Here is a 72,089-nt window from a genome sequence, read left to right as displayed (position 1 = left end):
AAGTTCTAATAACAAAAACTCCGGTGTCGACACAGCCTACCAGGGCCCGGGGGGAGGCGTTGTAATTTATGCCCTGGGGCATAACTTATTAAAGGGGGTTTTTTACCTATGGGAAGGAGTTTTGTTTGGGAAGAACACATAGGAAGTCTATTATAATTATCCAATTATAAGGTTAAAATACATACTCTGAGATAGATGTAAAATTGCTTAGGCACACAAAATCCTATTAAGGTCAATTCCAAACAGTAGTGATCCTTTTGTATCAGCAAGGGAAATGATGTAAACCCCTTATTGGAGGTATTTTTTCAATCCATTCATTGTTGTCAATTGCTGTCCACAAGTTTATGCAAGCTGTCTATCGTTCATGTATAAGGTTTTTATCAAAAAGGTAATCTTATAGACTTTGAAAAAATCCTCAATCGATTTAAATTGAAAGTTCTAGATCTGTTTTTTAAAGTCCGGAATAATCGGACAGTAAGCACCCCCCCCCCCCCCCATGCCATAAAAACTGGACATTTTTTCAATCAAAAACGAACAAAAATTAATTTAAAAAACTTTCTGAAAAATAAGTTTTTCAAAGAAAAGTGAAGGCCATTTTAAACTTAATCTCAGGAGATACAAATACCTGTTAAAATTCAAACTCAAAATGACCAGAAATTACTATCAAAGAATAAATGAAACCCAAAACGAACAGAAATTGAATAAACAATCATAGTAAAAAATATACAACAAGTGATAATATAAATGAATTAATAGATCTTAAAGCGAGTAATGCTTATACTGAATATAAAAATCAAGCTTAAAGCGAAAAAAAATATTTTGCTATTAAAGTATAAATGAAACTTAAAACGAACAGAAATTAAATAACAATCAATGCAAATAAACATATAATATATATTAATGTAAATGAATAAATAAATCTTAAAACGAGTGAAACTTAAATTGAATATGCAAATCAAGTTTGAATCGAATAAAAATAACTACAAACAAGAGTTTGGGTATCGCCTCACTGCAGAAGCCTAAAACCTACTGCGTCATTGGCGCTTTACTGATAACAATTCTTTCATTAATTAAGATTTTAGGGAATAAAATATTTTGGTCTATACTCAAAATATTTTGGTCTATACTACGGATCCGCCATTTAAAATATCTAAAAAAGTTCGAACACTGGAATGACTTATTAAAATTACACTGATTGTAACGTGTTTTATTTAAATTATTCAATAAATAAAATTGCCCCTTAAAGTTACTTCATATGGGAAAACTTGGGTTCTGGGAAACTTAGCGGAAGATACTCAATACTTTTTCAAAATGAATATATATCAAATTTGAGTAAATATAATTAATAAAAATCAAAGAGAGGATTAGTGGCTATAGCAGACAACTAGTAAGTTGGCTACTAGTTTTTCACTTGCTTGCACTATTTACAAGTAATATTTGACTAAACTTAAAGAGTAAAAGAAACTGCCGAAACCTCTAAAAAAAACGTACCTAGATCTCTACCTCTTGGATGTTATGGAAAAGAGGTTTTTTTTTAATATAATACACAATATATTTTAATTTTATAAATTTAAACCACGGGCTCTAAAGGAGGCTTAGTGGACCATACTAAATATTTTTTTTTTTAAACATACATTCATTAAATTTGGCTTAGTAAGAACCTGTTTTATTTAATTTTCATTAAAAACAATTTTTGAAATTTTCAATAATTGTTTTTAATGAAAATTAATCAGAAGATTAGTGGCTAATGGCGATACCTCTATAAAAAAAACGCGCCTTGACCTCCACCTCCTGGGTGGTGTGGAAAAGAGGTCGTGTGAAAAAATTATTTTCTTTGACATTTTTCTAGGTTGAAGAAACATTGCCAAAAAAAGAAGGCTGAAAAAGAGAACAAGGAGGTTGTCTGAAAAAGAGAATCGAATCGGGAACAGCTGGAACCAATCAGGAATCTAGTTGCACTATACTTCATCCTTTTAAAGACATAGGAAGAAACCGAAGACGACGGTGACGGCAATGTTCTTCTGTTCCGAAGTCACAATCGCGATGAAATATCCTACGTCGCCGCACTTGCCAGCAAGTTATTGTCTATTCTTGCGACTAGTGTGACCGCAGAAAGACTATTTTTGGTGGTAGACCTGATAGTGACTATGATAGTGACTTAGAAAAGAAATGGCCTCAGTCCACACAGAGTGGATAAGTTGATTTTCATTCACGATAACTATAGCCACATCCCACAGTTCTACTTTACTTCTGAAGTTTGTCTGAAGGAGTCTTTTTCGACGCACTAATATTCAAAGATAAATGATAAATGATTATCGAGGAATAAAAATAATACTCATTTTGATTATTAATTCTGTTAGAAAAACATATTTCTGTTAGAAAAAAATATCTGTTAGATATTTCAACTATTCTGCAAGCATTCTGAAATACCACAGCCATTTCGTTTATACCAGATTTCTACTTCTCTTGATGAATAATGAAGAAGACCAGCGTCCAGCCAGTGACTCGCAAAGTCTCTACCTCATTAATAGGTAGAATATCTTGTAAATAAAAATTGGAAGACTAAAATTTATTCTATAAATCATATACAACAACTTTCTATATAAGCCTTATATGCACCAAGGGCATAACTTACAATCCTTGCACTGAGGGCTCTTAGGGGGTTATCATCCTAAAAGACCTAATTTCCAGAACTTTCAACTACGTTGAACAAAATTGATATCTCAAAATCTTGATTGGATTTGTTTGGGAAAATGGTGGGCTTGAGAGGGGCTTTAGTCACTATCCAATCACTTTCAACTATTAAAAAAGGCACTAGCCCTCTTTCAACTCCCAATTGAATGAGACCTTTTGAAGTTTCTACGACAACACTTTCAATAAAAACTTTATATGCCCCCAGGGCAAAACTTACAACCCTTGCACTGAGGGCTCTGGGGGGGTTATCATCCTAAAAGACAAAATTTTCAGAACTATAAACTACGTTGAACAAAATGGATATCTCAAAATTTTAATTCGATTTGTTTGGGAAAATGGTGGGCATGAGAGGGGCTTTAGTTGCTAGCCAATCACTTTCAACTATAAAAAAAGGTACTAGCCCTTTAAATTTCCAATTGAATGAGCCCTTTTAAAGTTTCTACGACAACACTTTCAATAAAAACTTCATATTCCCCAGGGAATAACTTACAACACTTGCCTTGAGGGCTGTGGGGGAGGGGTTTTCATCCTTAAAGACCTAATTTCCAAAACTTTCAACCACGTTGAATAAAATGCATATCTAAAAATTTTTATTGGATGTGTTTGGGGGAATGATGGGCGGGGGGGGGCTAGTTGCCCTCCAATCACTTTCGACTATTAAAAAGGACACTAGCCCTTTGAATTTCCAATCGAATGAGCTTTTTTTGACGCTTCTACGACAACGCCTTCTATAAAAACCTTATATGCCCTCAGGGCATAACTTAAAACCCTTGCCCTGAGGGCTCTGGGAGAGTGTCCTCCTGAAAAAGATATTTTCTATCTGGGAATCAACTACGCCGGACAAAATGGCTATCTCAAAATTTTGATTGGATGTTTTTGGGGGAATGATGGGCGAGAGAGGGGGGCTAGTTACAATCAAATCGCTTTTGCATATTGAACAGGGCACTAGATCTTTGAATTTCAAATCAAATGAAGCCCTCTTGAAGTTTCTACGAAAAAGATTCCAATGAAAATTTATATGCCCCCAGGGCATAACTTATAACCCTTGCTCTGAAGACTGTGGGGGGAGTGGCCTTCTCAAAGGTATAATTTCCTGAACTTTAACTGCGTGGAACAAAATGGCTATCTCAAAATTTTGATTGGATGTGTTTGGGGAAAAGGTGGAAAAAAAAGGCAAGGATAGCTTATGCGTCACTTGTCTCTAACATTACACACATTAGTCGTTTCCATCTTTCTAAACTTTGCAATAGTTTAACTGTGCCTGATCTTCTTGCTCTGTCTCCTATTTGGTAACTATATCCTGCTTCAAAAAAAAACCTGTTGACTCGATTTATTTTAAATTGGCTAAATTCCTTTTGCATATGCCAGCTTGGACTAGTAACTCTTTTTGGTCCCAAAAATTTTAACTCAACTTTCCTTCTACAATTATTGATAAAAGAGTGAAAGATTTTAAATCTTCTGCCAGTAAGCTTAATCATGGTTGGTCTTGCTTATTTTTATGATTTTGTGATTGGGTTATGATTTGTATGTCTTAAGATGTATGTCTTGTGTGTTTTCTATTATGATTGTGTTACATTATGGATTTTTGATAGATAGATAAGATTTATTGCAAAAAGCCTGCTGGCCATAGCAGCACATAATACAGTCTACAAACAAAGCTCATGAACAAAATACAACTTTAGATAATAAAAATTAAAAAAGGAAAAAGAACAACAATACCACAAAAAAGAAACACACCAAGGTTCAACATTTTAACCAACAAACACTAATCATAGTAAGATTCAAAATCCTAAGAAACAGTTACAGGCTATCCCCTCAAACATGATTCCCTATGTTGATCCCTAAACGAAGAAACTTACACAACTGTTTAATAGCATATGCGTTCCTCTCGATCCGCTCAATTAACCAGCATTCACTCTCAAACACTCATCCAGAACATTCATTCCGCAACTCAGACAGCTCCTCACACTTGGATACAAAATGAAATAATTCTCATTCACACATCCTCACATTGGGCAAAAGTAAGGGCCAGCCGCCAGCCTAAACTTTCCCAAAAATTTCCTTCTCTCACCTAAATCCAAACTGTCCCCTCTTATCAACAATTGTCCATCAGTTCTACTCCCTACCAGCGCTGCTGCAAAGCGATGGTTTTATGGTTAAAGCGCTTCTTGAACTGTTCCAAGTGATCTACTGGATAGGGCTGGAAAATGCAAATAGGCAGCTTGCAATAAAGAAGATCCTTGATAGGGTATATATTTCGTAGCTTCTGTGCATTGCAGCTCCAACACAAAGGGTAGTTCGTAATTTTCCCTCGTATCAACAACACTGTCTTCTTTCCTTTCGAAGTAGACAATTTTGTTTTCTCATCAAACCAAACAAATAATTGTTACTGATTGATAAAAATAAGCATATGGCTTACCTTGTGGAAGATACTAACCTGAAATGCAGGATTTGCTTCAAGAACAGTTCAAATCAAAATAGCTATGTTCGGAAGTGGGGTTTACAGATTTCTTTCAAAGGGTGAAAAGATCGCTATAAAATTTTCCTTAAAGGGTGAGATGATTTTTGAGTTGTGTTTTTTTTTCAATTCGATCGCTTAACGTTGATACAATTTCAATATTGGGAAAGATAAAACTCAATATTTCTTCAAGAAGAATCAGACTTTATAAAGATCAATTAGAAGTAGTAGTAATAGCAGTAGCAGCAGTATTAATATCAGTAGTCTCATGCACATGTTGCCTTTTTTTAGTTGAAAATCCTACTTTTGATGCCCTGGAAGTTTCAGCTTGATGCGGTAAGTCGCTCCAAAGATATTGCCAATTTGCCCTTTTGACAATCTTAATATACATGGTATATTTTGATTCAGTTAGACTTTCCCCTCAACATTTCCTCAAAGTTTCACTTCAATATCCTCAGCCTTGGTAGTAGTAGCTAGTAGCTAACAGTGTTAGTGGTAGTACTAGTAGGAGTAGCAATAGTAGTAGTAATATTAGAAGTATTAGTATTAGTAGTAATATTAGAAGTAGTAGTATTAGTAGTAGCAGTAGTAGCAGTAGTGCGCAAATATTGCCTTTTTGGTCAATTGATCATCGTCTTCATCATTTCCTGAAAGTTTCAACGTAATAAACTCAGTTGTTCCTGAGGTACTTTCTTTTGACAACCCGTATGCACATAACGAGTTTTGATCCAGTTCTACACTCTCCTCAACACTCTCTGAAAGACTTACCAGAATACTCTTCGTCTTTTTGGACTCTAAAGGTTATACATGACCCCCTTTTCTCGATAAGAAATACTTTATATGAAATATGGATGAGTTGTATAACTTACAATCCTTGCCCTGGGGGCTCTGGGGGGGGGGGGTGACAACCCCTGAGAGATAGCTACTGGACCTTTCAACGATGTTGAACAAAATGGCTTTCTTAAAATTTAGATTGGATATGTATGGGGAATTGTTAGGCGTGGGATAGGGGCTGGTTGACCTCCAATCACTTTTAACTTATAAATAAAGTGTTAGAACTTTTCATTTTCAATCAAGTGAGTTCCTTTTGAAGTGTCTATGACAACTGCTGCTGTACAAAGTGCCTAGGTGAAAAAGAAATTATAAATTTTCCCCACGTCGCTGTTTACTTAGACAGCGCTATTGCGCTGCCTATAAAAGGCATCACTCTTTCCGTGTTTTTTTTTCTGTTTTGAGAATTACAAATTGGAAGAGCTTCATTAGCTCCTTAGAGATTAGCCTCAACCCCCAAAGGTATTTTCTTGGGGGAGAGGCCTCTCCAAGATTATTTTTGCTGCCCCGTAATTTTTGAAACACAGCTTTACCGGCATTTTCATTAAAAAATAATAAAACCTTCCCACCTCCTCAGGATTTGGAAAAGTGCAATTTTGCTCACCTACCTTGAATTCTGTGATTTGTCACCACTGAGCTAGAATTCCCAACTACAAGACGTTGCAGCTCTATCTACAACATTGTCAAACGAGTTTTTAAGCTTCAAGAAACTGAAAAGTCACAAAAAACTTCAAATAAGCTCAACCTACAACAATTAATAAAAATAAAAACTGAGCTTCGATCTGCTCACCGAAGTAGTATAACACTCTGTTCCTTGGTCTAACTTTCTGGGGGCTTGAAAATCGTTTCTCTAGTCTTGTTTCTATGGACTTCAATGACGAAAACCTTAGGGACTTTCAAATTCCAACTTGCATCCTCCCCTGCTTGAACACTAAGCGATTTTCAGAAGACAAAGAAGCAACCTTAGCCGATCATTTACTATTACTATTACTGCTAACAACTCATCGCAGCACCAAACCGCCTGAAGCTAACACAGCTACGCATCCTTCTCCTCCTTCCTAATCTATTCAAAGCCTCCCTCTTCAAATCCTCCCGAGAAGTTTTCATTTCCCTTAAATCTTTCTTTACGATATCCTCCCACCCCAACCACCGACGACCTGGTTTCTATTTAGTCCTAGAAGGTTGGCCGAAAAAGACAATCTTCGGCAATCTGTCATCCTTCATCCGCAGAACTTGCCCTAGCCATCTCAACCTTTCTCTCATTACAGCCCTAGAAAGGGAGATTGAACCATACTTCTCGTAGAGCCTACTGTTTGAAATATGATCAGTCACCCAGACACCCAAAATCGTTGGCAATTTCTCCAGAAAATATCTAGCAAATATTATTCCGTTTTTCAGAGTACCCGTGCTTCAAAACCACATTTGGCCAGTGTCATCACTGTAGCTCTTAATATTCTAATCTTGGTTCGCAGACTCATCTTCCTATTCTTTCAAACTACTTTCAACTGTGAAAGTTGAAATAGCCAGAATTGTCAATGGTTTGAAGGGCTCTTCGTCTTCAGGCGTAGACCAAATTTCTACTAAGGTTGTCAATTTCATTCTTCCTGCCACCGTTTCTGCTCTTACAAAACCTGTCAATATGTCTTTTGGAAAGGGTGTCTTCCCAAGTGCTTTTAAGCGTGCTCGTGTTATTATACTTTTTAAAGGTGGATCACGGAATGACACTGCTAGTTATCGTACTATGTCTTTCTTATAGGAAGTTAGTAAAATTTTTGGAAAAGCTGTGCTTTCTCGACTTCTTGATTTTCTTAATTCTAAACATATTTTTCATGATCCCCAGTTTGATTTTATGGCAAAGCACTCAACTGAGCATGCATATGTGAATTATTTGAATTACATGCATGCATATCTTGACACTCGTTTGATACCTGCTGCTCTTTTTCTCAATGTACGAAAAGCATTTGATTCAATAACACACAAGATTCTTCTTTGGAAACTATACCATATTGAAATCCGAGGGAGCATTTATTTTTGGTTTCTATCCTGTCTCTCTGGTCGACTTGATCCTCTCGGTTGATCCTCTCTTTTCCAACCCGTCTGAAATATAGTTTGGTGTTCCACAAGGATCTGTGATTGGGTCGATACTCTTTTTTAATTTATGTTAATGATCTTATAAATGCGGTTAAAAATCTAAAACCTACCACTTGCTGTCGTCTTTGTCAACATGCAACTGTCACTAATTGTGACAAGAGCTCGTCCATTTCTGATACACTTATAGCTTTTCCGGATGACACTACTGTTGGCACAGCCGGAAAAACTGAGTCCGATCTTCGTTCAAATATGATTGCCCTTTTTGAAAGAGTTACTCAGTGGTTTGATGTTAATTATCTTCCCTTAAATGTTGGAAAATCGTATTTTCTTATTTTCTCAAGAGTGTCAAGGGCATTTTCTGGTTTAAATGAAATACATGTATCGAGGGGTTCTCTTAATAGGTCTAAGAGTCATTGCGCTCGATTCCTAGGTCTCTTGCTTTATGAAAATCTCTCTTTCAAGCCTCATATTGACCTCATTAACATGAAAGTCTCCAGAGGCCTCAGGATCCTTAAAAAATTGAAACACATATTTCCAGGGTCAATACATAGTCTCCTATTCTACAGCCTAGTTCAGCTTTATTCTTCGTACTGTTCTATTATTTGAATGTCAACTTTTCCCTCATCACTGAAGCCACTTTCAAAACTATATGATAAGGCAATGACTCTTATACAGGATACTAACTCTTTCCTTCTTAAACCCTTGCTTGATTTGAGATCTCTCTATTTTCTGTCTTGTGCTTCTTTTAATTTTTTTGAGGTTACATGGTCTTCCTGCTGCCCTATGTATTTTTTATTTCCTAACAGTCCACTTATTTTTTCTGCACTTCCAATAATTTATTTTATTCTCCTTATATTAATTACCTTATTCTCCGTCAATACGGTCTGACTTTAACCCTCTGATAGCTTGTAATATGATTTGGAACACTCTCCCGGAGTCTGCGCGGGGCTGCCACTCGTTTGGTATCTTCAAAAAGTGTGCTAGAGATTTTCTTGCTAACAATTAATTTTTTTCCGGTTCTCCAATGAGTTGATGCCTCCGGAATGGTTCTGTAATTTATTTGCTTGGGTGGATTCCTGTATTACTCCCTTGCCTAACTTGGATTTTTTTTTTTTGACGGAATGGACAAATTTTTTTGACGGAATGGTATTCCGTCAGCAGTCCCAGGTGGCTACAGGATTCCCAGAGCTAGCAGGAATGAAAAAAGAAGAATAAATCAATGGGGAAGAAGGTTGCTGACACTATGCGCAGAATCGGGTCTGATGATTGGAAATAGAATATTTGGAAAGGATAAATGTCAGAATGAGTTTAAATGTGTATCTGGGGCTAAAGTAAATTTTAACTAATTTGCAAGAATGTTAATTTATTTGCTTGGGTGGATTCCTGTATTTTGCCCCTTTTTTTCCTGTATTTTGTCCTGCTCACGGTATTTTGCCCTTTTTGAAAAAAAAAACTTGTTTTTTATTCAAAAAGAATGTTAGAGATTTTCTTGCAAATAATTAATTTTTTCCCGGTTCTCCGATGAGCTGATTCCTCCGGAATGGTTCTGTAATTTATTTGCTTGGGTGGATTCCTGTATTACTCCCTTGCCTAACTTGGATTTTTTTTTGGGGGGGGGGGGGTGTTGGTGATGTGAATTTATTATTTAATATTTGATGAATGTATTTGTTTAATTTTTTCTAGTTTTGTGTCTACCCTATTATTTCCTGGCCGGAGAGCCTTACGGGGGAAAATATACTGAAGTATTTGTTATTTTTATGTGTAATTTACCATTGATTTTGGTATTCAGGGATATGTTTCTTGTTTTGTCTATTTCAATAAATTCAATATTTCAATTCAATTCAAAAAAATACCGTGGGTCATGGCTATGGCTCACGGTATTTTGCCCTTTTTGAAAAAAAAACTTGTTTTTTATTCAAAAAGAATGTTAGAGATTTTCTTGCAAATAATTAATTTTTTCCCGGTTCTCCGATGAGCTGATTCCTCCGGAATGGTTCTGTAATTTATTTGCTTGGGTGGATTCCTGTATTACTCCCTTGCCTAACTTGGATTTTTTTTGGGGGGGGGGGGTGTTGGTGATGTGAAGTTATTATTTAATATTTGATGAATGTATTTGTTTAATTTTTTCTAGTTTTGTTTCTACCCTATTATTTCCTGGCCGTAGAGCCTTACGGGGGAAAATATACTGAAGTATTTGTTATTTTTATGTGTAATTTACCATTGATTTTGGTATTCAGGGATATGTTTCTTGTTTTGTCTATTTCAATAAATTCAATATTTCAATTCAATTCAAAAAAATACCGTGGGTCATGGCTATGGCTCACGGTATTTTGCCCTTTTTGAAAAAAAAACTTGTTTTTTATTCAAAAAGAATGTTAGAGATTTTCTTGCAAATAATTAATTTTTTCCCGGATCTCCGATGAGCTGATTCCTCCGGAATGGTTCTGTAATTTATTTGCTTGGGTGGATTCCTGTATTACTCCCTTGCCTAACTTGGATTTTTTTTTGGGGGGGGGGTGTTGGTGATGTGAAATTATTATTTAATATTTGATGAATGTATTTGTTTAATTTTTTCTAGTTTTGTTTCTACCCTATTATTTCCTGGCCGTAGAGCCTTACGGGGGAAAATATACTGAAGTATTTGTTATTTTTATGTGTAATTTACCATTGATTTGGGTATTCAGGGATATGTTTCTTGTTTTGTCTATTTCAATAAATTCAATAATTCAATTCAAAAAAATACCGTGGGTCATGGCTATGGCTCACGGTATTTTGCCCTTTTGAAAAAAAAACTTGTTTTTTATTCAAAAAGAATGTTAGAGATTTTCTTGCAAATAATTAATTTTTTCCCGGTTCTCCGATGAGCTGATGCCTCCGGAATGGTTCTGTAATTTATTTGTTTGGGTGTATTCATGTATTAAACTTTGTTGAAAAACCCCTAAACCTTGTTGAAAGAAGCATCTGGTAGAAGGACGCTCAGCTTGTCAGCAAGTATGTCATTACATATATGCAGACAAAAATGGTAAAATTCTGGTTTTGATTTTAGCCACTTGTATCATCTTCACTGCTCCCACCGTCGTCACTAATAATACTACCAAGGTCAGTGGAGCTGTCTACTTGATTAATATATTCGTTACCCAACGTCACCTCTTCATCTTCACTTATTCCTAGCGTTGGTGACTTAGTCTTCTTAGCATTAATTTTATGCCCATTCTACCACCCTGAACTCGCAAAACATCTAAAAATTATTTCATTTTGCTCAAACTTTCATCTAGGATGCCTAAATCAAGCAAATCTAAGTCCAGGAAAACTTCTTCCCATTGGATTTCATGTTTTCCAGTGTTTTTCCTGTGCTCCTTAAGACAAACTCCATCAAAATGATCCATATAAAGGGGGATAGAACACAACCCTGCTTAAATCCTGATTTAATACGAAACCAGCTGCTAACCACATTTTCAACTTTAACCGCAGCAGTGTTATTCTCGTATATAGCATTAATAATTTGTTCATGGAGATGAAACTGATGGTCACAGTCTCTGAACACCTAGGACAAAGCAAAGGGCCTACCACAATAAAAAAAAATCTGAAGTACAAGTACAATCAGATTGGTCAGACTTGTTTTATTAATGAAAGCAGATATTCCTGCGACTGAAACCGATCAAAATGAACTCTAAATCTTCTTTAAAATTAAAGATGCTACTGATTTTTTGATGATGAATAAAATACTTTGGTTTGATTCTTTGTTATCCAACGGTTTTAAAAGTGTTTCACAAACATAACGTTGGCCACTTCATCCACTCCTGTCGGTCATCTTCTCTCAATTGAAAACTCGGTTTTGACATTCAAGAAGAAAACGCTTGAAGACAATAGATTAAAAGAAACAGGGATTTTAAAAGTGAGCGGACATGTTAGAAGTATTCTAAATAAAAAGAAAGTCTTTTTCGAACCTGGTTGCAAAGAAAAGTGGACCGATTCATCAAACATGCCGCTAAAAATATGTGCCGAGCTTAAGCGTTACTGGCCGATGATCTAGTGGATTAGGGCTCTCCGAGCAAAGCCTTTCAATATATTTGTTTTACAGATATCAATAAGCTAATCTGCTGACGACGGTCACTGTATGTGTCACCGAAATATCCAGGGATTTTCTCTTTTGTTGTTTCACTGTCAAATAAAACGAATTGTCTCTATTGAACTGTTATTTGTACGTCATAGAAAGGCAGTGAGGTCTTTGAAAATATTTACGTTGTATTTGTTACACAATATCTACTCGCCCTCTTTTCAGTGTGACCCATTTAATCCGATCAAAAAAAAGTTGCAAATCCAGAAGTTTTTTTTTTTAAGTTTGTGAAGCATCTCAACTACTTTATAGAGTATGCTTCTTCGTAGAAAGTATGATATATTAGATGCTACAATTACACTGTTGTCATTAATAAACTTGTTATAGCGTTTTAAAATAAAATTGCGGATTCGCTACATCCTTGGGCTTTTATATTTCAGTAACTTATTATTTGCATAGCTAGTTGTTGCTAATTTCTTGTTTTCTACTCCATCAACGGGTTTTGGCCCCCTCCCCCGTTTTGATGGGCAATAAATAAACTGATTGATTGTGTCTGTGTGATACAGACTGATCTGGTTTTAATGCTTGTGTTTCTTGTTTTTTATAATATTTTTGTCAGTATAGTATAACCTCAGTAAAGGTTATTGGGTTACGAACTGATTATTCTTTCTGAAATTCTTTTATATATTTGATTTGTGATTTATTTGTATGTTCCAGAATGTACTCCAGTATTATCCCTGTATTTCTACTTAAATCTAGATACTTCTTGGAAGTATGTTTCTCACCAGTGACTTCGGGATAAAGCGTTTTAATAGAAGAATTTAAAAGTAATTCTTCTAAAAATAATGCATGGCAACAATTAAACCACAAATCCATTTGACAGATCCTGCCAATATGCCAATTCAGAAAATTTTTGGCCACCATTGTCTAAGCTACCAATGTTGAACTGATAAACACATTTTCAAGGCAATTGAATTCTCGTACTGATATCCCAGATTTTCAGAATTTGCCGGATTAAACCGCGCTTCCATTTTTGTAACGTGTGCCACTAATCCCAACTATAGATGGCATTTAAACTAATATTATTTAAAATTGATGAAACATTGGACTTGTTGAAATAATTGGAGTTAGGTTGAGACAAAGACCGTTCATTTACTGGTAAGCTACTATTATCAATAATTTATAAGCTTTTTATCCTTATTAATTTAAAATTATATGTGATAGGTAGTTAGCTATTTTGGAAATGAGCTAAGATAGAATAATGGAACTTTCAGGAATTCATCCAGAGTAAGTTAGGCCTATGCCTTGGGATGGTCTTGTTGATATAAGATTAGTAAAAGTCGATTGACACAAGAAGAGTTTACTTACTGGTATCAATATTGTTTACCTATAAGTTTTTGTCTGATTGTCATTTTAAGGTCTAGGCAGGCTAAAATCTTGGGCTAGATGATGGACTGTTATCTATATTCAAAATTAGGCTAGACTAGTTGATTTATATGAATAATAACTTGAGGAATAATGTTTTCTTTGGGGCTTGTGTATGCTTTTTAATACATCTATTTCTGGTAGTTTCATTTTTACAACACGTAAGTGCCAAAGGTTAAGAACAGTGGCTCTTTAGAAAGAGGCATACTAGAACAACAACTGAGACCTCTGTAGATTCCTAGTTATAGGCTCTTGTTATAGATGTATGAGCAGTCCACCACATAATGAAACATTTTAAGAAAATAATTCTTACTTAATAATGTGCACAATAATCCTAGGCCTAGTTAAGATATTTTGCACTTGGATATATTTAGGGGTGGGGGTAAAGCTCATGTTTGATGCAAATGAAGGTTATATTTAGGTTCAGAATATAATTCTGGGTGTATATTTTCTCATTATGAGGGGGGTTAAGGGTATTGCTCATACATCTATACCATGCTCTTTTGTGTTTGGGACAATTCATCCCCATCCATGGGCGCCCAGCGGGGGGGGGCTCCCGCCCCCCCCCTGGCTGAATAATGCTTCCTTATTTTTATATTTTTGTGCTGAGATTTCTATTAAATAGCATTAAAAGTGCCAATTAGCTGAGGTTTGCCCCCCCCCCCCTGGAATTCAGCTTATGGGTGCCCATGTCCCCATCCCCTCCCCCTCTATACTGCCATAGGCTATATACAAAATGAACAAAACAAAATAGAAAATTATACCATTTAATTTCTCATTTTAGGCACCTTTTCATCTCAGTATTCATTTTTCTGACAACACATTCCCCCCCCCCCCCTAATGGATGCACATATAGGCTAACCCTAATAATATTTTGGTTGTTGTTATTTATATTGGTTTATATGTTGCAAAACCAGCTACTCTGAATTGACTCAGATGTAACCAGTATAACCTAAGTGATTGTGCTGAATACTGGATGAAAAGTATCATGTTAAATAAGCTAAAATGTGAATGAGAAAACGAACCTGACATGATAATCTGATTGTTGTAAATGTGCTGTTTAGGCTATTATAAAAGTAAAAATTTCATTGTTTTGTATGCCATTTTTGTTGCATAGCCTAGGGATACATGAAACCATTAATGGGGGAGGGGGATTAGAATAAACTGTCAGAAACATGAAAATAAATATACAACTAACAACCAAAAAATGCCTAAGTTTTGTTCTAGCATGTCTCCTTTTTGAGACCTCCCTTTCTTAACCTTTACCCATGAAGTTTGTTTGATTTCATCAAAGACCAGTAACTTTACTGGCAAATAGGGTAGTTAAGGCTGGAAATGAAATGGCTGGAATTAAGGCCGCTTATGTGACAAGTGGCTCTGTGCTGAGTGCCTCTTGATGTCAGACAGGGAATATGACATTTTTACCAAAATGAATCTTAGACTGGGAAGTGTTTGGGTGTGCCCCATGTGTAAGGCCAGTAGTGCCAAACAAATTGTTCAAGATGTTCTAAAAACTGCATTGAATGAGCACCAAGACAAAATGCAGGACATGTTTGGCTCACTCAAACAGGACATGAGCATGTCTGTGGACTCTGTTAAAGCCAAAATTCAAGATCTCAACAAGAGTGTCAAGACAAAAGTGTCTGTATCTGAAGCCAGGGAGATAGCAGGTTGTGTTGTTGCTGAGAAATTAGAAACGAATGTTTGTAAAATTGTCAGGCAGGAACAAGACAGATACAACAGACGCCTGAACCTTATTGCATATGGCATACCACCTCAAGCAGACGATGAACTATTCATACAAAAATTCTTAAAAAATGAATTCAAAGTCGATGTGGACAGCATTACAAACATTCGACGCTTACCAAAAGCTCAAAACTCCACAGATTCTAGAACCCCTGCCGCTGCGAGGCCTGATCCCATATTGTTTTCTCTTAGTTCAAGTAAGCAGAAAGCGGAATTCCTTAAGCTCTCCCACACCAAAAAAGGCAACATAGCCTTTTATGCAGATACCTCCAAAGAGGACCGCCAGAAAAGAAAGGAACTAGTAGACAAGATAAAAAGACATGCTGCTGCAGGCAAGTGGAATCTAGGAATTAGAAACGGGGTCATTGTTTTAAAAAACAGGGTGCCTTCGGGATTACCAGTCCCTGTGCAATCACAACAGATGGAGCACTAAATCTGGAACAGCCTCATGTAAATAGTGTAAATAGGGAGCAAGAGAGCATTGGAAGTTCCACAGACTCAACAAGTTATGAAAGTGCAGAATCACTGGAATTGACTGATGACATTTTTCTAAGTGCCAATTTGGACAGTGAAAGTGAAATCATTTCCGAAAATGAAATTCCTGGTATTCGTAACAGTGCTACAAAGATAAACAAATCCTAAAATCATTTTGTGTGCTTTACACAAATTCTGATACTCTTGCCCCAAAACTTGCTGAACTAAAAGCTTTTTGTTTTGATCTTAATGTGGACATTATTTGTGTTTGTGAAATTTGCCCAAAAAACTCAGTGCACAAGCTGGAGGAATCTCACATTCAAATCCCTGGATTCAATTTGTGTAGCAATTTGGATAACTCTGAATGTTGCAGAGGAGTAGCACTATACTGCAGAACTGGAATGAAAGCTGAAAATGTTTGTTTGAAACTCCATGTAGGATCTGAATCATATATGATAGGTGTAATTTACTGAAGTCCATCAGCCCCTGATCAATTTATTTCCATCTATCCATATCTGATCTGGTGTCCAAAATGAGTTCCAATGAGCACAACTGTCTTTTTGTTTGGAGATTTTAATATGCCTGATGTTTATTGGGTTGAAGGAATAGGATACCCCCCTGAAAACAGCCCATCCTGTGTCACAACAAATTCCCTTTCTGACAACCTACTGATACAGATTGTAGACCAACCAACACGATTCAGGCACCAACAACAACCCTCCTTACTTGACTTATTTATCACAAATGATCCTGAACGAGTTCTCTTTATTTCTTACCATCCTGCTCTTGGAAGCAGTGATCATATCTGTATATTGACTGAAATACAGATAAATAACAAGAAGGAGAATATGAAATAGAAATCCTTACGGACTATCAGCATATGATGCAAGACCTATCCAGGATTAAATGGAACGAGATAGTCAATAGTGGGGACACTGAGAAAAGCTGAGAAATGTTTAAGGTAACAGTCCTGGATGCTGAAAAGAAAAGCACCCAAGAATATTGGTGTCTACCACCTAAAACACTCCCATACCTGCCAAAAGAAGTAAAAAGAGCAATGAAGAAAAAGAAAAGAGCTTGGGCCAAGTATGTAAAATGTAAATGTGATAACCACCATGACAGGTTTAAGAAATGTAGAAACAGACTAAGAAATTTGACTCGGAAGGTTATGAGGGACCACAAAGATGCAATTGCAGCTAACTCAAAACAGAACCCAAAGATGTTTTGGTGACATGTCTCTGCAGCTAACCCGTCTAGACCAGATATCCCAGATCTAATGAGAGAGGATGGTTAAAAAGCTTCAGGTACAAAAGAAAAAGAATACCTCCTAAATTCCAGTTTTAGTACCAATTTCTCTGCCCTACCCACAGCCAACATACCACCTCCTCTACCAGAAAAACTAATCCCAGAACCAATGGTCATGCCAATTATTTGTAAAGAGGACGTTAAGAAGAGGCTAAAAAAAACTTGAGGCTAACAAAGCTGCTGGACCCGATAGCCTACACCCAAGACTGTTAAAAGAAACTGCTGAATACTTTGCCAAACCAATTGCTATGATGTTTAAGATGTCCCTCTCTTCCAAATGATTGGAAGCAAGCCAATACACAAGAAAGGGAGAAGGGATCTTGCTAGTAACTATCTGCCTATAAGTCTCAAATCAGTTGTATGTAAAGTACTTGAGGGTATCATAAACATTGCACTGGTCTCCCACCTTGATAAAAACCAATTGCTTAGCAAAAGCCAACATGGTTGTCGAAAAGGCCACTCAATTGATACAATGATTTTGTGACTAGACTCTTTGATACTGGTCAGCCGGTGGATGTCATATTGCTCGACCAAGCCAAAGCATTTGATAAAGTTCAACACCAACTACTAGTTTTGAAATTAAAGGCATATGGAGTGCATGAAGATATAGTAGCTTGGATAGAAGCCTTTCTAACTGGCAGGACTCAGAGGGTGTTGGTGTACAACTGCAATGGTAATGCTGTATATTCTGAACTGCTACCAGTCACAAGTGGAGTACCACAGGGCACCATCCTGGGGCCCACATTATTCAGCATGTACATCAATGACTGTACAACAAACCTGAAGAATCCTTTGACGCTATATGCTGATGACTGCAAGCTCCTAGGACTGGCCCAGAACAACCTAAATCTGTCTATGCAAGAAGATCTGGACAGACTATCTAGATGGTCATTGGATTGGTGTCTACAGTTCAATGCCTTAAAATGTAAAGCTCTACATCTTGGATGCAATAATCCAAAACTTGCGTATCACATAGGAGACGCCCAGCTTGAGGCAGTCAGTGAGGGGAAGGACCTGGGGGTTACTGTTGACAGTGAGCTGAAGTTTCACTGCCACACACGAGCTCAAGTTGCAAAATCAAACCAAGCCCTTGGCCTCATAAAGCGAACATTTTCCACCAGGAAGTCGGGAGTGATTACGAAACTGTGCAAAGCCATGGTCCGTCCTCACCTGGAATTTGGCATGACCCTAGCCTCTCCGTACTATAAGACGGATGTGAAAGTACTTGAGAGTGTCCAAAGAAGAGCAACTAAGCTTATCTCTGCATTCCAAGACAAATCTTACAAGGAACGTCTCACCTTACTCAAACTCCCTACCTTAGTATACTGTAGGAAAAGAGGAGACGTAATAGCAACTCGTAAGTTGCTAGAAAATGACCTATTAATTCATGTCTTTTCCCCCGTCCTTCTCAACTACCACAAGAGGACACACCAAGAAGCTGCAGGCCCCCCGTTTCATCAAGCGAGAGTGCCAACAGTTCTTCTCGGTCTGTTCCGTCCCATTCTGGAACAGCCTATCCAAAGCCACCGTCCAATCTAAAACTCTAGATGCCTTCAAGAAAGGAGTTGATCAAGACTGGGCCAACGCTGAATGGAGGCTGAACTGGGATGTCAAATCATAACCTTAAAACACCAACAGCGAGATTTCTGCAGGAGGCTCAACACCACCTTATCTCGCTGGAGATGCGATTTAAGGTAATTTAAGGTAAAATCATTCTCTAAAGCTCTTAATCTCCTAACCAAACTATTATAAAATTCTAGTTCAGAGTAGACCCCGAAGCCGCGCCGAAAAGTCGGCGGCGCGCCCCCCCAAAAAAAATGGGGCGCGCCGCCGAGCTTGCCTCCGCGCGCTGACGCGGCCGCGGATTCTATTGGCGGCGGCGTCACTAATCCGCCGCCGTTTTTTTTTTTTTTTCTCTTTTTGGTTATCGATATCGACCTCCGGGCTTCAACCGTCATCCCGGTTAATCTGTTTCTTAAAGATAAATACTGTCATCTTGGGCTCGCCGTGTATATCGGTTCGTAGGAAGGAGAAGAAGAAATTTTTCTTGAAACAAAAATTCTACCTTCCACTTAAAATTCTGTTTTAATTTTTTTTTCTGATTTTTTGGATGAAAACAGGTAGGTAAAAGAGCATTAGGCAATCCAGGATGTTATCATAGGCAGCGCAATCGAGCTGCCTAAGTAAAGAACAATGTTGGCACAAATGTAGTATTTATTTTGTTTTTTTTCATACCAGTGCAATTCGTATCGAAGGAGTTGTCGTAGAAACTTCGAAAAGAGCTCATTCGATTGGAAATTGGAATAGCTAGTGCCCCTTTTAATAGTCGAAAGTGATTGGAAGGCAGCTAACACCCCTTCCACGCCCACCATTTCCCCAAACACATCCAATCAAAATTTTAAGATATCCATTTTGTTCAGAGTAATTGATTTCCAGAGAGAAAATATGTTTTTTGAGGAGGTAACTCCCCCACAACCCTTAGGGAAAGGGCTTTAAGTTATGCCCTGGGGGTATATAAGAACGATGTTCGCACAATATATTATTTATTATTTTTTCCTTTGCACAGTTAGCAGAGCAGACTGAAGTTGAAGTAGCCTTAAACTTTAACTTGAAACGTCATAACTTGACCACTTCTTTCAGAAAAGAATTTTGGAGGGTTATTCCGTGTTGATAAGAAAAGATGGTAAAGGTGCAGTTTAGTTCCTCCTGTAGTGTAGGGCGCAGGAGATCTATGGTAAAGGTGCAGGTTTGTTCTCCCTTATAAAAACAACTTATTTCAGCAGATACAAAGAAGAAGCTCATTTGCGGCATTCTGTGGGACCCCAAGGTCCAATGCTAGTATCAGATCCCGCGAGTGGCATTTTACGCTCGTCAAGTTCTGGCTGTACCGGCCACAAGTGCCCCAGCTAGACAGCTTTTTAGCACGACAGGACTGATAGTGACTGCAAAAAGATCAATGGATCCAGGCAGAGTGAACAAACTCACTTTTGTTACATCAATTGTAAATGAAGTGATGTAACCGCTGTTTTAAAATTGTTAGTGTTGTTAAGCCATGGTATCTGACTTGTATACAGTGTTTTTTCGATGTTGTTATTTGTTTTTTTTTTCACTTCCTTTTCGTATTTATTTGATGAACAGGAGATGTTTGAACTTAAAACTTTGAAAGTTATACACACATTAGCCCAAATCATTAACAAGAAGGAAATGACTAAACACGGGATTTTATAGGAACAATGCGATGTTAAATATAAACACAACATAGGTTTCCCTGGGTCTAGTGGCTAAAAATGAGAATTCTACTTGGTCTGATCGACGGTGAACATAAAACACTTTCCGCACGGCCCAACAAATTCCTGTTTTGTCATATTGTTCTTGTATGTTTTTAGCCAACCATTTAAAAATCCTTACTAAAATCGAGGTTGAACGTGCTTGGTGAAGTGGAATTTTTATTATTAGTTTTAATCAGAAAAATCAGCGCGCCGCCAAAAAAATTTCGGATACTAAATCACACATTCGCCGCCGTGATGTCGGCGTGGCGCGGCTTCGGGGACTAGTTCAGAGGCTATCTTTGAAACTGTCTGAGTTCTGTGAACAAAACTTTCAGGAATAAATCTAGGGCCAAAAACATACCCTTAGAAGTTACTGAGAAATTGTTAAGTCTACCCTTTGCTTCTTTCTATGGCTTACAATGTTTTATAAATGACAGATCTATACCTATCTGAATGCTATACTTCTGGTGTCAATATAAAAAGTTTAAGGAGAAAGAAACATAGTTTTCTCTTTTCAGGATCTAGGGGGGATTTAGAAGGGGGCACCTTCAATCCTGACCCTTTACAGTTGATGCCACTGGGCTATACTCACCATCTGTTAAATTGTATAAACATTGTTTTAGCCTTGAGAATACAGTCATACATAGAACATGTATCAAAAGGGTGTTGCACTCTTTAAAAAAAGCTGCACAAAGGATGAAGACTAGACATTTTAAGCAGCTTATTATTTGATTCCTCTTCCTTGAAATTAGGGGCATCAATTCTCAAAAATGTATGGGGGGAGCAAAGTGTATTTTTTTTACATTTTGGAGAGGCAATTTTGTTGTTTTATTGATTTTTTCAATACAAATGACAAAAAAGGACATTCTTGAATATATAGGGGTGGACAAAATATAAATTTTCATCCTAAGGAATTGACAGGGACATCATTCTTTTTTTATAAAAAAAAAAAATTATTGTATTTCTGTCACAAGATTGTAACTAAAAACTACAACTAAAAAAGTTGCAATAATAACTAAAAAATGTTTATTCTATTGATTATAAGCTAATTTTTTACTATATGGTATGCAAAAAATAAAAATACAAATTTAATTTCATCATATAAAATGTCCCAAGTTCTGAATTAGTTATGTATACTCTGTGTTCCTTACTTGTCAAAATAAAAGTGTCTTTTCACCTTCTACAGACTTCAGTTAAGGGTGACTCTGCAAAATCAGATTAAAATTCTTATTAGGCCTACTACCAAGTGATTTTGTGTCTTAAGTCTGCAGCAAAGCTACAGTTCCTCTTGATCATGTGGATAGAAATACAAGGAAGCCATTTTGGAGTGCTGGCAGTCTTTTTTTTATAGAAATGACAAAAAGACATTCTTGAATATGTAGGGGGTGTGCAAAAACAATCTAGGGTTGTGCAATTGTCACCCTCAAGAGCACTGTCAACATTTTTTAGTCCAGGCTACATAGCTCAACTCTTTGGATTGGATTACTCATTGAATGATGGAGTTGAATGCTGCTAAACAGATTAAATGGGATAAGGAGAAATTCAAACAGTTCTCAGTCTCCAGGAATTTATTTTCATATATTTTATTCATATATTGTATATATTCTATTACACTCTTTTATTTTCATATATTTCATCCTTCCCACCTTTTTAAATTAATTTATTTTGTTGCTTGAAAGTAATTTTTTTTTCTTGTGATGCATGTTTTATTTTTTGCACTTTTATCAATTTGTTTAATTCTATTTAATGTTATTGCTTGAAAGCAATTTGTACTTTGGAACATTTTCTGTACAGTATGTTGAACTTTTTTTTAATTCTACTCATTCTGTTTTTTTTCTTCAGTTATGTCTTCTTTTATTTAATTTTATCACTTGAAAGCAATGCATAATTTGACTTATTTCCCATTAATTTTCTCGAAAAAAAAAAATTTAATTTTTCTCACTCATGCTTCCAACCCATTAAAATGTTCATAAATTGCTAAGTTTATTAGATCTGACAATATTTTGTCCATACATGTGAAAAAAAAGTCTTAAAAATATCAGCATAATATTGATTGTTGGATTTGAATTTCAAACCAAATGGTATGTTTTATCTTAGTTATGCTATCAGAAAAAGGAAACGAAGCATGGGCGCCGGCAGGGGGCCAGGGGGCATGCCCCCCCGGGAAATTTGGGACTATAAAGTCATTATAAATGAACCAAAGGAAAGAGAGCAGAATAGGGAAAACCATGGAAAAAATGTTTGTTGCCCCATTGTTGGCTGCCTGCCAATAGATGTTGACCCATAATAAGGAAAAATATGAGTTCTAATTTGTGACTGAGCAACCCTTGACCAGTTTTCCGCAAACATTTTTTATATATGATTTGGTTGTAGCAAAAAAAAAAACAATTCTTCATAATAATGAATGGTAAGTAAATAATTATCCTTGTCAATAACGAAAGTATAAGAGCCTAACTATGAATAACATTGAGTCAAAGAATCAGCTTTTATGGTGCTCTTGCGCTGCCTATGATCTTAAATGCATATTTGTTTATCAGTAATTAGTAAAATTATTAGAATACAAGAAAGTTCGTATAATTATAGAAAACACAAGGAAAACAACTTAATAAGGGACGATTTCGGTAAGAATATGCTGTCAACTTTTTCTTGCATTGCAAGAGTACCCATGAGCTGATATATTAAGCCACTATAATCAGAAATGTTTCCCCTGAACGGAATGCTAAGAATTTCGGTATTTCCCCTGAACGTTTACGTTTTTTTGTGTTTTATTATCAATTTTTTTTTTGTTTCTAGGAGTATTTGTATTTATCTATTTGTCACTTTGAAAAAGATTTAATTTTTTATAGCTGTGAAGTATAAAGGTGTCAAATATACTGGCTTTTAGCATTCAAAATTTAATTAAAAATATTGAATTAAAAATTTTTATTTGATTTTCTTAATCTTAGTTTTAATGTTTTACTTTATAATACTTTACTTTTTATAAGCATTGAGTCTAAAGACGTTAAATATTTTGGTGTTTGATAACCAAGTTCAAAACTGTCAATATTGTTAAAAAATATCCGTCCAACACTTTAGCATTGCTCAACAGAACTTAATGCTGGGAGTTCATATCTTAGTTTTTGTAAGTAGGCTATTGTTTTGTGTATTTTTTGTAGCTACTTACTTTTTTCATTTTTAATTACTTTTAATTTAATTGATATACTTTTTCCATTACCTTTATAAAATTGTTTGTCTCTAAGCTTCATTAATTAAAGAAAATAAAATAAGTTTTTTCAACTGAAAGTAAGGAGCAACATTAAAACTTAAAACGAATAGAAATTATCACTTATATGAGGGGGGATACCCCCTCCTCAACACCTCGCTCTTCAAGCTACAGTTTTTTAGCACTTTAAAAAATTCACTTATTGTTCTAATTAACAACCCTTGTGTTTTAGGAATCGTTTTTAAAGAATTGGGACAAAATTTGTACTTTAGTGCAATGAGCGAGATGTTGAAGAGGGGGCAATCTTCCTCATATAAGTAATAATTTCTGTTCATTTTAAGTTTTAATGTTGCTCCTTACTTCCAGTTGAAAAAACTTGTTTTTTTATATTTCTGATCGTTCTTTAAATAACGCCAGGATATCTGGCACCGCCTCCACGGAAAAATCCCCCTCTCCATAGAAATATCCTGTGGACAATTCAATCCTGGCGAAAATATACCCCAGACAATTACCCTTAACATGTCCAGGTCTAAAATTGAATCGGTAAAGAGAAAGCAAGACATATAAAGAAATTACGTAGAGGAATTCTCGCAAATTCACCCAGTGTAAAATTTCTTCTGAAAATCTCACCCCCTGAAAACCATCTTCTCCATTGAAAATTTTCCCAGCAGAAAATTTGTCCCTCTACTCATCCAAAAAATGTATACATACTTCCCAATAAGAAATAAAACAAAGGACAATTCTTATAACTTTAAAACCTTTCCCCAGGGGCAATAGGGGGGCATTTTATTTACAAAGACATAGTTATTGGGCCTTTCAACTATGCTGAACAAAAGAACCATCTCAAAATTTTGATTGGACGATTTTGAGAAAAAAGTGACGTGGGGCCTATTTGCCCTCCAATTTTTTTGTCACATAAAAAGGGCACAAAAACTTTTCATTTCCATTAGAACGAGCCCTATCCCAATGTTCTAGGCCCACTGGGTCGATACGATAACCCCTGGGAAGAAAAAACAACAACAAAAAAATTAACACGCATCTGTGATTTTTCTTCTAGTAAAAATTCCACATTTTTGCAGACATGAGCTTTAAACATCTACAGTAGAGTTCTTTGATACGCTGAATCTGATGGTGTGTTTTTCATTAAAATTGTATGACTTCAAGGGGGTCTTTCCCTCTTTTTCCGAAAATCAGACAAATTTTATCAGGCTTGTTGCTTTTGATGGGTAAGACTTAACTTAATCAAACTAATTTATTGAGAATCAGCATAATCAACCAATTCTTTTGATATATCTGTTGGTATCACAAATTCCGTTTTTTAGAGTTTTGGTTACTATTGAGCCAGGTCGCTGTAAGTAAGTTACAGTTCATTACCACGAACTGTTTGATTACCCATCAAAATCCAAACAGTATTACCAAACGTATTGTATTCATATAACTTTACAGTTTCATGAACTTTAATTAAACAAATAGAAAAGGTTTTTCAACTAAAGTGGGAAGCAAGTTTATTTAATTTCTGATTGTTTCCCAAAGCATACCCAGGCCTAACCAATTAAAAGTCCGGTCACTTAAATTTCTGGTCAATTGCTTTTAAAATGTGTAAATCAACAATTGTACGTTGATTTGCACCGTTCTATCTTTAAACTTGCAATTTAAATTGTGGATAAAATTTGAATATACTTAAAAAATTGGCGATGAATAGTGATTTTGATGAAAAGTCTTTATTAATATTAAAGAATTTTTATGAAATATGAAAGAATCTTTATGAAATATTAAAGAATTTTGGTTGGATGAAAAGGAGTATTATTTTTGTATGGATGGAAGTTCTGTGAGACTTTGGATCTTCTACATAATTGAAGCCATCGCAACCTCTACAATAGGATTATCTTTTCGATAAATTCATTACGTATTTTTTTTTAAATACATTGAAGTACTTTATACAAATAAAAAAAGTATTATTACCATTGAAAATTGCTGAAAAAAAAGTTCCTAGCAGTATTTGCCACCCCAAAGAAATTTTATGACGGGGCTGATGATGACCTGCCTTGCCTTTTCCACCTCTATGCTGTTAGATATCTGAATGTAATATATTAACTGTATAGAGAAAAATTTTAATTAATTCCTTCTCCCCCCTTCCTCTTTCAACATTTATCTGAAGCCTCATGAAGAGTAAGCAGTTTGTCCATTAAAGTGTACTTTTGTGGGAATCTACCCTCCCCCCACCTAAGCAATGACTTACCCTCCCTCATTATAGCTGACACGCAATTATAGATCACCAAACGTAGTCTAATTTCATTACAAATAAAGCGAATCAACTTGGTTGAATCCAGTACTACCACCATGTGGCATTACTTCTTTTGCAGTTGGGAAGCCTAAAATATAGTTATTGATACTTTTAGATCAATTAGCTTCTCAGGATTTTAATTTGATTTTAAATCTGTCCTCTTCGAGGTAAAGTTGTAGTTTCGTGCGCTTAGCCACCTAAACTGTCACCCAACCGCCACTGCTATTTTGGCGTCTGCCCCCCCGAAAAATTTTCTGCCGGCGCCCTTGATTGTTACTGTTTTGATTGCCCCCTCTGTGACTTACCACAACTTCAGAAACTGAAGAAATGTAAGTTAGTTAATGAATGGTGTGAAAAATTCTATTCACACTACCATGGTTTGTTGTTCTTTTCTGCATCCACACTTGACTTCAATAATCCTGGAGTGGGAGTGTCTTCAGTAAGTAAGTTCTGTGATTCACCACATAAGATTGAAATGAACTAGAGCTAATCTATTTTAATGTACCAAAAAAAACTACCATCTTTTCTACTGAGGATAATAGACTCATTCCACTTTTCTTTTGGCTCAGCTGAACCTTTGGCTCCAACTGAGAGTTGCTGTGCAAGATATTTGAAATCCTAGATCACTCTTATACATTTTCCCTGGTAATGATTGGGTGCTAGTTTATCTTCTTCTTCTAGTTCACAGCAGGCGGGCTATTCAGTTGGTACTATTTAGCCCTCTTCTTTTTGCTTCACTCTGTGGGCTACAGAGCTACTGTCTTGGTTGTCTCTTATTTATTAGATATTCTCACTCAGATATCTTTCAGTAGATCTTTTGACTCAAGGAGTTTAAATATAAGATGATAGATATCGATTTCTGTGGTAATGAGTTGGTACTATTTAGCCCTCTTCTTTTTGCTTCACTCTGTGGGCTACAGAGCTACTGTCTTGGTTGTCTCTTATTTATTAGATATTCTCACTCAGATATCTTTCAGTAGATCTTTTGACTCAAGGAGTTCAAATATAAGATGATAGATATCGATTTCTGTGCTTGATTAGAAGCGATAATAATTCACAAGAAAATATATTTTAATTTTCTATAAGGAATATTGAATATTTTATCTTTTCTTTGTGTTATTCTGTGTCTTCTTCTTCTTCTATTTAACAGCAGGCGGGCTTTTCAGTGTCTGTTATATTTTTCTCTTAATTTCTTCTTTTTCTTGTTTACTGTATTGAAAAACCCTCATGGGCAATAGAATTTTCATCATTATCATTACAGTTTGAAGGATGTCGAACGAAACTTTTGATCTGATGGAGGTGGGTTGCTTTCTGAGCTATGATACAATAGCCTGTGCAAGAAGCTCATTCCTTGGGGCTTTGGTACTGATGACAATGATACTTTTAATCAAAGCAGCCATTAATATGAAGAAGAACTTTAAAGATGAAACGTTTGAATCAGTGGCATATCAAGTTTTTATCCTTATTTTCGCGTTTTTTCTTTCTATTTTATGGTAAGTCAAGTTTTTATAGTTTTAGACTAACCAGGTGGAAGAAGAAGATTGGAGGGAGTTCAAGCAGTATTTATCCAAAGGTGGCAGCAATTGCATTCGAAGACCTAGCTAGTCTAACAAACGTAAAAAGACACAGCCAAAATAGGTAATTGTACAGCCTGTACATGTACAGCTGTATCAAAACAACTGTATGATTAAATTATATTGCTTTTTTTGGACCTAAAATAGAGTAATTTGGCAGAATTGGGAGGAATTGTTTTTCTCATATAAGATTTATACTTGGATGGGTTTCAGGGGGGAAGGGATAGTATGGATCAAATCTGCTGTTTGAATATTGCTACTTTTATAATTTTATCTCATATTTATCTGATTTTTCACCAATTTTCTGGCAAACCAGCATATATCTTGAGAAATTTTTTCCAGCCCTTACATTGTAAATGGTCAGTTATCGCAAATATAATGCATTTGGGATGGAGGACATCCACTTCCTTCGTTGGCATCCTTCGTTGGTCATCTTTTATTTTGCCACTTCCCTTCATATTAATCTGAAAAAATTAGGTCAAAAAGTACCTTTGCTGTAGGTTTACTAGGTTTAATTTTATCATTTATGTGCCAAAAGATCGAAAAATTGTAAAAGAATTTGCTAAATAAACATCAAATGGATAAAACATAAATCCATATAATTTTTTGTAGAATATACATTAACACACAATAACAGAGAATAACTAATTATTCACTGAATGTTAGGTAAAACCGCCGTATGATAAGGTTGGGGAAAAAATAGGTACTTATATGAAATACGCCCTACCTAATGTTCTTCTAATATGTTTCTCTGACGATCAATCTAATGAAACATGCCAAAGTAAGATAAAAATTTATACTTTAGAAACAAACTTGGACTACATATTTGCACATTAGGGGGGGGGGAGTAAAGAGAAGTGGGTCTGTATGCCTAATGTGTTAGGTACAATTATTCTGCATACTATGTATGTAGGAATTGTTTTCTTCACGCTGTCCAAATACTCTACCCTCACCCCTAATGTGCAAATATATAACCTACATTATATATTTTCCATCTATTCTGTCACTTTGTCTTGTCTCACCCTAAGCTGACACAAACTAACGAAAAAAAAACGGTTCTATAATGCGTCAATGAATGAACAACATTAGGTAGGGCGTTTATCATACAAGTACCAAAAATACTTCAGGTAAAATAAGATACCGTTACTTTAGGTCTATTTGTTTATTATCATCGTTCAATACCATTTTTACCAAAAAAAATTATCTTAGGTAAAAAAAATCACTTTTACCTTAAGATTACCTGTTTTTTTTTTTACCCTTAATGGACAAAAAAAGAAGGGAAAACGACTTGACATCATAAACCAAACCCATATGATTTTTAACCAAATAGTTTAAAACAAAACCCATATGATTTTTGCTATAAAAAAAAATAAAAAACACATAATAATACAAAATGGATTTTAATTCGTTGAATATTGGGTAAAAACATCATTCAATAGAAAAATTACCTTTACGCTTGGTCTAACTGTGTTTTTTTGGCCTTTATGGGCAAAAAAAGAAGGGAAAACAGCTTTACATTATAAAAATTAAATAGTTTGAAACCAAAATTAATCTGAATTTGCTAAGAAAAAATTCAATAACCCATAATTAGTAATCATTCGTTGAATATTTAGTAAAACTATCGTCTGAATACAGTTCTACCAAAAAATGACTTTAGGTAAAAGAAATATACCTTTATTTGAAGTTTTCCAATGTTTCTTTTATCCTTTATCGGCAAAAACTCAGCCCATCTTCTTATTTTAGGCTACTAGTTTATTCCCCTGTATGGAGAAAAAAAATACTAATATTTATACTTAATACTTTTACTAAGAAAAAATGCCCTTCTAACTTTTAAAGCTCCCAAACATATACCTCAAAGGGGGGGGGGCTTTTTTGAAAATGTTAAAGTTTGTTTTCCTGAAGCCTCCCCCCCCCCCACCTCCTACAGTTGAAGAAAACAGAAAGTGATGCTCTATTAAGTTTGTACTAAATTTGTCATCTTCTAAACATATAGACCCTAGAACAAGTTATATTTAGCTTGTGAATTTATTTCTTATTTTGTTTATTTCTTATCTTATTTTTATATTTCTAATTTATTTCTTGTAGGTTTGTATGATCCTGTTGAACTATAATTCTCTCTCATTCATACAAGGGTGCTGTCTGAAAAGAAAATATTATCTCTGACGTTAACATTATTATATATATATATATATTAGGGAATATATATATATTAGGGAAGAAAGCTAGAACTGCAGTTAAGAATATTAGTGAAAAAGCTTTATGTTTAATGGAAAGGAGAAAGGACTTGTACAAGAATTATCTGAGTGATAGATCATATGAAAACAAAAGAAACGTAAAGAAAGTGGAGAAAACATTAAAATATGAACTAAGGAGGCGTGAAGTGGAGGCCATGGATAAACTTGCCGAGGATTTAGACGATGCAGCTAGACGGCATAATAGTAAAATATTGTACTGGCACGTTAACAAATAGAGAAGGAGTAGTCAATCCGGACTTGTCCCAGTTAGAGATAGGAATGGGGTGGCAATTAGCCACAAGGAAAAAGCTAAAGCGAGATGGGTCGAACATTTTGAGAACTTGCTTAACCGAGATAGAGTCGCAGGAAAAAATATAGAGGAAAATGAAAAAGTTTGTGATACCTTGGATGTGAAGGAAGATTTTTTTTGTGAGGAGGAATTAGCAACAGTACTAAAAGGATTAAAGAATAATAAGGCTCCAGGTGCTGATAGGGTAGTAAATGAGTTACTTAAATATGGTGGCTCTGAGGTTAGAAATAAGTTATTGAAGATTATGAATATGATTTTTGAAAAAGGGGAAGTACCTAACGATTTTAGGAAAACCTTAATTAAGCCACTTTATAAGAAAGGTGATAAAAGTGAGTGTGGTAGTTATCGAGGCACTAGTCTGGTCTCTGTAGGTAGCAAATTGCTTAGTAATATGATACTTTTTAGACTGAGAGATGCCGTAGACAAAGTTTTAAGAGAAGAGCAGTGCGGTTTTAGAAAAGGTAGAGGATGTGTTGACCAAATTTTCACTCTATAGGTTAATAATTGAGAAGTGCCTAAGTTTTCAAACATCTTTGGTCCTCAGTTTTATAGATTATGAGCAAGCGTTCGATTCTGTTGATATAGGAGCTTTAGTAAAGGTTTTATCCTTGTATGGTATACCAGACAAATACATTAAAGTGGTTTGTGCTATGCACGAGAACAACACTGCTGCGGTTAAGGTATGGAATGAGATTAGCAGCTGGTTTTGTATTAAATCAGGAGTTAAGCAGGGTTGTGTTCTATCCCCCTTTATATGGATTATTTTGATGGACTTTGTTTTAAGGAGCACAGGAAAAAATAATTGAGAAGTGCCTGAGTTTTCAAACACCTTTGGTCCTCAGTTTTATAGATTATGAGCAAGCGTTCGATTCTGTTGATAGAGGAGCTTTAGTAAAGGTTTTATCCTTGTATGGTATACCAGACAAATACATTAAAGTGATTAAAAAAAACCTGTCATATACATGACTACTAGTGAATAGATTTATGAAACATGAGAAAGTAACCCGTCTGTGCACATGGTTGCCAGGTTTTCTAAGATTTTAATTCCCAAAAGTGCGAAAAATTGAGCCTTTTTGCAAATCCAAACAGTTATCAGGCTATAGCATTTTAGATGAAAATCCGATTCTCAGAATAGGATGAAAAAAAATACAATTAATATAGTTGCAAATTTTGCGTTCTGATTGTTATTTAAAGTGGACTTAAAACGGAAAAAATCTTCGTCACTATGCGTCACTATGCTGTCACTATGCGTCACTATGCTGATCGCCTTTGGCACCAATAGAAGGAAAAGAAGAACGTTGCAAATTAGAAATATCCCAAAGATTGAATTGTTTAAAAATAATATCAGCCTGAATTGTCAGAAATAATATTACCAGTCACATTGCCTTGAAATGTTGTGTGTATCGTGTATTTGAACCAGGTAAATACCCGACGGTGGGGTACCATTGCCCCTTCCCCTCAAACTCTCTTTGTTTTATGGTCTTCTCCTTAATTGTTTCGATATCTCACATAATTTGCTTCTTTTGTACTTTTGAAGTTATCACGAACTAGGGTGGATCTACCCATAATATGTCTAAAAGTCCTCATCTTTAGATGAAACCTACTGACTGTATGTAATCTTTATAATGAGAAATACTCGCTTACTTCAGGATTCAGGCATAATTAAAGCATACAATCTCTCACAAGACTGACTGGAATAGACTGACCTAGAATAGAGGTGTTATATTGAGTGGGACAGGATAAGAGTACTCATCGATGTGTTAATCCAGATTTCTGAATTTCTGTAGGTTTTTTGTTGGTTCTTGCTTCTATTTTAGATCACTGACTTTTGATGTCTTGCTCATCAACGCTACCGCTCTTGGTTTGAACTACCAATTGATTCATTGCAAAGTTACTCTTCAGAAATGCTGACTGAAGCTACTTGTTGTATCTCTGGTGATTAGGTGTGAGATACGGATAATTAACTATTTTGTAGAGTAAGATTTTTTTCTAGTTTTGTGAATTGGCTGTTGGGTGCACATCTTCCTCAAATTGACCTTGCAGCATCATGTATGAAGCTAGTTATCCTGATCAATGTTCTTTTAATCTATGGGACAAAAGCATTGCGGTTGGTTCGCCGTGAAATATGTATCACCTTTGGATTAGCACCGTTGTGCTTTTGTCTTGGATTCTATGGACTTTTTATTGCTGTAACAGGAATGAATGATGTTGGGACAACGTGGGATGAATGTTATAGTAAGTATTTTAAAAAATTTGGCATTTTTCTGAAAACGTAAGAGAAAGACTGCTTAGATGATCTCAATTTTGTCCTAGTAAGGGTGGTTAGAACAATCACCAAGAGAAGGCAAAAAAACGATTGTTAACAGACCGCTGCAACCCTATGTCTCTCAATCGATTATTATTTTATTTCTGTCTCTTCGTGATGTTTGTATAGTCTCCCCTTGCTCGCTTCATTTAAGATAGTTGGTAACTGAGGCCTTTGGATCTCAGTTGACGTTTTTCAGTGGCCTTATGGTCGACTGCCTCACGAAATTTCATTCCAGAGTCTTGCTTATACCAAAAACTGATTCACTTCAATTTACCCGAAATTGAGGAAAAATAACCAGCTGCATAACTAACATATTTCGTATTATTGATTGTTATATATGTTTTATATATATATATATATATATATATATATATATATATATATATATATATATATATATATATATATATATATATATATAGAAGCTGATTAGAAAAAAAAATACAAAAAACGGGTAGGTAGTATAAATATGGTGATGTATTTGAAATACGCAGAAATATGTCTTATGGCAAATGTTTGACATTCTCAGTCCAAGATACTAAATTATCTTTGAGTTCTTGAATGGTATCTACATATGAGAAATAAAAAAGTGTCTGGAAATAGTGAATGGTCAAAGTGGTTTATTATTAACAATATCAGGGGTTTCATTTCACAAAACTATTGGAGGGGCAAGGATTTTTTATTCAGTTTTGTTTAAAAGACAGAAAAATAAGCATTTCTCGAAAATGTAGGGGAATGGGGTCGACATAATTAGCGGGGGGCCAATCGCCCCTCTACCCACTAGTTGGCTGTTTGGCAGCCCTGGATAAGAAATTGTCGCCGTGTTTTTATCATCTTAGATTGATTCATTTTTGCGTATGTGCAGCCACATGTGATCTGGAGGAGGAAGGTCTGAACCTCTTTTCTCTGAATCTTACAATTTTTGGTTTAATGCTACTATTAAAATCACTGCAGCACCAAGCAGCCTGAGGTCAACAGAGCTACGCACGCTCCTCTGCCATCCCAACCTACCCAAATGCCTCCCTATTTGTGCCCTTCCAATGAGTCACAATTTTTCTTAAATCTTTCCTTACGACATCCTCCCGCCCAATTTGGGGACCTGCTTTTAATTTGGCCCTATATTAATGGCTGACAAGGACAATCTTCGGCAATCTTTCATTTTTTTTTTTCGCAGAAAGTGTCCTAACCATTTCAACCTTTCTCTCTTTATTTAGCGATAACGTTGATATTAATTTATTGTACCTTGCTTTTTGATGGATTTGCCTTCCCCTGTGCCAAGAATAGATGGTACTGTTCTTGGCTGGATAACTCTATATAATAATGCTACGAATTTATTTAGTTTTTTTATTACAATAATTTCTTTTTAATTTTGATTTTTGTAATTTTTAACATCTAATTTTCAATGATTAATTATTCTAATTACTACTACTACAACTAACAATTCACAGCAGCACCAAGCCGCCTGAGGCCAACACTGCTACGCACGCTCCTCCTCCATCCCAATCTACTCAAAGCCTCCCTTTTTACACCCTCCCACGAAGTTCCCATTTCCTTTAAATCTTTCTTTATGATGTCCTCCCACCCCAAACGAGGACGACCTGCTTTCAATTTAGCCCTAGACGGTTGGCCGAAAACAACAATCTTCGGCAATCTGTCATCCTTCATCCGCACAACGTGCCCTAGCTACCTCAACCTTCCTTTCATTATAGCCCTAGAGAGTGGTATTGAACCACATTTTTCATATAGCCTATTGTTTGAAATACGGTCTAATTGGATTTTGTTTGAAATTCTAATTGGATTTTTATAATTAAAGAACCTTATTGGATCATGCTCTCTTCAGCTGATGTGGTTTTAGTCGGAATCATCACAGGATCTGCTGTTATTATCCATAAGTCTGCAAATTTGATTGCCATTGAGAAAGTGGTTGTTGCAGAGCTGCTGAAAAGACTGTGGACCTTCATAGTTCTCATTCAAATATCAGCAGTCGTGACCTTTGGATATGACATCGCTGTGCGGGTTTGTAAGTATTGCATCTGTTTTAAGTTCAATATACTTCCAATAGTTTGTACAAAAAGAGAGAGATTAAAAAGGATAAGGATAAAGGTCCTTTAAAATCTTTAGCCTTATTTAGGTCACAGATCATATCTGCAGCAAGGAAAGAGTAAAAGATATTCTCCGTTGTCTTCTTCTTCCTGCAGAGTTCTAAGAAGAAAGACTGTTTTGTTTTGTATTTTGTTTTAATCAAATTGAATGAATCATAACTAGAAATAAACAAGTCATCAGCTATTCAAAGATTATTGGGCAAGCAGAAAGAAAGAAGCTAATCACTAAAGGCGGTATTTTGAAACAGATTTGAATTTTGGTCACCATTAACTAATATTCCATAAGCATCATTGGGAGCACTGTGAATGCCCAGAATATTTTTAACCGTCGATAAGATAATTCACATACTGGAATTACTGAAAAATTTGGAATTTATGGTAACACGTCTTATCGTGAAAATGCTTGCTTGTAAAATTAAGTTAAACAATAGTATCCTGGGTATGTATTTTAAAATCCGCTATGTGACAATTTATATAAAGTTTAGATTCAAGATTCATCCTCTAAAATGTGACAAACTCTATCAATTATTGCAAGAATTTTTTTTCTATTATTTCCTTCGTAAGATTTTTATAGTAGAGAAAAAACAACGCCAACTACTACTACTGATAGCAGCTCACTGCAGCACCAACCCGCCTGAGGCCAACACAGCTACGCACGCTCCATCTCCGTCCCAACCTTTTCATTTCCTCCCTCTTTGCTCCCTCACAGGGAGTTCCAGTTTCTCTTAATCTGTCCTTACGACCTCCTCTCGCCCCATTTGGGGACGATCTGCTTTTCGTTAACAAAAAACATAAAATCGCGAAGAAAAGAAGAAAGAAGGACAATGAACAGCCAGTGAAAAAATTGAAAAATTTGTGCAAATATTTCGGTCAGGACCTCCGCTTGACGGTCCTCAGTGCAGAATAAAACTGATAAAAATATAAAAAATACAAAATTAAATTGGATGACCCTTTCTCAGTAACGGTGAAAGGGTAACTGAATATAAACACAAGTCTAAATGGCATTTCACAATTTCATTTTACGTAAAGCACTCTTAAAGGCTAATCGCTCTCCAGTTAGATTATTATCAGAGTATCAGAGATTCTATTTGATTGCACAAGTAGATGTATTTAAAAACGATCAGAATTAATAATTTCATCATAAATGGGACTTAGAAAAGTTTCTCCTGTGTCTCTATTGAGAGCTACCTTTTGGTGAATGTGCTTTTTTATTTCAACTGCCTCCCTGAAAACTTGCGTGACACCTTTAACGGTGGCAACAATGGAAGTTTCGTTTGGCCCTAGATGGTTGGCCAAAAAGGACGGTCTTTGACAATATGTCTGCCTTTGTCCGCAGAACGCGCCCTAGTCATCATAAACTTTATCTCATTATATTTCTAGAGAGAGGGATTGAACCACATTTTTCGTACAGCTTGGTGTTTGAAATACGGTCAGTCACATAGGTACCCAAAAACAAATTAATGTAAATTTTTTTTCATATTTTGGCAGGTCGTCCGTGGTTGGGGTGAGAAAAGTCATAAAGACAGATTTAAGGGAAACGGGAACATCCTGGGATGGTGTAAAGAGGGATGCTTTGAATAGGTTAGGATGGAGGAGGAGCATGCGTAGCTGTGTTCTCAGGTGGTTTGGTTGTGCGGGAAGCTGTTAGTAGTAGTTAATGTAGTAAGGACGGTTAAAATGGAATCTAATTCTTTAGATTTGTCAAGTGAAAACTTTCACATCCATATGTGTCAAAAAGAATCAAAAATAACCCATACTCTTTGGAAGATACGTTGTGAGTTCAACGATTTCTTGTTTTTATTTAATATTGAGAAATTTGCAGCTTGAAAATTCACCTTTTCAAATAATTAATAGAAGGAATCACTGTATAATCATCAAACTTAACCAAATATCTTCCTCTTGTATGTAATTCATCATCGTGAATCAAAGTTTTGAATTTGTAACTAATAGTGTATAAATTAGTATGCCACATTTCTATTCATTTCTATTGAAAACTTAGGATTGGCAATAGCTTTAAAAAGATGCAACATAAAAAAGAGGCCACATATGCCTCTTAATGCCTATTTTAATAAATAAATAGAAATATAAAAGAAAAATAATACTAACAAATTCAGTCAAGATAAAAGATATCGATAAAATATATATATAAGATAAAATAAAAGATGTATAAGGTAAAAGGAACTTCCTTGAGGATCTCTCGGAAGAGAAAAACTTGTTTTCTGACCGGGCAACGTGAAGTATGGCTGCCGGAGTCATGTCTGACTCCTGTCACCGAAGCTTAAATGAAATGTAATAGTTACCTTGAGTGAATTACAATGAAAAAATTGGCCTTTACATTAAGATTATGCTTCTACCTTGACTTTTAATTATGGATATCTTCTGCACGACTCCAGCAATTTGGACCTATATGTGGAATTATTCAATTGGTTAAAATGATATTATATATATATATATACAGCATCATAAGTTATTTAAACACGAGCTTTGTGTAATGTGCAAAGCTTATAGACTTTGTTTTTGCTCATTCTTGGCTTAATGGAGCTCTTCACTTTTCTTTGAAGAACTTGCAAATAGCGATGAAGACCACACTGCCTTTCCATCATAAACAACAAGTAGAACAATAGGGAATTTTTTCTATACAAGACAGTGGAACGCAACTTTAAATGAATATTTCGACCCTATATTCAAGGGCCGTCCTCAGCAAAACAGACGAAGAGAATAAAAACACTATAAAAGACACTTACATTAAAATTCAATCATTAAAACTGTTTAAAAAAAAATTAAAACAGCCCTAATATCATTACTTCAACTGAGTCCTGGTTGAGCTTCCTTGAAGTAATGATATTAGGGCTGTTTTAAATTTTTTTTTAAACAGTTTTAATGATTAAATTTTAATGTAAGTTTCTTTTATAGTGTTTTTATTCTCTTCGTCTGTTTTGCTGAGGACGGCCCTTGGATATAGGGTCAAAATATTCATTTAAAGTTGCGTTCCACTGTCTTGTATAAAAATTTCCCTGTTGTTCTACTTATTTGTTTTTGAAGAACTTGTTTTGCGAAAATAGTTTTTTAAATTAATCTTAAAAAATAGACAGCTTTTAAATAATTGCTGAAAACTTAGAAAGGGGAGAACTGCTAGATTTCTGTTTATCTTTTTTAGATAAAGGGGAGAAAACTTGGAGAAAGAAGAAAAATGTTAGATTCCTGTTTATCTTTTTCAATATAATTTTGATTTCAAACAATCAATTAAAATGTTACTGTGTTATCATTTGTGAACTTGCATATGTATATATATATATATTTTCCCTTTAGTTGTCTAGTCACATAATGAGAAAACACAGAAGTTCACAAATGATAAGGCAGTGAATTTTTAGTGATTGCTTGAAATCAAAATTAAATCGAAAACGATAAACGGCCACATGGAAGTGGTGGTCGTACGAACCATGAAGAGGCTCATTCGATTGAATATTGAAAAATATTATTTTGAATAATGAAAGTGACTGGAATGCCACCAATCCGTGCTCCGTGTACTCTATCCCTTCCACGCACCCGGTAATCCCGAAGACATCCGGTTAGGAGAAAAATACTTTCTGTTCCTAATCAGTTTGACAACTTTTGATCATCTTCAAGTGTCCCATTTGTCAAGCTCCTATCTGCAAAAATGTGCAATTTTGAATTTTTTTTTATTTTTTGCCAATTGTGAGTGTTTATTTATGTTTTTCTTTTTCTTTTTTCTGTATCTGTATCAGGTGATCGTGTCAAATCAATGGTACTGGAAGATAGGTAGAGGATTCATTTGAGTGGAAATTATAAGTTCTAATGCCTTAACAAAGTCACCAAAAAGATTGGAGGGTAGCTAGACCTCCTTCCATTCCTTTTTTCCCTCAAACACATCCGATTGAAATTTTAAGATAGCCATTTGTTTCAGCACAGTTGAAAGTTCAATAACAATACCTCCTGAGATTTCACAACCACCACAGCCCCTGGGAAAAGGGCTCTAAGCTAGGCTTAAGGGGTTTGAATTTTTAATGAAAAAGACCTCCATATGCAGTTATGCATTTGTTGTCACTAACCCCCCCTGAATTGTTTGTCTGACTCGTAAAAACGTAACACAAATGAATATAAAAAAAATTGTGGTTCGTTTCTTGATGTCTTTTTTTGTAACCCCCGAAAAAAAAAATCCTGGATACGTTGTTTAGACCCCTGCGCTGCGCCGATGAGGGAAGACCGGCGGCGGGGGGGCCAAAAACGCGTGCCGCCGGTAAGATGTCAGCGGCGCGCCGCCGGCGCGATCAATGTTGACCGCAAATGATAATGTTTTCATCAGTCTTTCTGCAATCACAGCTTAAATTTACAACAGATTTGAGCCTATTCATGAGTTCAAAACTTCACAAGTCGCTGGCTGGAAACAGGTCTTCTTCATTATTCATCAAGAGAAGTAAAAACCTGGTAGAAACTAAATAAATAATTATCAAAATTAGTGGGTTTTTTTCATCGAGCATTACTGCATACTAAACTTCAAATACCGTATCACAAAATTCGTCAGTTATCTGGGTAAAAACTTTGAATATAAGTTTGAACTTAGAACCTTAATTGTTTCATAATGCCCTGTTTTGTCACCTTTAAAGCAGTTGAAATGGGCGACTGATTATTTTTTTTTTTTTTGCTCTTCCAAAAGAGCAAAAAAAAAAAAAAATAATCAGTCGCCCATTTCAACTGCTTTAAAGGTTTTCTTTTCGGCCAACCGTCTAGGGCTAAACGGAAAGGAGGTTGTCCTCGTCTGGAGTGGGAGGACGTCATAAAGAAAGATTTAAAGGAAATGGGAACTTCATGGGCGGGCGTAAAAAGAGAGGCTTTGAATAGATTGGGATGGAGGAGGAGCGTGCGTAGCTGTGTTGGCCTCTGGCGGCTAGGTGCTGCGGTGAGTTGTTAGTAGTAGTAGTATTAGTTTCAACTTTTCGGCATCCCTGCTTTCAATAAAAAAAAAATCAAGGTACTATCACTTAAATATAATAACTCCCTATGCCCCGCCTCTGGATATGATACCGTCTCTGCTTTAAATAAAAAAAAATTAACTTATTGGCATCCCTGCTTAAAAAAAAACTAAAAAACTTTGAGGTATTATCATTTAAATATGATTGCTCCCTACCCCCCCCCCCCTCTGGATACCACCTTGATAGGATGCCGTCTCTGCTTTAAATAAAACAAATAATTTACTTAATAATGAACTAGGTCACTGTATGGTTCAAACAAACACGCAAAATAACGTTAAACAGCTTAGTGTTCCTTGAAGAAAAAAAATTGAGGGTATGAGTATAGGGGTACAAAGACAACAACAAGAATGTCGAAATTATTCAGATGCACCTCAAATTATTGTAAAACTGAGTCATTCTCCGTGGCATTCAATAAGATCCAAAGAATCTAATTAAAAGGGAGGACACACAGAATCCAAAATAGCCCAGTAGCCTATGATAAATTGAGAAATACCCAAGACAATGAACAAGTCCCGGTGGGGGGCCTTAGGTCTCTCAAAATATTTCAATGGTCTTCCAGGGACTTTGATATCATTTTCTTCCTTCTCCACTTTAAATTAGAAAAATAATTATCTGTTTGGTATCCCTGCTTTCAATAAAAAAAAAATCAAGGTACTATCACTTAAATATAATAACTCCCTATGCCCCGCCTCTGGATATGATACCGTCTCTGCTTTAAATAAAAAAAAATAACTCATTGGCATCCTTGATTTCAAAAAACAAAACAAAAAAATTTGAGGTATTATCATTTAAATATGATAGCTCCCTATCACCCCCCTCCCCCTGGATGCCACCTTGATAGGATGCCGTCTCTGCTTTAAATAAAACAAATAATTTACTTAATAATGAACTAGGTCACTGTATGGTTCAAACAAACACGCAAAATAACGTTAAACAGCTTAGTGTTCCTTGAAGAAAAAAAATTGAGGGTATGAGTATAGGGGTACAAAGACAACAACAAGAATGTCGAAATTATTCAGATGCACCTCAAATTATTGTAAAACTGAGTCATTCTCCGTGGTATTCAATAAGATCCAAAGAATCTAATTAAAAGGGAGGACACACAAAAGCCAAAATAGGCCAGTAGCCTATGAGAAATCGCAAAATACCCAAGACAATGAACAAGTCCCAATCGGGGGTCCTGGGTCTATCAAAACATTTCAATGGTTTCCCAGGGAATTTGATATCATTTTCTTCCGCCTCCGCATTAAATGGAAAAAAATAATTATCTTTTTGGTATCCCTGCTTTCAATAAAAAAAAATTAGGCATTATGATTCAAAAATGATAGCCCCCTATCCCCCCCCCCATATAGGCAATAATTTACAATTTTTTTATGTATCATATTTTTGGGGTAACTTACGTTTCAGTCTTTAATTAAATAATCTATAGCAAAATTTTGTCTCAATAGAAGGTTTTTTTTTTGGGGGGGGGGGGGTAAAAAATTTGCAGAAAGAAGATTGTACTTTCTTTAATCTACCAGGCGTTCAACAATTGAATATTAAACATTAAGAAAATATTATCTAAAAATAGCAAAAGATAAAAAAATTCTGCAAACTTACAATTCAGCTGTAGAAACAATCTGTCGGCTATCAATTTCAAAATCCAACTGAAGGCTGAAGCTGTATAGGAGCGAATGCGCTCTATAATTCTATCCAACTTGAAAATAAAATTCTTGACTACGAATGATGTAAGAAATAGCAATTGGGAAACTGCATTCGAAATGATTTAAACTCATTTCATAAAGACGATGCTTTTTTTCAATATATGAAGAACTGTGTATATTGCAATATTTGCAATTGCATATTGCATCTATCTGGTTTTTATGCAAAGTAACAAAAGAGACGAAAATTGACGAACAAGAGAGTAGTGAAGAATTATGGTATGCAAAGTAATATTTGGCAGGGAAAGTCACTGGTGATAAATCGCTAGGGGTGGCACCGGGATTGCGTGGTTTTTGGGGATTCGGGGAACCAAATTTTTTTTCGGGGTGACGAATTGACTTTCGGGGAAATACCGGAAAATCCGGGGATAGTGCAAGCCCTGCTTGACTTCTAATCAGAAAAATCGAAATACTAAACCACACGAGAAAGAAAAGCTCCGACTTTGCGGTTGACGCAATAAAGAATTTCCGCAAAATTAATTTAAAGTCAGCCGAACGTCGCCGCCTTTGCCGGCGCGCCGGCGGAGTAGCGGACACTTCGGTGGCGGTCGACCAGGCCTCTCGTCGGCGGCGTTCGGTCGATCTGCCGGTGCGGCGCCGGGGTCTAACGTTGTTGCTCCATATACAGTTATTCGGTTTTTGTTAGTACCAAGCGCCAAATTAAAAGAAAATGAATAAAAAAAAACACCGAAAACTAACTTAAGAAGCGTATCTTTACTCTAAATGTGTAGTTGTCTTTTGAAATCAACTGGTCGTTAGTGTTTGAAGTTTCATGAACAAAAGAGCTGTCAGATTCTACTAATTAGTTTTGCTTATTTAGTTTCACGATTCAACGTGGCAACACTGACGAAAACTTGGTACTGCCCTAAACACTTCATAATATTGAAATAATAAAAAAGAAACCTTAAAAAGTCACAGTTTTCAAGTATAAATACACCCAAGATTGATCCAAGGGAGGGGGTTATTTTGATGTCCTTGGTATTTTCAAATATTTATGGCTTTTCTAATGAGCATTATCTTTTAAGAGTTTTGTTCTATGTCAAGTTTTTAAGGATACTGTACTTTGCTCAGAAACCAAACGGATTAAATCCACGTTTTGAGTGTTTTTTTCCTTTGACGGGGACTTCAGTATCAAAAAATACGATTGAGTCTTAAATTCACAATTTGGGCTGGATCCCTTCGTCAAATCTAAGAATTAATACCCCGAAATTCAACCCTCTCTGCTTTCAAAGAAAATGCTTCGGCCTTTCCAAACACTAACACCACTACTACTAAGAAATCATCAAAATACCAAGCCGCCTGAGGCCAACATAGTTGCACACACTCCCTTCCCAATATAATAATAATAATAATTTATTTATAACCCACTTCTATACAAAACAAGCGGAGTAAAGTACACTAAAAAGGGGGAAAAAATCAATCAAATACACAGAAACAAAGATAACTTAAACCTCAATCACTGACAAAAACACACGGATAATATTATGGTCTGGGCCCAGGGACACAAAGGCATTTCTTGTCAAATTATTACTAAGCAATTCAAACGATTGGATAATGTCGGTAGCACTATACTTCTCAATAATACGTGTATTATTGAGAACGTGTATATGAAGTGGGAAGGCACAGTAAAAATTTGCAATATCTAAAATAAGTGAAAAGGATCTGGCGCAAATGATTCTTAGTCAATAAAGAATACATTCCACTTAGAAAGAAGACAGAATGGTCACACTATGTAGAATACATTTTAGCTATAGCTCGGCGTGAATATTTTGCACGGTGAGGTACAATTTTCGCATATCCGATCTTCAACTTTTCTTTAACATCTCTCAGAACTCTAAGTCGCAAAAAAGTGAGTGTAGAACAAATACTAATTTCTAACCACCGTAATTTCGTAAAATTGCGAATTACTGACGATCCACAAGACAAATTATGAGCTGATGATTTGGGATTGAAAACTAAATATTCGCATTTATCAACATTCAAAAACAGACCAACATCCTGAAACATCATAGAAATACGTTGCACCGATAATGCCAAAATAGACCTGGTTCTGCTTAAAACTAGCAGGTCGTCCACATACGCAATATAAGACACGTCAGATAAATTATAAAAATACGAAGACTTGATTCCTAATAACACATTTTGAATGCAAGCATTAAATAGATAAGGTGATAGCACCCCACCCTGTCGTACTCCAGATTGAACTGGTATATTACCGCAGTACCCTGTACCAGATTTTAAATGAAGAAACGAATTATTATACCCAAATTTAAGTACATGAACGACAGAAGGGTTCACTCCAAACCCTGACAAAGAATGCCACATTTGTGCATGGCAAATACTATCGAAGGCTTTAGACAAATCCAAAGCGCAAATGTGTAATTCATAATCTTTAGACTGGGCATATAAGATTTAAAACACCGAGAACTTAGAGACTCGAGCCGACATGCAATTTTTAATGTTAATAATATCTGTTTGTGTATTTGTATATATTCTATAAATTCTTTCTTTGAATATTTGGAGTTTCTGTGATGCTCTTATGCTATTTTAGCGAATATTTGTATTCCATTCTACTGTACGGAGCGATCAAAATATTTTAGCCGTTGAATGCTAAAGAAAATTTTTAGAAGCCAATTTGATCAAGTCCATCATAAAATGTAGGGAAACCAATTTCTACACCCAAGCCAATTTTTACTTGTGAATATAATCATTAAAAAAATTTAACTCTTTAAAAAAAAATTTAAACCAACTTAATCATATAAAGGAAAAAAAATCTTAACTCTATAATCAAAGTCGGATATCTGTCTTCTCTCTTACTTAACTTTGGTTTTTGCATTTGGTTTTTGATGAATATGGCAATTGAACCTCTCGTATCTTCACGAAAAATGTAATAGTAATAAAATATTCTTCCTTTTTATTCGGTCAGTTCTTTTTATTTTCTTTTTATTTATTCTTTTATTTTCGTTTATTTTTATTTTCCACTATCAAGATGTGTATTTGTGAAGTGAGAGTAGACATTTACCGTCTTTTTCACTGCTTTATGATGAACCTATTACACATTTGATTGATCTGCCAATTAATGGCAATTAATCTGGCAGATATCCAGGAATAATCTAATAAGAATAAATTGTTCTTTATTTTCAGTGGGTGGATCCGAGTTGAGCTGCTCTCAGATATCCAGGAATAATCTAATAAGAATAAATTGTTCTTTATTTTCAGTGGGTGGATCCGAGTTGAGCTGCAGTGGTATATTTTTCCACTCTCAAATTGTGTATTCAAGTATACTGACTATTATAATGACTGCAAAGTTTCTCTTCCCCCTTTGGGGCTTCCTCTATGCTTTTGACAGAAAATCTTTTATTACTGTGCCTCATGAAACGAAGGTAAGTTGCATTACCCTTTAATGATTAGTCTCAAAAGCATTTTTGTTTAAAATGCTTAATTTTTTTTTAAACCGTAAGTCATTGGGCCAGTCGGATCCTAATATAAAAGAAAAATTCTAGTCTAGGGTCACAGTCTCTACAAAACAGGAGGGGGCCAAAACCTTTTTTTGATTTGCTAAAATTTATCAATGGTAGTTGCTGGGCTAAATTGAAAGGGAGAGGGTGTTGTAGTGCCAGTTAATGGGCTGAAGAGCGTGTTGTCCTTGATCAGTTTGAAACTTTTAGTCGTAATTCCTTATGGCCAAATGGAAAATAATGTAAAAAAAATGTGCCGTGCCAGCTAAGGCCCAAAAGGGCTGACATACTTTCCCATCGTAGATTTGGAAAGCCACAGACAGGTAATTATCTATATAGTATAGATTAGTTTTACTTAAATAAAAGTTTTACTTTTCTCCATTGGTGCAAAAATGGCATATGCTCAAACTACGGTAATTTGAATTTATTTTTGATGCGAAACTGAAGTCATCCCTGGCTCTTTAAGTTTTAAGTAGTTTTAAAACTCAATAAAATAATAATACAGTAAGTACATCAGATAGAATTTTATTTAGAGAAAGCAAACGTAATTTAAAAAGACAATTTTTAAAACTAATTTTGGGTGAATCGATTCGTGATTCACGAAAAGATTCTTAGTTTGTTTCGTCTCCAATAGGCAACAAGTTCGTAACGCCCAACTGTTTTGTCTCCAGTCGACTTGGAGACTACTGGGCAAAACAAGATTTGACTTGTCTTACTTACTTGACTAATATCTCCTGCCAGGCGCTGCTTGGCGCAGAGATGCCGTCTGTCTCTTCCATCCACTTCGTTTCGAGTTTTTCGCTCAGTCTGATGTTTGCCTTCATCAGGAGCTCGGACAGGTTGTCTGACCATCGCTTCTTTGGTTGGCCGTTGGGTCGCTACCAACTGGCCTCTATAGGATGGAAGTTGTAGATTGTCTTTGTGGGTAGATGTGGAGGCATTCGCAGCAGGTTTCAAAACCATTGTAAATTGCGCTCAGCTGCTTGGGTAAAAAACAAACGTAATTGCAAAAAATATTTGAAAACCAACGAGGCTGTATTGATTTTAAACACTCCAAAATAGGCCATTTTTCCGATTAGAATAATGTTTTCAGACTAAGTAGACTGAACCAAGTTGATCTTGATGCGGAAAACAAATTTTGAAGGAATAATTTGGCTGTTTGACTTAATTGTGGAAATTCGATTTTTTTGTTTTTTTTTTTTTTTTTTTTTTGGTGATTCGTTTGAAAATGTATTTATTTATTTATGCCTAAACCTTCAAACAATACAGAAAGTACACAGCGACGGAAAAAAAGATATCACAACGTTTATCAGAATAATCAATAAGAATCACCTTTTAAACATTGAACGACCGTCCCATAGATACAACCTTAACATCACTGTATAAGAAGGGAATGCCACGGGTGAAAATTGATTTTTGTGGTTGTGTTTCAAAATAAGCTTTGACAGAGCTACTGCTGGGTCGGCTGTCTTGTATTTGTGGATTAATGCTGTGTTTCGGGTCCAAAGGGGATAAATTTGCTTCAAAAATTACCAATGTTAATTTAAATGTTTCATTTAGGTGTCAATTATCTATTTCTTTGCACCAAATAGAATCATAAGGAGTTTTTTTTTTTTTTTTAAGTGCCGTTTCAAATTAGTAAAATTAAATTGAAAGTTGCAAATGCAATTATATAAACAGTTTTTCTAAAAAAAATTTAAAATTTTAGGGATTTTTTTCTTAGGCTAGGATAAAAAAAATACACATTTTTTGTAAAGTGTAAATCACACCCAAGCAGGGTCGTACCCAGTATTTTTTCGGGTGGTGTTTCACTGAAGGATTTTTTTTTTGGGGGGGGGGGGGATTTACACAAAATAAAAAAAAAAATTTGTTTATATCCATTTTTGTTTCGTTTTTACGAGTCAGACAAACATTTCGGGGGGGTGGCAACTTTTACCACAACAACCAATAATCAGAACCCAAGTTCTAAAGTTGGTTTCAATCAGAAACCCTTATCGCTGTCTAAATTCACAAAGTGCAAAGATTTTCAAACAGGGGTTTTTATTCTACAAAGTTCAGGAAAGGTCTGACCATTTCATACGAAAAAAAATTCATTCAAAACGAAACTAGCTTATATCTCGGCTCTCCGCCAAAACAGGTAATTAGCCTTTTTCAAGTCACAATCTTACGAACTACAATCTCAAAAAATAAATATCACGACGTGAAAATAACAAAAGAAAAATGATAAACCATCACAAGTTTCACAGCCCCTAATCCCCCCTGGGTACGGCCTTGCACCCAAGCCTTCTAGAAGATTTCTTGGGGGGTGCTATCACCTCTCCTATTGACAGTAACTTTTATTTTTAATCCTAGATTCGCCTGTTTATTTTATTTTGTTATACTGTTTTTGATGAAGTTTGACCAGTAAAAAAATGCGCTGATCCAAATGTAAATTTTGTTGGTGAAAGGCCAGTGATGCCCTGACCTTTAGAAGGTCTAGGGTCTAGGGACTGTAGCCCTGCTCCTCTTTGTGGTAGTTTCTGTTCGTTTTCGGATTTATTCGTTCGTCTATTGTAGTATCTGCTGTCTTTGTCTTTGGTTTCCTTTTTATTTTTCTGTTCTGTTCCTTTTTATTTTTATTTATTCATTGACTGTAATTTCTGTTCGTTTCAAGTTTAATTATTATACGAATTTATTTCTACTCGCTTTAATATGGCTCTTTACCTTTCTTTGAAAAAAAATGGAGGATATCCTTTTAATTAATTCTTAAAAAGGATTGTTATCTTGGGTGTAGCCAATGAAAAGTGTCAAGACCAGCAAATGACCAGCTTTCAAGCTCTCAAAAGCGCCAAGATCAGCTGTCAAGCTCGGAAACCAGGCATGTGTTTGTAATTTAGCATTCACTCTCGTGGCACTCTTAAATTTAACGTTGTAAACACGCAACTTTACGTTCATCTAAACTTTTGTATTCATTTTCCCGGTTTTAACCTTTCCAAGCCACGATTGACTTGTATAAAATTTTTACTAGAAAACTTCCAGAGTATACTACCAATACTAATTTCCGTCTTCAGTGGCACTTTGCTTTTCTTTTTTAAAAAATTTTGGAGAACTTTTTTTGAATTACTTCTTAAAAAAGATGGTCATCTTCACTGTAGGCAATTTGGAAGTTGTCAAGACCAGTGAATGACCAGCTTTTATGTTGTCAAAAGCGCCAAGACAAGTTGTCAAACTGGGAAAACCAGGAATGTGTTTGTAATTTAGTATTCACTTTCGTGGCACTCTTGAATTTAATGTTGTAAACACGTTACTTTGCTTCAATCTAAACTTATGCATTTAAACTGTCAGAGTAGATAGTAGTTATAGTAATATTTGCAGTAGTAGTAATAATTTGCTATAAAGCTTTCAAACTATACGAATACTAATTGCCTTCTTCTTTTCTGCCTGTTAATCATGGAATCCAGGCACATATAGAGAGGGAGGAGGCCTCATCCCCGTGTAATGTCGCGACATATTTTTATGTTTGGTATTGTTTAACTGTTTTTTATGTGGTGAAAAATTTTCCAACCACCCTTAACCCCTCCCCTACCTTTAAATAAATTTGTGCATGTTTGTCTGATACGATCGTTTGCAGATTTTTCGGAATCAAATAATTTCTATTTTGCTCTGTTTAATTTCTCTTTTTGTGGATCTATCTTTTTTTTACTCTGCTATTTACGTTATGATTAAAGAATCAAACATAGATTATTATTAAATATATCTTACTTATTTGACCTTTTTAAAAATTTTCAATTTCTAATCGAATTTTTATGTTAGTTTAATTATATAATTATTTTCTTTTAATTTAATTTTAAACCTGATTTTTTTAACTTATAATTTTTTTGATTTATGCAATTCAATTACATGTATCCATAATGTAATCATATTATTTATTAATTTAACTTTTACTATGCTAATTAAAGGATCAAACAAACTGTGATTATATATTATTTATTTAATTTTGTCGACAGATTTTTGTAGTTACTCAAGGTGACCATTCATACAGAGTTTTGACAACGGGAAGAGGGTGTGCTTATGACGACAACGCCTCTCTTTTATCATGCTCAGCATATGAAGAGCCTCGCACAACACAAGCAATTTTTGGGGGTGCGCCTGTGTCAACTGGACTTCGAAGCCCCCCAAATCAAGGTAAGCATGAATGATACGCTATTTCTTTTCCTTTTCAAGTGGTCAAAATTTTCTAATTTATTTATGATTTATTTTGAAGCTTTAGTGCCAAAGTGTTTTAAAGATTATACAGTAACAATCTTATTTCGTAAAAATACATAGGTGGGAAAAAGCACAAGTCATTCTATCATTTCACTGCTACCCATACAAAAAAATGATTATCCTTGTTTTCAAGAGGGGGTTCAAACCTTCCCCTTCAGGTTTTTCGACCTTTGTTATTTCAATTAGTGTACTTTTCTTTTGGTCCGTCGCAATTTGCAAATTTTTCAAAATTCTCGAAAATTTAGTTTCACAATAAACTTTTACTATTAAAATAAACGTATATAATTATTATCATTTATGAATCACCATTAAACGAAAAAAAATTATCACGTGACACTTTTCCATCAAAACGAGCTTTTAAATTCAGTTAGTATGGGTTGTAGTTCGCTCTTTACTAGGTTGCAGCTGGTGCTATAACCATAATAAAATATGTAACATAAATTTTGGTATCCAAAAATGGCGAAGAATTTTTTGTCATCGAATGCTAAATAATATTTTGGAGCCAATTATTTCTTCTTTTTTTTTACTCCCATATTGACCGGAATTTAAGTTGCCTAAGTTAAGTTAAATTATGAGTAGGACATATGTTGTCTTTTTTTTCTTTCTTTTTTTTTATTATTGGGCCTCAAATTTAAACCTTAACAAGTCAATTTCTTATATATTTTGAAGCCTCAGTGTCGAAGTATTTAAAAGATAAGATAATATTTGCTTCCTAAAAATACCTATCACAAGTCCAGGTAAGGCAAATTTGCACTTTAGATTCAAAATAACAAACACAAAACCAAAAAACGCAAATATCATGATTGGTCAGAAAATACTTTCTTTGACCACACTTCGTTTCCATTTACCGAATTTAACAAATGAAAATATAGTGAAACGGGTAAAATATTTTAAACAATCAAAAAAATCAACAAACTTTAAATAATAAAGAAATCCAAATATTTCAACTTCACATCCTGAAGCCTTTATAAACGGAAAAAAAATAGACAAAATAAATAACGAAACTGAAAATAAAAAACAATAAACAAAATTCACATCTTAATTACTCCCAATAATTACTATGCAAATCGCACGAATACGCACAACAGAATGATAAATTAGGTTGTCTCTAGTGCCGTTGGGGTTTGAAATATCTTAACAACTTTCAATATCACTATGCAATTTCTGTCGTGCAAGTTTGGGCTATTTACATGGTGGCATTGGAAGTTATTGAGATGAGAGTTTTGTTTTTTGCTTCTGTTTCTTTATTTTCTTTTCTTTATATGTTTCGTTTAATTTAGCATAAGTCATTTTGTTTTTTGTTGTTGTTTTTTTCGTTGATAAAGGCTTCCGGACGTAAAGTCGAAATATTCGAATTTCTTAATTTAAAGTTTGTTGCTTTTTTTGTCTTGTCCATTGCTTTGTTTAAAACATTCATTATTTGCTAAATTTTGTAATTGGTCAGAAAAATCTGAACATGTCAAAAAGATTAAAAACAAACAATAAAATGATGTTTGGTTGGAAACATTGTACAACAAAAGGGTCATTCCATAAAAATCTCTATATTTGAAAATAACATGCACCTTAAATTTTCATACCAGAGAATAGCAAACAAATTTTTGGTTATCAATGTCTAAATAATATTTTGAAACAATTATTTATTTTTTATTTGTAAAGCGCAAACTGATTTTGGCATAAATCATATTTTCGCAAATAACTGTTTTGTTTTAATACAAGTAATATTTTTTGGGAGTACTAAACATAGTTTTTACTGTGCTGAATTATAAGAACTGTATTCAATGTTAAAAATATTTGTATATTTAGTTTATTTTGCATATTTTGAGGAAAAGAAGGGTTTTTTTAGACCTTAGAAACTCATCCTCTGACTGCAGTAGGCCATTGACAATTTCTTATTTTTCCTTAGGGTGTGTAAATCTTTCCCATTCCTTTTCATCGGTTGACAGCAAAGTATAAACACATATTGAACAAATACTGACAAAACTCTCCAAAAGTGACCCTGCGTACCTCAGCGCCTCTAGAGGAGAAATGTTGTACTACTTAATCGCTCCGAGCCAATAAATTAAATTTAATACAGCTTTTACGGAACAAGTATAATCACTTACGGAACTTAGGCTATTATCCCCCAGGTTCGCATAGGCATGGAATCGTCTCCGGAGACGCGGACAAAGGGTCACTTTTTTTGTGTAGAGAGGATAGGTTTTGTCAGTACTTGTTGTATGTATTTATACTTTGGTTGACAGTATACGTTTGATTGAATTGATTGATTTGATTGATATTACCCGAAAAGCGATGGTTTACCGTAAAATAATGTAAATGAAATAATAATACCTTGTGACGACGATTAAAGTTCATTGAACAATAAATTATTTGGTACTTATTTAGAATCCGATAAACACGCGAGAAAGACCGCATCGAAATGTCAAAGATGCTGTATCAAAAATAGGTTTTCGTTGCCTAGTGAAGTATTGCTCACTCTGTGACAAAGATTTAAACTTTAGTTTTTTGGGGTTGAAGGGACAAAAAAGGTATCTAGGTTAGGTTCTGTATTTAATATATGCTTTACCCGAATTTTTGGTGGGTTTTTAAGGTTTTTTTTAGTCTATTTCAGAAATACTGAAGGATATTTGATTTACCTTTTTTTATATCTAATAGCAGTCTGGTTTCAAGTTTGTCACATTATATGTAATAAACCAAATTGTAATATCTACTTCTGAGAACTCACTGCAGCACCAAGCCGCCTGAGGCCAACACAGCTGCGCAGGTCTATGTTTTCATATTCTTCTATATATAGCACGTCCATAGATCACCGTCGACATTTTTAGAATAAATTGTATTTTTTTTTTTTTTTTTTTTTTTTTTTGAAATTTTGATGTATGAGATGATGTGAAGTGCTGGGAACTTTCAGTCTAATATTTGAATGCCTAGAGTGAACGGGCTTTTTTCAGCATGTATAGAGTTGTAGATTAACAGTATCCTGAAACTTAACTGCAGAAAAGCCAATCAATTAAGAAAAAAGCTACTTAATTTAAACCAGAGAGTCCATAACCCTCTGGAGAGTTCATTGTTAGAGTTCAAGGAGTGAAGAGCTAAACAAGTTTTCAATTGAATCGGATATAGTTCTTGCTGAAATTTGTTGAAATTGTGTAAGGAACTAAGCACATATTACAAGCGTGAGTACTTTGGGGTGGAAGATTGGAACATTTAGTAGTTGAATTTTGTTCCCTGTTGGGCCCCCCCCCCCCTCGTATCTGCAGATTGTATAATGGCAACATACAAAGAGTTCGATCTTGTCCTAGCTTCTTTTCAGGGATACCCCTTATGGCCATCAGTAGTTATTAAAACCACCACAGACCAGAAAAATCAAGCTAGATACCTAGTCTTTTGCTACGGTACCCACTCTGAGCATTTTATAGCTGAAGCTCATATCCTCAACTGGAATGAGCACTTTAAAGAAGCCTGTACAAGGACAGATAAAGATGTAAATAAGCTTTTGAAGAGCAGCGCCTATTCCCTGATATTTTCAAGACTAAGAGTAAAGCTTACTTGTCTCTACCCAAAAAAACTAAAGTAAAATCCAGCCTAGCACCGTCAACTCCGACTTCCGCAGCAGCATCAACTTTAAAGGAAATAATAAATGAAACTCAAGAGGAACTAATGAACACTAAGTCCAACCTAATGAATGACATTTCTCGTGTCGTATCAGACACAATGAAAGATTGCCGAGCTTCTGAAATTATCAGTGAAGATATTGTGAACGAAGTTTATAATTCTATTTCCCTTGAATATAATGCTAAATTTGAAAAAATTGAATCAACCCTTCAAAGACTTTATAAAGCTGTGAACTTGCTTGAAAATAAAATTTCTATAATAGAGGATAGGGTTGACCAACTTGAGCAGGATACCTTACTTGACACCCTAATTTTCTACGGTGTGAAACCAAACCCCAATGTGGAATTGATGGATAATCTTATTGAAGTGATAACAAAAATAATGGGCTTGCAAGATTTCAAAAAAATGGACCTCTTAAAGGCTAATCGATTCCGTCAGCCTGCTACTCAAACTGAGAATGTGAAAATTGCCCCCATCCTGGTAAAATTTTCAAACTTGGTTATTGCTCAAAAAGTATTTGCAGCAAAAAGTAAGTTGGTTAAGTCAGGTGTATTTGTGTCTGAAAACCTAACTAAAAAGCGTCGCGATCTATTAAACGCGGCTCGCAGCTCCTTTGGTCCAAGTAGTGTTTGGTCTGATCATGGACAAGTTCTAGCCAAAGTTCCGGGTGAAACTCGTATACGTAAAATTAACTATTCGCATGAATGCATTAGTATGTGCTTGTTAGTATTTTTCTTATTTTGTAAATGCCTTCCACAGTTCATTGATTTTCATTTATTTACTTTATTTATTTATTTTTTCATTTTTGTTTCTCTTTCAGTGCTAATGGTTCATTCCGATAATACCTGCTGTCCAATTAGTTATTTTTTTGTTTGTAATCCTTTGACAGGTTTTTCTTTTGCAATTGATTTAAGTAAAGATTTCTTTTTGGTTCATCTGGTGACTAATAGACTCCAAGTAAAACCTGTTTTTGTGAATTTTTTAAGCCATGAGAGTCGGCTTTGGAGTTTGAATATAATCCTTTCGATGTAATTAGTATTGTAAATAATTATGTGGGTCAGGTTAATCAAAGTTCGATTAATATAAACCCTATTTGTTATAGTAAATATGTTTCGGATTTGGGGGGAGAGGAGGTTACCAAAGGAAATTATTCTTTGACAGCATTTAAGTTTAACATTCAGGGTCTCTCCTCGTCAATTGATAATTTATGACAAATTGTTTCTGATGGACAGCCTGATGTTGTGGGTTTATGTGAGACGTTTTTAATTTTTTTTTTTTTTAATATACACAGATGGTTAGGGGCTAGGTTAAGTTGGGTCAGGTATTTAATATAATGGGTTGTGTGTGGCCTGCTTTCCATAATTCTTTGTCGTAGTTTTCATAATTTTGTTTCGAAAGTATTATATTATCACCATGTTTTGGTATACATCATTAGGATTAACGTAAGTTCTATTTTTGGGTGTGTTTCTTTAAATTGACAAGTGCCGAGTTTTCATGATTCTTATAAATTTTTTATATGCAGTGAATTCAGTTAAAAAAGTGTCTAGCCAGGTAAAGAATCTTCATTTATTGATGTAACCATACACAATATGTATGCAAGATATTTATGCATTTGTGGCCAAAAATTTCAGTGGTCCATATGTACATCGTAAATAATTTCTTAGACTACATTGCATTTCCAGCTATATTTAAAATGAGAAGAAAGTATAAAAATGAGTAAAACTTTTGACAATAAACAGTCATTTGATTTTAAGTATATTTTTAAATTCATTACCAACACCAGAAAACAATAGAGAATAGTGATAAAGAACAAAAATCTACGTTTTAATTTAACTCCACCAATTATCTTTTCGAAAATAGTTTCAGGACTTTGTGCGTATTTATAAGTGCATGTGTGTATGCTCCGTAATGCTCCTAAGGAATAAATACAAAAAAGGTCTTGGGGCTTCTTTGCTCCTTCTTTAGTGTCCTTCTTTACTCCTTTTACTCCTTGTATAAGGTCAGATTTTAATCCTCTAATGGCGTGTCATATTGTTTGGAATAAGTTGCCTGAATCAGCTCGCGGGTGCCACTCATTCGGTTTGTTTAGGAAAAAAAAAAAAAAAAAAAAAAAAAAAATTGTTAAAAATTTTTGGCTTCGTAGATGTTATTTTTATTTATGGTTGTTTTTTTTTTTTTTTTTTTTTTTTTTTTTTTTTTTTTTTTTTTTTTTAGTCTGTTTAATCTAATTAATTAATTTAGCTTATTTATTCTATTTCTTCTATAGTTTTCATTGTATCTATATTTTCTTTTCTTCTCCTTTGTATGTGAGAAAGTGTTTTGTTTTTCATTTTTGAGTAAGCATTTCATATGTCTTCCCCCTTTGTACAGGCCAATGAGCCTTTGGGGGAATAATAGCATGTAATATTGTATGTGTATTTATAATGAAGAATAAAACTTATCTTATCTTATCCCTCACGAGAAGGAGAAGAAGATCTTATTGTGGTTTTGTACCAATTGACATGTCAACTGGTAGACCGAAGTGAGAGAAGAAGAAGAATCTTTCGGAGGTTGTCTATGACCTTGCAACGGAAAATTAAAAAAAAAATTTTATCCTTTCGCTCCAAACGCTATTCCAAAATGTACCACAAAATCCTTGGAAAATTTCCTGGCCACTGGCCTAAATTTCTGGCCACTGGCCTAAATTTCCCTCTAAAATTGCCTGCTCAATTGGGCATGAGGGATGAACTTGGACTAGACTGGCCATTTTCACTCTGATTTCACAACTCAGTAGGTTCTACTTCATCGTTCCCATACTGTGGATTTTGTAATACTAAGAATTAAACTATGCATCGTTGTCTATTTAAATATGCTAACATGGAGAAATAAAATGAGGGCTAAATAGTAACAACTAAAAAGCCCATAACCCCTAACGGAAGAAGAATTGAGATTTGATTTACGATTCTTATTCCTTTTAAGTTTTTTTTTTTTTCTTATTAGTTTTGCTTACTTCTTACGTTTAAGTCTCGTCTCTTCTTACTCTTAGTTTTCACCTTCTTTGTCTATCACCTTTTGCAAAAATCCCGGCTGACAACTCCCTCACAAAAAATACTAACTCAAAATTTTCAGCTTCATAATCTAAAAACTAAAATTAAAAGAATTGTAACAAGTAGCTGTAACATTTGAAATTTTTTGGAAGAATAAGAAGATAAGTCTGCAAACCAAGATTAGAATTTTGGAAGCTACAAAATTTTGAATTGTAACAAGTAGCTGTAACATTTGAAATTTTTTTGGAAGAATAGGAAGATAAGTCTGCAAACCAAGATTGGAATTTTGGAAGCTACAGTAGTCAAGTATGGTTTTGAAACGTGGATGCTCCGAAAAACGGAGGAGTATTTGCTAGATGTTTTCCAGAAATATTGCCTACAGAGGGTTTTGGGTACCCGGCTGACTGACCGTATCTCGAATAGTAAGCTATACAAAAAACGGGGCTCAATCCCGCTTTAAATTGCTGTATTGAGAGAAAGGTTGAGGTGGCTAGGGTAAGCTCTGTAGATGAAGAATGACAGATTGTCCTTGTCAACCAACCGGCTAGGGCCAAACGAAAATCAGGCCACCCCCGAAAGGGGTAGGAGGATGTCATTAGAAAAGATTTAAGGGAAATTGGTACTTCTTGCGAGGGTGTAATGGGGGAGGCTTTGAATAGATTAAGACTGAGGAAGAACATGCGTAGCTGTGTTGGCCTCAGGTGGATTCGTGCTGCAGTGAGTTGTTAGTAGTAGTTTAGTAGTAGCAAGGTATCTTAAACTGCAGTTAGTAGCAGGGTTGCCACCCTGACCTGGAAGAATTTAATAAATCGGAGAGGAAAAATTTACTAGATCTCATCTGTTTTACTAAATGCTCAAAAAAAATTTTTTGAGCATCGGTTTTTACTATAGGAAGATAATCAATACGATTTTCACAATCTTTTTTTCCTTTTTTCTTCTTTTTTTTCTCTTTTCTTTCGATTTCTACGAAAAAAAGAAAGGGCTAGAATGATTGGAAATTCCGAAAACCTACAAGTTCAAAAATCCTTTTTTTGGATATATATATATATATATATATATATATATATATATATATATATATATATATATATATATATATATATATATATATATATATATATATATATATATATATATATATATATATATATATATATATATGATGTTACATTTCTCCTTACTTTTAATTTCTCTCAGCAGGCTCCTTATTCCTCAATAAAAATTCTCAAACTGAGGAGATTCACCTAATCACCTTGGGTGGTTGGCTTTTGTTTTGATTCAAATAGATTCCCAATCATCACAAATCCAAGTGTCATTATAGCTTCATTTTTAGTTGGTAAGATTTGATACACAGAAAGATGATTTTGTCGACCTTTAGACGCCGGAAGTGAAGTGTCTGTCAAGCAAAAATTGTAGATTGTCATGTTTACGATAATTTTTTCCCTGAATTCATGGAAAATAAAATGTTTTGTTTACTATAAATCATGACTTTTTACTAGTTTTTACTAAATTTTGGGAAATTTACTAGATCCTCTAAATTTACTAGATTTTTTTTACCAGATCTAGTAAAATCCTACTGACGGTGGCAACCCTGGTTAGTAGTTCCAATACAATTCTCTGTAGTGAGTCGGAGGAATTGATAAGGGCTAAGTAACTGCAACTGGAAAGCCCATGATACTAATAGAAGAAAAATTGAAGTTGGACGTTCGTCTTCTTCCTATTAATTTATTGCTTTTTTTTTTACTTTTACTTCTCTTCTCTTTTTCTTACTTAATGCATATTAAGTACACTACATACAATGATTTCTTTCTTATGAAGAAAACTATATTGAAGCTGGTATTCAAATAATACAATTGATTTGGTATAGGTTTAATGTTCAACCCAGTAAACTTAAATAGGTCATGTAAAAATGTTGTCCCGAAACATTAAAAGTCACTGTGGGAAAATGAAGATTGCATGAAAACAAAAATTAGCTTGTATTGACTAAAACCGAGTGTAAAAACTTAGGAAACATGTCTGCATTACAAAAAAAGCTGCGCAAAAAAAGAAAACTAATGAGAATTTGGGAATTAAATTAATAGCTTAATCTTGGCTCCATTTAACGAAAACTTAATTGTAATGGATCAACTATCCAAAAATCAACCTGGTGAAAATCTTTTGAACATATTTCTGAAAAATCATACTAAAAAACACACCAAGAATCAAAAAGTAAAAATACGATTTTAAAAAAATGTCAGAACTCCAAAATTTTCGCCTCAAAATGGCTTAACGCAATTTAAGGTTGATTTCTTGGTTATTTTTGTCGATTTGAAATTTTGATTATCATATTAATTATTCTTTGTCCTTAAGATTTTTAATATTGCTCGAATCAAAAAGAGCTCTGGTGTTTCCATTTTTCTTGGTAAGCATCCGTCAACTATTTTTGGCAATATTGCTTCAAGATAAACATTTTTGCAATTCTGGTTGCATGTTATTCTTCCACTATCCTTTGCCACAGTTGTTTTTTCGATAAACCTTTGCCACCTTTGCCTAAACAAATCAAAAATTAGCTGGAATCAATGTCATGACACTAGCTGCATCTGTAGGCTATGTAATAATAGTAATTGTAAGATCTTCTAAGCTGTAATGTGTCTTTGCTTTCATTTTTAATAGATGTGTTTTTCGGCGTAGCCTCCATTCTTCTATAGCTGAATTTTAAGCAGACTTTTTACCCTCCAAAACCGTATATCACCAGACAAAAAGTTCCGATTCCATCCGAAGACCTCCAGGACACACTTTGCAATCAATTTTTTTTCCAGAATTTATGTGTCTGTAGTCCAATGTTTTGGTTTAACTGTTTTAGGATAAAGTAATGCACTAACAGTACAACAGTGTCTATATAATATAACAGTACAATGGTATCCGTGTTTTACAAACAGTACTACAATTTTTATTCGTGCTTTACAAATTATTCCTGCTACTGACGCAGTTATCCCGTTCTTTTTTTTTGTTCTCTAGCCACCTGTAGTTCCTCATGACTTGGATTGCTTCCTCTACTTGAGAAATTTCAAATTCATTGCATGCAAAAGCTTAAAAAAATCACTTTTTGTGTCCTCAAAAGCATTGGGAATGAGGTATCTGGAGTACATGCATCTGCGCCATAAGTTTTATTGCGTTTGGAACTTGCTTCGTAGATTTTTGGTAAGAAAAAATACGCCTTTTGGCTCTCCATCTGGTTCTATTTATGGCACTTCTGGCCTGCTGCAAAGCAAGTCACCTTAACTGGCGGCTTTATGCAAATCCTAGGCATTTGCGAAATAAATACTAACGGGCAGAATTCCCTTCGAATCTGTTCCTGCTGCCACGCATTATGTATCTAGCCCTTTTTTTCACCATTATGTTTTTCCTGCGATACGTTATACTCATAAAGTGCTGTGTAGGGTTGATGTTTCTGATAAGAAAATGATCCCTTACAGTTCTTCTCGCTCTAGCTCTCTAGAGTGTCAAAACTAAATAAGTACAACTACAGAAAAGATTGCCTGGGATATGTTTTTGCTTGAATTCGACAATTTCTCCCACCAATTTGTAGCATTCTGGGCATTCCCTATAATCACATCGAAAGAATGTAATTATGTGTTCATTGACAAGGTCTTTGGTGCGTTTTTCTTGTTTGATTGTGCGTGCAATTGTGTTTCTTGCCAAATCGCACATTTTCTTTAATTTTGCAGCACTAAGAAGCTTTTTGTATTCAGGGTTTTGTTTCTGCATCGTGTTTTTGAATTACTTGTGCCTTGTTTAGGCACTTTTATGTATGGTCGTCACCCTCTTTTTTTATGTATATAACCTTATTTTTACTCTTTTTTATATGCTTACTGTGTACATAGAACATGGTATTTCATTCGTAATCCATAAATGAATGCTAGAGTCACCATCGGCAACAAATCCATTATATTTTAGGAAGTTCATAGTTAGAGTAGTTCGAAGTTCCTCTACTGAAGTATTGGATTGGACGCTTTTAGAACTACTAAAATGGGTGCTGCCAGTTCATCAACCATATGTAGTTCGGAAGGGATGTATTTTCATTCTTCTGATTCTTCTTTAGTTGCTTGTAAACAAACAAAATATCTTTTAAAATTTGAGAGATTTTCAAGCGTCTCAGACTTCTGCCGCCCCTTGAAAGTTACCATTCAATCACTTCCTCAGACTTCTGCCGCCCCTTGAAAGTTACCATTCAATCACTTCCTCTGTTGCCTGAACAATGGCTGCAGATATGGCATTCTTCACTCGCCCGTCCGATCTGTTAAAGGCCAAAGGCATCAGAAATGGTTAAATAGTCACACATGCAGATATGATTGCAGACAGCGTGGGCTCCCTCAATATTAAAAAGAAGTACCTCCAAACCAAAGAGATACTGGAAAGTTTGGGCCTGAAAATACACTTTTTGGGGTCTCAACCTCACCTCTCTCTAGAGAAAATCCTTCTACACCCCTGTTAACCAAGATATGGACCTGGGTGTGTCTGTGATAGAATGCCCCTCCCCCCCCCCTGATTGGCCAGATGAAATTACCTCAGCAAAATCTGGTGTATTGGTTTTTAGAAACTCATATTATGGGATTCCATACTTCCAGCCTTGTCTTTGGTACTTGTTTGAGAGACAGTATGTCGATCAATAAGCTATGTTAAAATCGTAGTTTGACCCCGCTGTTTGTAATTAAAGAAAGGTTAAAATAGTTAGCACAGGTTTTGGGGATGATTGCTCAGGATCTACCGAAGAATCTCCTTTTTGATAACCTAGATGGAGGCAGAGGAAAAGCAGAATACTCTGAAATGAGGTGCGGAAAAGGTTTGGAGAAAATATTTACAGAAAGTGAAAGTTTAAAGAAGGAGGAAGGATGGATTCGTATGGTTGAAAGGAGGAGGGTGTGGGAGGAACTTGTGTTAGAACCATATGACCTTGTACTATAGTAAGGTGATAGCTAATTACAGTAGTTGCTATCTTATATATATATATATATATATCGTAGACAGTTTTACTACTGATGACGGTCACTGTATATTTGACCGAAATATCTGGTATTTTTTGTGAAATCTATTATACACTGTCTATTAAAAAGGATTTTATCCCTATTTTGAACTTTTATTTTATATATGTATATATATCTATCATTATATATATATATATATATATATATATATATATATATATATATATATATATATATATATATATATATATATATATATATATATATATATATATATACGCAGTTCTTGTTCAGCTCTCATGCTGTGAACATCTAACCAAATAAATAGCATATTTGAAGTGACAAAAAAGGATAATTTATTGTGGAACCCAAGTATATTTCATAAGGAATGTAAGTGGTTGTAAATCCTGACCTAGATTCAGTGTGAGATTATCATTTTAGATTTTGAAATCTCACTAGTTCAGTGACCTCGAAAATAATTTCTCAGGCTACAAAACTATAACCCCACTGTGACGTCACTGCCTGCTTGATTGGATATCATTTACAGATTGTGCTTTGGACTATTTGCGATTGCAAGGTAAATTGTGCGCTATGGCGGAAAAGCTGATTCTGACCCCTGTCTTGAATTTCCTGAGTCGGTCTTTGACTGATGGGGTCAAACAAGAGAGCATTCAGAAGGCAGCTATTGCGTTTTTTGAACACAATGAAATTATACAAGCAAAAAAGATTCTATACACAGAGTTAAGCATCACATTGTGAGTTGTGATTCATGCTAGGGATGAAGAGAACATTCTTGATATGTGTAAGAACCTGGTCTCACAGGCTAAGCAAAATGCCAGTATCCCAAAATTCATGATTTTAAACCCAGGTGACGTTCCAACTGTTGGTGAGGCTGTCAATTCTACAGTTGTGGCAAAAGTTATCGAAGTGTCCAGAAAACTTTATTGTTTTATTACAAACGTCACTCGTCCCATAGCAAATGACCCTCCCCCCTCAGCCTCCCAACCAAACTCAACCCCCAAGTCTTTATTGGCAGTGATTTTGAAAAACACACCAAAAGACCTGAAGGATCCACCTGAGCATGAAGCATTTGTACACAATCTATGCCCTACTTCTGGAGGTGATATATGTGAACTCAGGTGTCAAAAAGATGAATGGAAGCTCGTTGTTTTGTCAAAGAAAGCTGCGAATCAAATAGCCGATACTGTAAAACGTTCTGATCCCAGTCTGAATCTCTCTGTCAAAGAACCACTCTGTTGCCGTTCTGAAGCTAGTTCCAGGGGATTTAAATGGCACAACACTTAAAGACTGAATCCCAAACTGTCGCGCAATTGAACAATGCGGAAAATCTTGTGTGTTCAAAATTTTTTTTAAAATTCCTGCTGACCAAGGTGCATTTATCAGGGACTCCCTGAAAACAGGATATGATAGGCTGTTAGTTTAAAAAAATGTTATTATGCCCCATCACTGCCTTGATTGCCACATGATTGGCCAGGTAGCTATAACTTTATTAAACGGTACTATCTGCTCGAACTATAGTACCAGTGATCATCAGTCGAGCTCTGACTCCCTGCAAGAAGAGTCCTTTCTCTGTAGATTGCAAAGTTCCTGGGCATACATGCTACAACGTTAATTGTCCTAAAACTTACAAGGCCGTGAATACATGAGCTCGTCAGTTAGGTTTCTATCCTGGAACATCAATGGCTCTTTTGCAAATAGACTTCCTGTGCTTAATAGTTTTGTGCAAATTATAATGTAATTTTTATACAAGAACATTTCCTAACTAAGTATAGCATAAATTCACGCAAGCTGCAGGGGTCTTCGTCTTACTATGTACCTGCTCAACAGCGTAAGAATAGAGGCAGGCCGACGAGGGGCCTCGAGACCTTTGTTTGTGCTTCCCTTCGCTCTACCCTCTTTGAAACAAGTGATCACTTCTTGGCTGTCGGAGTTGAAGGGTGCGTATTTATTAACGTTTATTTACCTACTGATTATTGTTGTGATGAATCCGAGCGTCGTTTTGCTGTATCGTGTGAGAAATTAGTTTCGTGTCTTGATAAAGTTAAGCGTTTAGGGCTGTCGCGTGATGTGGCTGGAGACTTTAATTGTAATTTAACTTAAAGGGATAGTCAAGAATCGCCGCGAACAAACGTCTTAGGGGTATATTTGGTGATCTGGTTAGAGTGGTTCATAAGGATTCCGATTTTACTTACATTCACACTTCATCTCATACATCTGATCTGGATCACATGGCGATAGCTTGCAACCTCGAGATGGAAGAAGTTTCTGTTTTGAGGGAATACCAGCTATTGGACCATTTTCCCATTTCATCTTCCATTATAATTCACACACCACCCCAGCATACACACCAAACTAATCCTCGAACACCTCCACTTTCGCGTGATTGGTCGAAAATAAGTAGTGAACTTTTCAAATCTTCTTCGGATTTTATCCTAAATAAAATTCGAGTACCGTTTCATCTTCTACAGATTTCAGATAATTTATCGAAAAAAGAAACACGCTTTAGCCTGGACATGTATTCTGCCGAGATTTGCCATGCCCTTCGTTTTGCCGAGAGCTAAGCAGTTCCTTTCCGAAGAAATCGCAAAGGTATTATCAAGGGCTTGTCATCAAATCCTGATCTAGTTAGATCGTGGAGAAAAGCAAAATTTTGGTTCAATCTGTGGAAAAATTGCGATAAACCGAGATCTGTTATCGTGAATGATCTACACCTCAGAACGAAAAGACGATATCGAAGGCTCTTGTTTATGATTTGGAGATTCTTATTAATCAGTACTCAACTCGAGCCAGACATGACTGTACGATACTCTTCAAAATTATTTCCCAGTCACATAGTCACGCCCCCTCTGTGCATTCCTCTGATATTCCTGATAATGCCGTGTATGCTCGCTTTGGATCAAAGTTTTTTTCTCCTGATCCCTATCTTCAGGATCAGTATGATAAAGATTTTGATGCCTTCTTAGCTTCTTCGACGAAAGCACATTACACCGTGACAACTCAAGCAATAGAAAAAGCAACTCAAAAATTAAAATGGAAGTCTTCCAGCGGTTTTGATTGTGTGGGAGGTATGCATCTAAAGAACAGAAGCCCTCTTTTAACCCAACATCTTACACTGCTAATGCAGATGATATTCACTCAATGCGCTGTGCCCTCAACATTCTGTATCGGTGACCTTACTCCGATCCCTAAGAAGGGAAAAGCAGTACCTCGTTGTACCCCAGTGTACCTCGTTTCGGCCCATCACCGTCGCAACCTCTCTTTGTAAGCTCTTCGAGCTTCTCTTTAGGGATGAACTCGAAGTAACTTGTTATGCACCCCCACACCAATTTGGCTTCAAACAAGGAACTGGCTGTGCTGACACTCTCACTGTAGGAGCAAACGCTCTTATTGATGTCGATTCTGCAGGAGAAAGTCTAGTTCTTGCTGGCCACGACGTAAGACGCGCATTTGACTTATTTCACTCATTCACTTTGCAATGTTTCTTAAAGCTGGTAGGCGTGGACTGAACCCAGATATAAATCGTAAACTCAGGGATATGTATACACGGCTATCTATTCGACTGAAACTTCCGCCAGATAAAAAGTTGCATCCGATTCCTAGGAAAAGGCTCATACTAGTCTTGAAGGACGCTCGACATGGTGCAGTTTCTTCGCACAATTTCTTCAATAATTACGTCCTTGAGGCTCAAGACCAATGTCCCTGCTCTTTAATTTTGGCATCTATTAATTTGTCGTTTGTGTGCTACATGGATGATATTCTGAATTTCAGTCGTACCCCACAGCGAATCAGTGAAATTTTTGCTATCGTTCATGATGAATACGTTAAGGTCGGACTCCAGTTCAATTCGACATAGTCTGAAATAGTTCTTGTCAACTGGAAGGGTCTTACACCCACTTCAAATGCACTTTGGAACTCACCTATTAAGTCTGTAGGGCATATAGTAGACTTTGGCCTCCCGATTGGGTCCTCTTTACGTGACACTGGGTCTCTTCTCGTCGAGCATCTTAACCGTCAAATTTAAGCCTCTTACGCCTCTATTGTCATTTGCAAGTTCCGCTTCAATCGTCATCTCTTAGCTAGCCTGTTCAATGCAGTAGCCCTCCCCCACATATGGTAGCCCCATTTTGGAAAATATTTACAAAATCTGAAAAGTCAAAAATCCGTTGGCTATTTTTCCGTTTTGTAAAAATACTTACTACGTATACCACCTTGGCACAGAAATTCATCTATAGTTAAAATATAAAAAATTGCATACCCAGAAATAGCTATCTCTCGAGTTATTGGAAAACATAATAGAAAAGTAGCTGGTCATGAGCTAGGCCCACTTCTAGTGCAATAACTTCGCCTGTTGTTGATTTTTCTTTTTTTTATATATTTTTATTCTTATATTTTATATTTTTTTTAACTTGCCTATATGGGTTTCGCTGCATTAAATTCCGTGCTCAGGCCAGGCGGAGCGCCTACCATAAGATCCTCATAGTATCTCTTTGTTGAGTGCCACTTGGGAAACACATGCACGTTACTGAAATTATCAAAAAATATACACACCAAATGTGATTAAAACCATCCCTATTCGAGTCTAGCAAACAACTGATTAAAAGCTGCTCTAACCTATCAAAACAATCACAACGCGGAAATTTACCCCATTTATTTGCACATTCAAAATCCATGTATCACACTTTCGCCAGAAAATCCCAACTCCCTTCATATTTTTTTACTATTTTTTTATTCTTTTATCACAAGAAATGCTCATATTACAAGGTTTACTAAGTAACTCTACTGACGGAATTCCAGATTAATGAAATTCTACTTAAGAATTAAAGCCTTTGTCCCCTGTATAACTGAACGGATGAATAGCTTATCATCATAGTTGTTCCCTCTTTTGTTTGTCTCCTACTTCCTACTATTCTTTTTTTTCCCTTTTTAGAATTTCCTGAATCTGCTTTGTATAGTTTTCGGTTTATTATGCTGGAGTTTTCTTTTATCTTTTTAAATAGCTTTTTTTTCAGTGTTGTTTCAGTCTAAAAATGTGTTTTCTTATCAGGTCTTGTGACATTCTTTTTTTCGATTTTTACGTATTTTTCTTCCTATATCGTTTCAGTATTATTCGACGCTGCCACATTTAATTGTGTCGATTTTTTTTGTTGACTAATTTAAAGCTTCTTACTTTCTAGTCCCCGTTTTTGGACAATATCTGGAAAAATTGCAAATAAAAAAAAAATGCTTTCCAAAACTCTGTTACGTGGCAGCTTATCAAACTTGTCCGTCTCATTTTTTATTTGGTTGCTATCTACACCTTCCTTCACAAATAATGTGTATTTTATTTTTTTACATGTTTCACTGAAAATTTTTATTTCGAAGAATAATTCAATTGAAAAATTAATTTAGCACAATTGTGACATTCCGGCATCATAGGCGAGGGGAATTAGAGAGAATTTTCTAGATGGCCTGAGGAGGTAAAGGCAATTTTTGAGGAGAAACCTTTTTGGGGGCTTCAAGTCGAAAAAACTTTCGCTGAAAAACGTCCTGAATCCGCCTTCTATAAGTCCCCGCTATGAATCAACGGTTTTAAATTTGGTTATTTTTTTTTCAAATTTAAATTATATTAAATTAAATATTTTTTTAAATTTAAATTATGTTCAGATTTAAACAAAGGTTAAATTTGCGACATTAATTTAATGTATGACTGTATAAAATTATTTCTAAGTAATTTTTCCTGGCGTCACTACGGACTTTATAATGGGGTCGTGACAATTTTGATTTTCTTTATTCGAGGTTATAAAGATGAAGGCCAAGGCTTGGATACCTAAAGGCCAGGGACGCAATTTCACAGATTCCAACAATATCAAATTCATTTTATAAATAAAATATATTATGAAACACAAAGCTATCTGAAAACATGTGTCGAAGTGTCTGGATTATATAGCCGTCCAAACTGTATAACCAAAATACTTAAAACCATGTCATATCATAATACATAAAACATCTATGTGAGTCAAATTTGATTCAGGTTTCAGGTAACCTTTTCAGGGTTTTTTTTTCTTTATATGGTCTCTTTGTGCGTCAAAAGTACGTTTTAGGCTTTAATGTTCAGATCATCCTGAAGAAGTTCTTTTGACCAGACTTAGGAGGGGGATCCCCCTCCCTTTGTCTGTCTTGTGTGACTGTATGTCTGTAGTACATTTTTATTTTCTTTGATGTCAATTACTTTCCCCTTGAATTTTCTGGTATGGACATAATGACTTAAATACCTCTTACCATGACCTATTTTCTCTCTTATGGATAAAGAAAGAATGAAAATCAAATCTAATTTTTATTTCCCCTACCTTTCGTATTATACAGAAAAATATAATACTGCTTATTGCATTTCCTCTTAATGATAGAAAAAGGGAGGGAATCGAATAAAACTCCCTTGGAAATCATCTGTCAAAAATGATTGATTTTCCATATCCCCTTTTCTAATTCCCCTTCTATTCCATGCCTTCTTATTGGTCCATTCTTTGAACCAATCATTTGCATATCTCATCTTATTACAGGTGCTCTAACTCCAAAAGAGTATTGGAAAACACGTACTAGACATAGCAGAGGCTCAACTTTGTCTATGATTAAGGAGGATATTGTTCGAGAGGTTGTAATTGAGGTCCGTACTGAAGCTGAGGTTAATCAGGAGCCTCTTCATTGAGGCATATATATGCTGGCAGTCTTTCAACGCCTTATTTTGTGATATTAAAGATAGAAATCTTAATATTGATGTGTTCCTTGGGTTATTATTGACATGCTAGTTTGATTGGATCTCATCTGAATTGATAGCAATATTAAAGGCCAAATGGGAGAAAGGGGGTCAATTAACGAAATATAAGACTCGGGCAAAGATCTTTTCGTTTTTTTTAATGACACAAGAAAAAATTTACTTTTCAAAATCGGAGGGGGGGGGGGGTAACTTTTTCGATACAAATTGAAAAAAGTTGTTTTTGAAAATTTAAGACCCCCCTTCCCAATTGGCGCCCCCGAGTAAAAGAATTACAAGTCTATATGTTGTTTTATCCTATCAGTCAATGAATTCGGTTTAATTTAACTGTAAGTAGCTGATATAGTTATGCAGAAAGCATCCATTTACTGGGTTGTGAAAATTCGGGTTTAAAGACCGCAAGCATCAAATATAGCAATGCAAATACAGAGGGTTTACTTGTAAAGTTGTTTTTCTTGAAAAAGTTTTTCATTCGTTTTACTGATATTCACACACAAAATCATATAGGTTTGTCTTCTGTTCTCTCAAAATTCTCTCAAAGTTTACTCTCTCAAAATTTGACATGACAATAACAGGTGAATACAACAATGGGTAATTGGTGGGTTAATTTGGTTTCTCTTTCTGGCATAAGCTTAAGGAACAATTTGATTAGCTCCAAAAGATACAGTGATCAACACCATAAATAAAGCCATTGGATTTAAAACACACTTGTCAATATAATTTATTGAGGGTGCCGAATTTGCTATGAATTTAAGTTTGGCCAAAAATGTCACATACTCCATTTTGAGTTTGAGTTTTTTTAGTTTATCGATTTATCGCGGAGGATGCTTGTGGATTAGACTTTTGCAACACTAGTATTAGTCAATTTTCATATAATTTACTTCGCATTAATTTACTGGTCAAGCTTATAACAATTCAGCCAATAAAGGGGATAGAGTTTAATATTTTACATAAATGAATGTAGGTATTTTTGTTAATACATCATTCTTAATTAATAATATATTATTTAATTTAGTTGTTTTTTTCTCAACTCTCCCTTTATTATTATTATTTTCTCCCCTTTTTTAACAACATATCTTTGCCCACCAAGACACAAAAACTATTCCCTTCTACTTTATACCAAACACGTTCTCTATTCCCTTGAACTTCATAATTCTTACCCTATTTCACTTCTTTTCCCACGATTTATCATACCCTACTCTTCCATCCTTTTTTCTTTTTATCCACACGCGTAATAACAGAAAAGTAATACTGTATACACTATTGTGCTCATATAGGTCTCATCATCTACTTTTTGGTCTTATTAATCATAATTAAAGATAATTGATAATATTACTAATTATCTAAAACTAATTGTTAATAATGTATTACTAATTACGTATTTCTGTTAATTAAAAACGCTTTTTTGGAAGTGCAACCGTGCTTCTAATTTTTTTCAGGGGTCCCATGCTTTTTGCACAGCTATGTCATATGGACATCTGTTTTCCAATTGTTCCTTTAAGATTTTTTTTCTGTCTTTTGTAGTGATTCTTGTTGGCCTTTTGGATATACATTCTTGTCAGGGGCGGATCCAGGATTTTTTTTGGGGGGGGGGGGCACAAAATAGGTTGATCCGATAAACTTGCGTTAGGAGCAAATTTAATTAACGCAAACTTGCATTAATTAGGTAAGTTACACTACGTTGGGGGGGGGGGGTGCCCCCATGCCCCCCTCTGGATCCGCCATTGATTCTTGTTGGCCTATATTGAAGTATGTACAATAATGCCTAAATATTAAATAAATGGAAGTAATTACTTGTTTTAGATGGCTCTCTAAGTGATAGTGTCATTTTCCTGAAGATTTCTGTTTCGGATTTCGTTTTTTTTTTATTTCTTTTGGCCTGATGAGATATTTTTATTATGTGAGCTGTGGGAATTTAAATATAGTTATCTTTTATATAACTCTAGTTTGTATTTAAGTATAATTACTATTACTATTAAATATAATTGCTATAAATATAATTACTATATTACTATATAGTTATTATAAATATAATAACTGTAAATATAATTACTATATATAATTACTATTAAATATAATTACTAAATAACTATTTAAATATATTTTGTAGCTATCTTTTCCCATTGAAGGGGAAGAGGCTTGGAAGAACAAAACTATTCAAGTTTGCAGCAAAATGGATAATATTAGAAAATATCTAAAATGTATTGAAATTTCTAGGGCAGCTCGGGCCCTAAGCAGGCTTGTACCCAGGCTTTTTGATGGGCACGGGGGTAATAGTAAAATATTTCGAGGAGGTCAATAGTAAGAAAACAATGCGGATAATTTGAATAAGATGTGCCAATGAATTAAAGAAAATTTATGTTTTTGGGATGTGGTGGCCCTGACCCTCCCCCCTTCTGCGTACGCGTCTCGTCCTTTTTCTTTGAGTTTTGAACATTGTCATTCTGCGTAGTCTTTCAGAGAGCCCCTCTGCTTTCTTAAAATTTTTTTGTTTGGATTGAAACTTGGAGAACCAGAAATGTTAAAAAAAATGCATTTGTCTAATTGTGTAGTTCGTATAAAAGACGTCTCCGTTCCCCCCCCCCCCCTGAAGCAGAATCCCATCTATGGCTCAGATAGAAATTTATTTTTCCGTTTTCTCTCTCTCTCTCTCTCATCTCTCTCTCGTCCTTTCTCCCTTTTTCTTGTCAAAACTAAATAAAAGATATCTAAAAATAATTTTGAAAGGTTTTTAATTTCCCTTGGCAAGCCAATAACAAACTACTGCTCGAGAAGAACATGTTTCTCAAATTATTCCTTTTTGTGAAAGGCCAACCTCTTTCTAAACCAAAGTTTATTATGCTAATGGATGGCGAGTGGGAAACCACTCGAGTTAATTGCCTGAGTTTTTTATAGCATTTCTTCCTTTGTTTATGTAGTTGTGAATATTCACCACGCTCAGTAGAGCTTATTGCAAATAATTGCTGTGAATAATTGAAAAAGCACAATTAGTGTGCTTAATTGGATCTGGTTTCGGAAGCAAAATTAATTTCTTGTGAAAATAAAATTCCAGATGCAGTGGTGCCAATTACCTAAAATGAGGGGTGGGGGCAAAATGTATTTTTCATAATCTAGGGGGGGGGCGCAGTTTTGTTTTTTTTATTGAATTTCTCGGCGAAAATACCAAGAAAAGGTATTGTTCAATAACTTGGGGAGGGGGATTATAGGGCCCCCCTCCCCAATCGACACCCTGCCCATAGAAACTATAAACTAAGACGAAATTCAGTTTGTCCTGATAGATACAGCAAGGATTTCCTGTCTGTAAAAGGACGAATTGCAGCTTATTGATGCAATAAAAAAAGATAATCGCAATTGATGACAAAAAGGGCTTTGCGACACAAATCTAATAATTTTAACCTATTTATTGAACAGGAAAAATGACGGAAATTAATTAAAATAAGCACTGTTGAGCGTGGGAATCATTCTGTTGTGTGCGATGTTTTGGCTATCAAAAGTTATTAATTTTGAAAATCATGCAGGAGGTTGATTATTTATTCCGAAGAATTAAAAGTTGGCCCTTTGGAGTGGGGGTGAGAATTAGTTCGGAACCTTTTATAAGAATGTATATTAAAGTTGAGATATGACTTTCTGATAGCCAGAAATTGGTACGTTGAATACTTGAATAAATTAGGTGCTGTGAACTTATTCTAGTAAAGTGAACTTATGATAGTGAAGTATAGATTTTTTCTGTTTTTTTTTTACTTTTTTTCTGTATTTTTTTTTCTATATCCACTCGATAATAGGACAAATAAGCGAGTGCTGTAAATTTAGTTTTATACGTTTTTGGGTTGGATTTCAGTTAAGAATCACGTACAAGGTTGATGTGTGCCATTTCATGCACTTTTTTTCTGCGGATTTACAAGTTTGTAGAACATCGCAAGTACATTATGTTGAGGAGCATCAACTTGGTGAGAGGAAGTGTCCCATCCCCATGCAGGTTTTGAAAAATACCCCTTTTATATTTTCATTGAAAGAAACAGAAAAAAAGGGAAAGTTGCCCCCTCCAAGATGAGTGGTGCCCCTGATTATATTGTAAAGCAGACTCAGTCTTATAAATTTTTGCTTTTGGAAAAAATGGTATAATTAATTAAAAATATAACCTAACAAAAAGCCGGTTAAAACTGTTTTGTTAGCAGTTTAAGTCTTTTTTAAGACCTCGATAAAAATTAAATAGTGTTGTTTTTTTTGTTTTTTTTTGCAAAATTGAAATTTTTGTATTTATTTCCCTACCGTACGAGTGAGCCGATATTCGTTTTATTAGGTTTTTTACCTTATTTGGATTTTTTTCTTTTTTTTGAATTTTTTCTTTTACACATACTTGCCATTCTAGCTTAGAGGGTCCATGGCTCTCTATATTTTAATGAAATGGCATGCACATTTAGGAAAGGGGCTATTGAAGTAAGTTGGGAGGGATTTCTAACCTTGTAGACTCGACCATATAATGCCTTATCTCGTTGGGTACGCTGGGTGTGGGCTCAGGTTCTGCCCCCTCTGAAATCCTAAGTTTTCTGGGATTTATTGGCACTTCTTATTCAAATTAAGAAATAAAATTTTGTTGTCGTTTTTTTTTTTGCCCGCCTTTCCCTGAAAAAAATGCATACGTACGTGCCTGAGCCCTACCTTCTAAATTTCTGTGAAGCGGTTTCTCTTGTCTTATGATCTTTGAGTTACGGCTCTATCAGTCGATATTATGTAGTTGATTTTGAAATTAAAATATTTTTGACATAATAAGCTTTATATAGAAATTTTATGAGAAAATTTGGACGGAAAAGTATGAGAAAAGAGAAAAAATGGAAATACCAAAAATAAAATCGAATTTTGATACTATTTTTAGAAAGTCAGCTTGATCTTCTTTCGTTTGTTCGTCTTGTCTGTTAGTTTATATATTCAACTAGAAGAACACCTTTTTGGGGCTTTTGAGCTT

General features: G+C 35.1%; 1 protein-coding gene across 3 annotated transcripts; it reads left to right on the top strand.

Moving 5' to 3' along the window:
• The first annotated feature begins 13,233 nt into the window (after window positions 1-13,233).
• On the top strand, window positions 13,234-67,259 carry LOC148941070 (uncharacterized). 3 transcript variants are annotated; one of them, XM_089104918.1, is made up of 7 exons: window positions 13,234-13,289; window positions 27,098-27,329; window positions 31,948-32,189; window positions 34,076-34,282; window positions 44,275-44,438; window positions 48,500-48,677; window positions 66,915-67,259. In XM_089104918.1, exons 2-7 carry the CDS (start codon window positions 27,106-27,108, stop codon window positions 67,058-67,060), a joined length of 1,161 nt encoding a protein of 386 aa, XP_088961044.1. In that variant the 5' UTR covers window positions 13,234-13,289; window positions 27,098-27,105; the 3' UTR covers window positions 67,061-67,259. The 3 variants fall into 3 exon arrangements, with proteins under 3 accessions (XP_088961044.1, XP_088961045.1, XP_088961046.1); XM_089104919.1 differs by lacking the exon at window positions 13,234-13,289 and adding an exon at window positions 18,662-18,785; XM_089104920.1 differs by lacking the exon at window positions 13,234-13,289 and adding an exon at window positions 18,687-18,775.
• The last annotated feature ends 4,830 nt before the right edge of the window (window positions 67,260-72,089 follow it).

This window comes from Artemia sp. Qi Xiang Cuo, chromosome 19, assembly GCF_049724085.1.
Source record: "Artemia sp. Qi Xiang Cuo chromosome 19, ASM4972408v1, whole genome shotgun sequence".
Taxonomy (NCBI): domain Eukaryota; kingdom Metazoa; phylum Arthropoda; class Branchiopoda; order Anostraca; family Artemiidae; genus Artemia; species Artemia sp. Qi Xiang Cuo.
The sequence above is the reverse complement of the archived record's forward strand: the minus strand, read 5'-3'. Positions and strand labels throughout refer to the sequence as shown.

Bases quoted from the DNA above. Each gene is read 5' to 3' on its own strand.
- LOC148941070 (XM_089104918.1), top strand. From the start codon at position 27,106: ATGTCGAACGAAACTTTTGATCTGATGGAGGTGGGTTGCTTTCTGAGC. The intron at 32,190-34,075 runs GTAAGTATTTTA...TTATAATTAAAG, and splicing joins AACGTGGGATGAATGTTATA to AACCTTATTGGATCATGCTC. The intron at 34,283-44,274 runs GTAAGTATTGCA...CTTTATTTTCAG, and splicing joins TGACATCGCTGTGCGGGTTT to TGGGTGGATCCGAGTTGAGC.